Raw genomic sequence first — 72,089 nt, 5'->3', positions numbered from 1 at the left:
TGTAATTTATTCCTGGCAAAGCTGAATTTTCTGCAACCATTTCTACAGACTTCAGTGTCTCATGATCCTTCAGAAGTCATTCTAATTAAGCTGATTTGTGCTTAACAAACATTTCTTGTTGTTATCAATGTTGAAAATAGTTGTGCTTAATATTTTTGTAGAAACTGATTTCCATTATACATTTATAAATACATTTATTTTTTTCCAAAAAAAAAAAAAAAAACGTACTGACCTTAAACTACCTTTAAGAATTACTTGTCCAGTAATTATTTTCATGTGTCATGCTTGGCTAAAACTGTAAATGACTATAACTAAAACTGTATACAAGAAAGTATATTCACCCAAAATCTCAGAAACTAAAAAAAAAAGGCTAAATGGCTAGACGGGTGCTCACATGTCTGGGTGTGAAGCAGTGGCTAATGTGTGCAGTGTGTGAACATGATCTTCTCTGTGAGACAGCAGGGCTCTCTGCTCTGAGCTCTTATGAAAGCAGCACATTAGTGCTGACACAAAAAGAGGTAGCAGACAAGGGGAGAGCAGAAAGAATGACAGGAGAATCGCTCTCAGCATCTCCTGCTCTTTCTCCTTGTGCAATGCCAGTGTGCTGCAGCTGCCTTATGGAGCACAGGTGTGACAGCACTGACAGTTTTATTACCACACCATCAGTTCCGTGTCATCTCCTCACATTTTTAGGTCTTCGCATCTCACCCCCTCTTTCTCTCTCTTTTCAGTACTTATTCGAGTGTCGACGGGTCACATCTGTCATTATCAACTCACTACTTTAAACCCATTTTCGTTATTGTTTTTGATTTAACTCACCCGTAGTATGAGGACCACAATTTAGAGCCAAAACTGCCATTCTCTTGATTTAACAAGTGTGTAACTTTGAACCTATTTTGGGTCTTCCCTTTACAATCCATGATCTATCAGTCTCTCTCCCTCTCTCTCTGTAATAATTCTGTGCCCTGCGTGTAAGTTCAGTGGTTGGTGTATAATAAAAGCTATTGTCATGAACCTTCATGCTTTGTATACAATGAGTGTGTATACTGAGTGAAAACTGCAGGGAGGTCTGAACGCATATCATGTCCTCTCCAGTCATTTGTAATAGACTGTCAATATGAAGTCTCTCTCTTTCTTTCCCTCTCATTTTTGCTCACCCATTCGCCTAGTTCTCTCGGTTGAAGAGCAACATTGCCCCCTATAGACCAAGCACTATTATTTAGCATCAGTCTTTAGCTTGGAAGTAATGTGAGAGATGTGTCCATGTGGGAACCTATTTCCACCACAAGACTATGCTTTGGTAAATTATGATTATGACATAGAATCATAATTATGACAGAAGTTTAAAAACACAAGTTTAAAATCATATTTTTTTCATAATCAAGACTTTTTTTTTTTTTTTAATTATTATTTACCAAAGCATGATTTTTTTCTTATGTGGCAGAAATGGGCTTTATGATTTGACATTTCATTTGACTGTTGCTTTTATAGTGAGCTAATGATGTTTTTGACCCCCACCCATAAATCTAGTTATTTTGTATTTTTACATTTAAATATGGCATTATTTAATATATTTATTAAAGACAGTTTTTAAAATTTATCCTCACAATGTAGGTGATCTTTGTGGAGTCATTTGGTCCCCACAGTGTGCTAAACCTGATCCACACGTACAAACACACTCACAGAGAGATGATGGGTATGCAACAGGACTGTATGACCTGAGAATTAACCATTTCCTGCATTTGTGAAGGCCTGTAAATGCTGGTGTGTGTCATCAAAGAACTGGTTCTTAAGAGTGTTTCTCAAGGGTAACTGCAGCTGCTCTAAGTATGTTCAGCATGCAACAATTTGAACTTCAAATCACAAAGACCTTAAGATAGTGTACAATCTTACTACTTAATTGAACATTCATATTTTAAGGGGGATATTTCCCCCAAAATAAAACTTTATATCATTTATACACCCTCATGGCATTCCAAATCTGTCTGACATTCTCCTATTTGTGGAACACCAAAGAAGAAATGTTCAGTGATTTTTATGATTTTTTTTTTTTTTTCCCATGCAGCAAATATCTATGAAGCCATATATTCTTGAAGATGAGTAAATGATGACAGATGATTGCAGGCTGTGCTATTAACTGTAATGATGAATGGTGGAACCAGTGTTTGGAAATTAAACCGTCGCTTTCAGACCCAAATCTGTATGTTCATTCAAACGAAGGTTCTTTTGATCTTTTAAAGTGCACTGAGAACATAATATGAAACCCCAGAATAACCAGTGCGAGGTTAGTACGGACTTTGTTCTACAAATGCGCTGCAAAGGTGCATTACAGTGTTTAGATTGCACAAGTGAGCTGCTAGTCAGTCAGTACTTTTTGCCCCAGACTTCAAGCTACAGTACAAGACTGTATTTTTGCAGATTGATCCTTGTAGATGACTCAATGACTAGAGCCAGTGCATCTTACACATCTGACATGGCAGCTGAACATTCAGCTTTGCCATCATAGAAATACCAGTATTACTATTTTTACTGTATTTCTGAAAGAAAAAAAAATCAGCCATGGTGAGCATAAGAGACTTTAAAAATCTCACTGACCTGCTGAAGCTCACATACAAGATTTATGAGGAATACAGGGCATATCCAAGAATTGACATCTATTTGGCTCCCTTTATGCATTTTAGGCTTAAGAGCAGATGTTCATGTAATAGGCAATTGCATAAAAAGACAGCATGTATTTTGTCTCATTGACTACCATAAATACCTCTAAGACTGTGAAGTTTGGATTTTGCCAAGAGCAACAGCCAAGAATATCAAAGTGATGCTGTGCTCTAGATAGTGAGAGTTCGAGAAGCATGGCACACAGAACAGCGAACAGTCCATCACTTGTCCACCCTATTCTGTACTGCAGTTTTTTTGATGGAGATGCTCATATTCAGCATCCGTTTCACATTGTATACAGATGCATAAATGCTGCTCTGCAGAGGATAACATAAACACAGAGAAATGCTAGGCAGAGAAAATGGTTTTGTTCTTCTTCATCCAGACAGACGTTTTGTTCGCCCAGTCACTGACACAAAGAGGGCAGAGAGCACAGAGGATCAGCTATTACAGCCATTATCAGGAAGCCTCTAGTTCTTCCTTGTCTGAATAAATGAAAACGCACCCACACATTTGTTATGTATCACTTGCTGTTGATAATAATATATTTTGAAAAAAAGGAAAACGAAATATCTGCTTTTCTTGGCACACACATATGCATGCAAGCGCACGCTTTGTACTTCCCACAGCGTTCTGTTTCTCTCAAGTGTAAAGGAACGTAATACAATGGCACACGTCAATCACATAAATAGGGCAGAAATATGTCAATTTGATTATTCTTTTAACAAGCACCACAATCACTGCCTTATTTTCTTCTGTCAGTGTGACACTCCAAAATGAAAAATTACCAAAAATTCAACAATCAAAATTAATATTGTGAGGTCTGGGTTTATTATTTGTCTTTCAACTGAGCATAATAAGCAGCTTGCATTGTATGATTTCTTATCGTCTGCATGTTAGCAGTTGGTCTCAATGCTTTTTGTTTTGCTTTTGAACTGTGTCCTTATTATCAACAGAAATGCTCTGGTTATGGAACACTTCACTCAAATTTTTTAAATTGCTGAAAATGTACTCACTCTCAGGCCACCAATGGATCCTCTGCAGTGAATGGGTGCCGCCAGAATAAGACTCCAAACAACTGTTAAAAACATCACACTTGTGGATTACAAGCAATTCACATGACTCCAGACCATTAACACATATTTTGTAGCGAAAAGCTGCATGTTTGTAAAAAACAAATTTATCATTAGGGCATTATTAAGGTTTTTATCCAGTGGGAAAAGTCTTGTCTGAATTAGAAGAGAAATATGCACAGATGAAGTACTGTTTATGGATGAGACTTTTTCTCTGGAGGAAGCATTATTATAGATTATGGACTAGCATTTTTGCCCGAAGCAAGAGTTTAAAATTAAAAATCCTTCATTATGGATTTGTTTCTTACAAAATTGTATTTATTTATTTATTTATTATTTTTTATCTAATGCAATAACATTCCACCTCCATGAAAATGTAAGTTTTTTTATACTAGATTTAATTTTACTATTGATTTGAATAAATCTGGTGGCATTTTAGCAGGCTGTACTTATATACACTCAATGATTAAAAAGTTAATGGTTAATCGCAAAGGTCTTCTTATGCCTTCTGAAAACACAGCAATGTTTTCGCAGGTTCTGCTAAAACAGATTACATGCTACAAATCAGCTCCCACATTCAGCTTGTGAGTCACGTTGAAAACCTTGAGATTGTGGATAGTGAATGCATTTCACATAAAAACAAAGAACACAATAGAGTGCAAAAATATACAACCAAAACCACAAACTGAAATCAAATATTTGATAGAAATGTTAACCAAGGTAACTGGAGTTTGAGAAAAAATATATACATATAAAGCATTTGCTTTTGACACTGTCTTACATCTGACAGCTTGTGAATGAAACTTTTTGAAAATTTCACTTATGTTATTAACATAAAATTAAATATTTGCCTTGCTTTTAAATTTGACTTCTGTCATCATTTACTGACCCTCATGTCATTCCAAGCTGATGTGACTTTCTTTCATCTGTATAAAACAAAAGGAGAAATTCTGATAACTGTGATGGTCACTCTTTTTTTTATCACGCTTTTAACCTGTTTTTGTTTCTTTTTTTTTCTTTTCTTTTTTTTGGGGGGGGGGGGGGTATCCTTTTAAGAATTTCTCAGTTTGTGTTTCATGGAAGAGAAAAAGTCTGGGTTATATTTTTAAGCAGCATCAATAGTCTGTAGCCTATAACCATGGCAAGCACCATTGAAAGTGTTTGTAAACACTTGTCTGTCTGCGTCCATTGTGCGTTGTCTTCTATTACACTGTTATTTTTAAACCTTGGAGGCATCACATTATGTCTGTTTCTCTGTGTAATGTATTTAATGACACAGCACACTTTCTTTCCTTTTCAGCCATTACCAACCTCTAATCCACTGAAGAAGCTCCAAAGGTCACAGCACCATGGCAACAATGTCTTCCCCCAGCCCAAGGTCAGCATGCTCAGGGGAAAGACTGTTAATGATGTGCTTCCTGTGACTTTAATAATAAGCTTCCTATTTAGAGTTTTAACATGTAATTTAATGCTTTTCTCATCACTTTGTGGTGCATCGTTGCATATAAATGTGATAATATTTTGTGAGATTGCAAAAAAAAAAGCCTGATCAAATGACCAATGTAGTTCCTTCAATAGGTGCTTGTTCAGATATTGTCCTCTTAAAGCCTTTTACTGTACTGTGCTTTCCTCTGTACATCTATATATCTATTAAACTCATTTTGTCACTTCTTTGGACACCTTGGAGAAGTGGTTCTCTTTCTAAAATGGGAAATCTTGGAGAGGCCCAAAATTGCATGCCTCTGACAATAAGAGACTTTTCAGCTTGACACTTGAGAAAAGTTTTTATATGTACTGTATGTTTTGAAAGAATAGAAACTTGCTCTAAATTCATGGAGTTGTCCAGGTTCAAAGTCTTCACATTGAGCTCAGCAGGTTGGAAATCAGTGTGTTTCATTTAATTGTATTAACATAGACATTTAGTTTGGTTAAAATATAATTCAGAATATAATAGATCAAAATTCAGTTTAACTACAGTTTGCTTCAAATGAAACCTAAAAAAAAAAGGAACAATTAATGAGTGCACACGGTATTGAGGTTTGATTGCAAGTGTGATGCTGTGTTTGTGTTTCAAGAGGTAATGAAGTCCTAAAAGGCACCGGAAAACAAGTTGATGAAATCATGTGAGCTCTACTGAAGTGACTTTATCTTTTCCATATTACAGGGATTGAAGAAAACTTCATAAAGTGGTTGTTCTAATCAGTAGTGTGTTGATGAGTATTTTTTTACTTTGTGTAATTTTCTCCACATTGCTGAAATTCTCTACTCAGCTCCATTTCTTTTCGTTCTCTCTCTCTGATAGACCTGCCTTGAGGTATTCTGTAATAACTGAGAGGATGAAAAAAAGTGAACTGGAGCACCTGTCCCCGTTTCTTCTGCTCTCCTTTCTAGCATTCAGTTCATTTCAGAGGTAATGATCCCTCTTCTCCACTTTAAAGGGAGAGACAGGGAGAGGACAGGAGTGTGCTTGGAGCTCGCAGGGAGGCCAGGTTAGTAAAAAGACCTTATCCTTTTTTGTACTGAGGTGAAGAGGGGCTGCATCTGCTCACATGTGAGCACGTCCATCCTTATTTCCCTGCCAGCCCATGCAGCAAGACTCCATTAAAGAGCGGGGAAGAGAAGAAAAGAGAGATAAAAGAGGTGATGTGAACAGGATGTCCTTGCATCCTTGCAAGTGGTCTCTGGTGCTCTTCTTCCCCTTCTCCTACTCTGCCTTATAGGATAAGAGCATGGCTCTGATTTAATGCCTGAGAAAAGATGTAGAGGAAGAGAGAATGAAAGGACAGGGATGGTCAGTGGGGTACCTATGGCTCTGGAAAAAAATAATAATAGTAAAAATCCATGGTACCTTGTTCTATACAAAAAGAAACAAATGCAGAAAGGAAGTTTCAGACACACACAGTGTGTGTGTGTGTGTGTGTTGATTTTTATGACAGTTTAGCAAGGGATAGCAAAAGATTAAAAAGATAACTCATTTATAGAATTATGTATACATTTTTTGACAGTCAATTATATTTTAAACTGTGATGCTCAACATACTAATTCAATATTCTGCAGTACTCTAGACCACTTTTGTAGCAGATTTCTTTTTAGCACACATTTTTGCATTGATTTTTATGTTTTCATTCAGCAGCTTGTCTATTTACATTTACATTTAGTCCTTTAGCAGACGCTTTTATCCAAAGTGAATTACAAATGAGGACAATGGAAGCAATCAAAAACAACAAAAGAGAAATGATATATAAGTGCTATACTGTAATAAGTCTCAGTTCGCTTAAACGCAGTACACGTATAAAGGGCTTTTAAATAATATAATAAATAAAAAGAAAACAGATAGAATAGAGAAAGCTAGTGTTAGAGGTCTTTTTTATAATTGTTAGAGGGTCAAATAAAGATGGAAGAGATGGGTTTTAAGCCATCTTGTTGTCATTTTTTGTCCATACACTCACATACTGTTCCACTCTCTTTTTACTCATTTTTAATAGTTATGTTATAACTGACTTTATCTGTTTTAACTTTATTTGCAACATAACTACACATTTGTAGAATACAGAATAGAGACATTTTTACGGATTGTGCTTTAGGACTTCCACTAGACATGTACTGTAAGCACACGATCACGCACACATTTACACTTAAACCCCTTTTACTTGATTAGAGTTTGCATGGAACGGTGAGATTGCATTAGTAAATCACATTGTGCATGCTCTTGCGTGATCTAAGGCAGCTCTCAGAGCCCATGGAGAGCATTATTACACATACTTAAAGCATGCATCAACTACCGGCACTCACCGTGTTCTATTTCAAAACTAGTCCAACTGTGAGTGACTCCGGGAGGGTAATAACATTCAGCCTTCATAAAAGGGTTCAGTAATGTGTTGTACAAGTCTTCATGAAGTCTCGAAAATGAAACCAGTAATGTGCATCACATTTCCATGTGAGTGGTGTCCACAATTGCAAACTGTTTCAGTGGGCCATCTGACCTCGGTCTCGATCTTTAAGGTTTACTTTCTCTGCACACACACCCACACAGACACATGTGCACATAAAGACTCACATGTGCATATACGAATTCACAACAAATGTGATGCCATAACGCTAGACAAATAAAGGCAGAAAGCAGAATGAACAGTGGGTTTAAATCAGAGCTGTCTACGTCCCTTGAATACAGATTTTCTTTTCAATCCCTGTAAAGAAAGGATGAAAGATACAATCCAAACTCAGTTTTGCATCCAAAAAAATATACATATGAATGGATTTATATCATGATTAGATCTCACTGCCTCCAAAAGCTATGTGTGTTCGTTTGCGTGTGTGTGAGTGAATGCTGGATGGTTTGTGGGGTCTGAAATAGCAGTGCAGGCTGGGAAAGGCAAGCAGAGTTTATAGAGGGATATTATCAGTTTATGGCTGTACATCATCTCCCAAATCAAATCACCCCCCAGGGGGCTTTTCCCTGGCCTGCCCCCCCGCCTCGGGCCCCTCTCAGAGATGGAGCTTTTTCATTTCCGTAATCGCCTCGCTGCCATACGCCGTCTCAGCTGCCAAGAGCCCACAACTCCATTACTGTGGTGACAATGTGTGTATATGCGCAAGTGTGTATATGTATATGTGTGTGACTGTCAGAGAATCAGTCTCACAGGAGACAGACGCGATCAGTTTATGACTTTGGATACCTATAGAGTGAGATTTTCTGAGACTCATTTAGACAAAATGGGAATAGGAAGCAACATACCGAAAGACAATGGTTTAAAGTAATAGTTCACCTGAAAATTCTGTCATAATTTACCCACCATTGTGTCATTTCAAACCAGTATGACTTTATTTCTTGTGCAAAACACAAAGTAGGGGATTTTGCTGAGAGTTTTCCATGATATCGGATGCAACAGCACCATAAAGGGTCCATATGATTTATGCTCGATATTCAAAGTCTTCTGAAGTTGTACAATATCTTTGTTTGTGGAACATACTGACATTTAAGTTGACAGAAATTACGTTAGAAAAGTAGAAATGTCCTACCTACTGTATCTGTGAACAAATCTGTTTGAATCTTTGCAAAAATATAAATTGACCCAGTTCACAAAAGTGGTTTGATTTCGATTCTGGGCTGTTTCTCCTAGTGTTATTTTAATATTATTTATATACTAATATAGTTTTTTATTAATATTTCAAATTTTTACTTTTTAATTTAATTATTAGTAATTTTGTTGTTCTTTAGCAATTTTTATATTTTTAAATAGTCTTAGTTTCATATTTATTTAATTTGGTAATTTTAGTACTATTGCTTAAACTTATTTAAGTTAGTTGCCAAAGCAACAATGCAAAAAAAATAAAAATAAATAAAAATAAAAAACATTTTTTTTGTATGTTTGTGTAATAGTCCTATTTTATTTAATTTCAGCCTTTTTTATTTGTATTTATTTATTATACATATTATTATTATTATTATTATTATTTGCAACACCATCTCTCAAAAAAAGCACCCATATGGCTTGAGAAGACTTGGAATGGACTATAATGTTAGAGTCTTGTGAGCCACTTTTATGTGTCTTTTTTGCATTGAAAATGCAGCACAGTCTTAAAAAAATTATTTTGTTTTCCATGACAGAAAGATAGACATAAGGGGGTAAATAAATGATGACAGACTGTAATTTATCAGCTGAACTGTTCCTTTAAGGACAGTTGTCTGTGTTTCCATTGTATTTATATGCCTCAATTGTTGGTCACTAATCTTGCAGAAGAAAGAGTTTTGCTATTCCCAAGTGGAAGTTCCTCAGGTTGTAGAATCCCCCTGGGTATTCAGACAGCCTCCGAAGCCAAGAAAGACAGATTGTGTCTCACAAACAAATGCTCTGAAAGAATAATCCTTTAATTAAACAGCTTGATATCTAATGGCTGGAAGTGTGAAGGTGCAGTGTAATCAAACTTTGAATTTAACTAGTTCTTCAAACGCTGCACAGTGGCTTTTAATGGAATGAGCTGTCGTGTCCTTCAGGCACAAGTATTCTTCTCCAGCTTTGCAGAATTGTTTTGCAAAGGTGGTCCGAATGAAGATGGAGTGTTGTGTCAGGAGGAGCGCTGCCTCATTTTTAGGGTTAGTAATTCTTATGGAGATGAAAATGGCAGGCCTTTCCCATTCCTTTACACAGAAAAGAGCTCAGATAAACTCAAAGCCATTTCCTTTTATGCTCTAATGTGTAAAGCAACCTCCACTGCTCCACCAATCATAAACAAACTTTTTCTGATGGGTTTCTGGGTACTTTTCTTCCTGATTTTCTGTTTAGATGAAATATGTTTCTGTCAGTGAATGGGAAAGTATATGAAAACAAAAACATTTGCAAAGATTGTGTGGTTAAAATCAAAATCCATCTGTTATCATGCAGGATGTCATGTATCATGTTTATTTGCATGTGTGATTTGCCATTTTGATTCTTCAATTTAAATGTGCTCTTAAATTCAAAAAGTGTTTAGATAAATATTATTAGTTACTTATGTTATAAAAAATCTAACCTTAAATCATATAGCCTGTGACATTATGAATTCAGAATTAGTTGTAAATAAATATAAAAAGACAGCAGTGGATTTTCATATCTGATCTCTGTCTTATTGAAACTCTCTATTGAAAAGTACTTTGTTTTTTTGCTTTTTTTTTTAAAGATGCATTTGGCAGAAGCATTTTGGCAATAACAAATGTTGTCTCTGTATGAATGTGGAAATGAGCTTTAGAAGTGTCAAACAATGTAATAACAATGCTTCAGCAATGTTTTGAAAGTCTTTTTTTACCCAAAAATCAAGACCTCTCCTTTTAAGTACTAAAACTATATGTTTTTCATAATGAAAAATAAAACATTTTTGCAATATTGTGCTAGCTGTCAACATTGCTGTGTTGTTCTGTTGTGACTTGGAGATGAATTTCTATTCTGCTGTGCTTTTTGACAGTTCGTTTCACAGTTTAACAACGTAGTTATGTGAGCAAGGTTAATGCTGATCAACCCTGTCAGCTGCTAATGCAGAAAAATCGCTGTCTGTTTTGGAATATTGATTCTCCTCAGTGTCTCTCAGTGATTACCACTCATCACGCTTGGTGCCTGTCTTTACAAGGGCTCTCCTGCTGAGCCTGGCAGGTGACATTTGAATATTACTATACCATGCATGTGAGGAAACAAACAGCAGCACTATTGTATGATAAAAGATAAAGATACATTGTCGATTATTGCATGCAGGCTCTTTGCTAAACATCTCTCTTGAGTTTGTACTAGCACATCAGATAATTGCATGCTAGCTTGGTTTGGTGGGTAGTGCGCTTGAACCTTCGTAACATGGGTTGCAGTTTTAGATCTTCTTACACTGAAGTCTTTTACATAGATTTGACCTCAGTGCACGAATATGTAAATCTGTTACTAGCAGAAATCGTCTCTATGCTGACAGTGTTGCTAAAGTATGCATTCTTTGATGTTAACCAACTGTATCAGTATCCCAAGGTCATGTGAGGGATATCCTGTCCCATGAGCACATTTATGGTCTAATTAGGTGTTGTTGTTTTTGTTTTTCTTTCTGACAGTCATCAGCAAGAAAACATTTAAGAGGCGGCAGCCGTGAAAACCACGTTTGCTGGCTACCTAGAGACATGAAGGGGCTGGCGATGAGACGTTTTATCTTTTAACATTACTTACAAGGCTTTTTTAGAATATAAAGCATAATCATTTCACTTTGAGTGTAGACCAGGGTAGTCGTTACTGTTGCCCTCTGAGAATGAATGTAAGAATATAACCAGACTGTGGCTGGATCGAAACCATTCATGCATCAAAACATTGCCAGAGTCAAAAAATAAAAATAGATTAAATTACAAAGGTGAGCATTCATAAATAAGACACTAAATGCCATACTAAATGCACTACAAAGCAATGAGATTGCTACATTCATGCTGGTTGATCTTTGTGCAAACAACACAAAGTAAAGGTGCATTATGCTCTTTTCTATTAAATAAAAGGTTTTTTGTTGTTTTTGATGGGCTAAATTGGTTGAATCACAGGTAAACATATATTCCACAATAGGAAAAAAATAATAATAATAATAATTTGTCAGCAGTACTAACAAACAATGTCTTCTTAATTTATATTCACAGATATTTATAGATATTTCTTAAAACAATGGAGTAGGATTTGTTAATACCGCTGAAACAGTTTGCACTTAAAAATTGAAAAAGAATGAAAAAGAATCACAAGTAACGTTAAAATAAACATGAAAAGTGGAGAAAGACTGAAGTAGTATTTTCTTGTAAAACATATTTGAATAATCTTTTTATTTTTTTACAATTTCATAAAGGCATACCGTATCCATGTTTTGACAGCACCTAACATGTAAATTACTTTATTTATTAACAAATTTAGAAATGTTTGTGGATCTTAGTTTATTAAACCAAATGTTATATTTTTTTATAAATAAAATTTAATTAGGTTAATGCAATGACATTTATTTAACACATTTTGCTAATGTAACACTATGGATTAATGATTTTGACTACTGTGACAAACACACAGATCTGTTCATGTTAATATTATGGGAGCATCAACAATGTTTTATAGTTTGTGCTTTTTGATTAAGCAATATAACTTATTTTTTCCCATTTATAAATACATTTGCCACTGAAAAAGGTTTTTCTATCATTGTGACCCTAGACCACAAAACCGGGTTAAGTCACTAGGGTATATTTTTAGCAACAGCCAAAAAAAAAAGAAAAACACTGTATGTTTGTAGATTTCCTACCGTAAATATAACAAAACCCTTATTTTTGATTAGTAATATGCATTGCTAAGAACTTCATTTGGACAACTTTGAAGGCGATTAAATTTTTTTACACCCTCAGATTTCATATTTTAGTAGTCTCTTGGCCAATAATTAAGCTTTCAGATTATGTATAAAACTCAGTTTTGAAAAATTGACACCAGTTCTCTAAAAACAGGCTGTGGAGGTATTTAATTTGTTTGTGAAACAAGAACAGGTGGTATATACAGTACATACAAAGATACCAAATACACATACAGACTAACATAAAACTAAACTGACCACAACAATAACAAAACCTTAAAAATGATGTATTACATATGGTATTAAGTTCTTTAATGCATTTTCCTCTTTTTCTTCTTCTTCTTCTTCTTCTTCTTCTTCCTAATAATAATAATAATAGTAAAGATATTGATGTGATTTATCTATCAATAAGGCTATCCACAAACTTTCCTTTGTTGTACATATAAAATTTTAAATATCAAATATTTTTGACACTGTCAACATGATGATATTTTGGGTTTCGGTGTCTGTTTAGACTAAAGAAAAAAGGTTGCTACATTTTACATATGAATACCTACAAATAAGAACGAGAACATCCTGAAAATGATTAATTCATTTGTATAGAAATCACATCATTGCAAGGCACCAGCACATGTACACGTGTACTATGCACGTCAATACTCAAATGTATCCGCCACACATTTTCAAAATGTTTGAGTACTCATATGCACATCACAATAACGGAGTGTCTCTGAATTGATTAAGGGCTCACCAGCGTGAAATAAGAGATTAATTTGGTTTTGAGGTGAAAATCACGGTTACCATAATTATGGCAGGGTGAGTAATGGAGTGTGTTGTGATTGGGAATTGCTCCACAGCTGCAGAGTACCTGCCAGGCCTCTAAAAACTGTCAAATCAACCTAAACACACAACACACATTATTGCTGCAATCATGAAGTACAGTCACTGTTATACATCAAATTATTCATGAATCCCTAAATGGGAGGACATGTCCGTCATGTTCTTATTGGGTCTTTGCTTATAGACACTTGGTTGCTGAAGTAATCTGTCAGCATTAGTGTGAAAAACCAATGAAGTGTGAAGATTTATTCTGCACTTTACACTGAAGTATTCCAGTCCATTGTTTTCTTAATATTAAAATAAAAATGGAAGCGTTTACCTTAATTCTTATGTTAGAACTTGTGAGTTATTTAATAATTTTATTTAATAAACACTTTAGAATAGGGAACATTTTCATTATTCATTTAGTTTTCCCTGACAAACCCCTAAATTACTGCTTATTAATAATTAGTAGGTAGATGTTAAATTTGAATAGTTCATAAGGTTTTATATTAAAATAATTGGTTTTTTTTCTCATCATATTTTGGAGCTCCAAGAAGTAAAACTAACTTTGGCCCATACAGAATTCAGTGTTTGATTGCCAGCAGTACAAATGAGTTAATGTGGCCGTTTTGTAAGTCAAAAGCAATGCATGACCCTTGACAGAGCGACACTGAACCACCGTTGTGGAAAAAGCCTGAGGAAGGGGAATGTATGTGATTTATAATTTGATTAGAGTGACTTATTCATCAAAAACTTTTGTCTTGGCATATTCCCAGAAAATGGATCGTCATTAAGGTAACAGGAATAGAGAATAAAATATTTCAATCAAATATAGATTTAGGTCATTTGAGTTGAAATGGGGTGCACGATACAGTTCAAAAAGTTAGTTTGTGGTTTGTGTGTGTGCATGAGTGTGGACACATACAGGAGCATATGTGTGTTATGCATAAAAAGTTCAGGTGCTGAGAAAAGGAGAGGAGGTCACATTGTCCCAGTCTAACAGCCATCAGCCTAATGTGCTATGAGACATCATTAAAAACCCATCCTAGTGACTGTCAATCATACCACTAACATAAGCATGAGGGAGGAGAGAGAGAGTGAGAGGGCTTAGGGAAAGAGAGAAGCTTAGAGAATAGAAAAGAGAAAAGGAAAGCATTTTCTGAAGGTTATTCTCCTCCCCTTCACTTCCTGAGAAATGATAGTGTGATAGCTTATGGCTTGAGTGGGCTGATCATCAGTCCATGTGAAAGGCTTAAGATGCCATCAAAGAAACAGATTGTCTTAGTTCTGATCTCTCTATATTCACAGAACTGCATAGTAGATGCTTTTGATCATTCAGACCCTTAAGAAAAACTACTCTAGCGGTAGCTTGGATAATCAGTGATGTTTCAGATGACATACTGACATACATTTTGAGTTAATAACTTCTCATAGTCACACAGCCTGTTAGGAGCTATAAATACTAAGTGTGAGAATTAACTTGCGGTAGTCTACAGATACGCACGCGAATGCTGCACATACTAGGCGCTTCAGATCAAAGCCTCAGTGGTCTAACAGCGAGATGGCCAATCAAATCAAAGTAGGCAGAGTTTATTGTTCACAGAAGCAGAGCGCAAATTCTGAGGTGCCAGTTAATGTTAAAGAGAACGAGTTAAGATGAAGCTGCAAATAATTTAATATAAGGCAGCTATGGAAATGTTAAATGAGTGTGTGTGTGTGTGTGTGCATGTGCGCATCAATTAAAGCAGTGTATTAAAATAAATCGTGACTAAACTGAACTGAACGGGCAGTGGGCACAGTGGATAACCAGCAAAATTTAAAACGGCACGTCATGCCGAAAATGTTGCTGACCCCTAGTCTTTGCGTCATCCAAGGTGGTACTAAAAAAAAAGTACCAGGTACTGTACCCAGTGGAAAAAAACCCAAAAGGGAACTGTACCATGCAGTGAAAAAGCGCCATTAAAAAACCCAGAGAATATTGACAGTATTGACATTTATATATTGTATATGATATTGTATTATATAGCCTATAATATTGTACTTTTATTGTATAAATGTTCTCCACCATCTCCAATTGCCAACCATGTTTTAGCATAGTACAATATATCAACCCTATACCACATTGTGGACTTGTTGGTCAGTTTGTAGAGGATTTAACAGGATAAAGGGCTTCCAGCACAAAACTTAGTCATGTGTTGTGCATTGTAAATGTCAAAAGGTCATGTTTTGTTTATTTGTGGACTGTTTTTGTGGTTTTCCCTCCATCGCACTTTCGAAAGGTGGTCCTTAATACAAGTTTAGCTCCATGTCATTAAAGTTTATCTGCAGCGTAATAAGATTTATTGCGTGTGTTGTATGTGTGTATGTGTGTGAGTGTGTGTCTGTTGTAAGCTGATATTGGTCTCATTTCAGCATGGCTGTTTGGAGGTGTCCACACTGTCACCTGGGAATCCCATTAACTTCTTATCATTCAGTGATTAATGTTTGCTCTCAGGCAATACAGGGATTTTTATATCCACGTTATCCGCTAAATCGCACAATATGTTGACACCGTCTTTGACATTCTAATAAACAAAGCAATTACATCTCTGTCAGTCTATGTATTGCGTATGACGGGATCCAAAATGGTGATCGGGTCCACCCTCATACTCAAACTGGCATATCATAAAGAACTTCAGAAGTATTTTGTGCAGTGCAGATTCATGTGTGTTTGCGTGTGTTGGCCGAGAGAGGCAGAGAAGGATGGAGAGACAGGGACACTCAGCCACAGACTTTCTGGAATTTGAAAGGTCAACGATGACATCATTGATTACTATCGTCTGGGGAACGAGACGCTCCAAGGCAAAGACGAGAAAGTCTATTACGAATACTTGCACAATGAAAGCCAGAGAGTTTACATCATATACTGAGCTCTCACTTCTAAACCTATTACTGTCAATGTAGATGGATGTGCAAACACTAAACATGAGTAGGATTAGCTAATGTTCTGTTTAACTGGCAAGGCACAGAAGAGGGCTATAATTAGAATGACAATTCCATGAATCATATAGAATCGATTAGACATAGGTATTCATTATAAAGGAGAAGAAGCAAATTAGCAAGCCATAATTAAATGTTTGTTAAACTAATTGACAGACTTGGCGCTTAAGACACCTGATACTGTATCAAAGTCGCTACATATTAGATACTAAACATTACCACAACTGTATTTTAAAGGGCTTGAAATATTGAATAGAGTGGCACGAATAAAGCCTTGCAAATATTGCAATGATGTTATCAGATGTGTTGCTATATGGGACTTAAATACTGTATATACTGTACCAGCGTACAATGTGGTCTAGCGTAGGGTGAAAACATTACAGTTTATAACAATGTCAACTTTGTGGGAGTGTATAGATAGCTTTAAACATTCTGGAAGGAAGTTTCTTAACTGATTTGTGAACTGGACAGATTGTTCCTGTGGACAATAAGTTGTTTACTGCATATATATACCATGTAATTTGCATGGTTAATAGAAGCACAAGCTAATAGATGTTAGTCTACTACATACCAAAGAAGTAATTGCTTGAAAACAGCAAGATATCCAAAGGACCTTCAACTATGTAGTGGGTTAATAAAATGTCTTGCAATCTTGTTTTAGAAAAGTATAAAGCACATAGTTAAGCAGAAAATGTTTTACAAATAATGAAGTCCTGTCTGAATTTTATAACCACTTACAGTAAATATAACATTCAAGATCATTTGTTATTATTTAATTGCTGAGATGTAAATGTAAATATATATGGTGTTGCATAATACCTATTAAATGATTAAGTTAAATGTAGATAAATTAATACTTTTTTGTCATCAAGGTTGCATTAAATTCAACAGATCAACAGTTACACTAAAGACTTTTACACAAAATCTCTTTCAAGTATTTTTTTCAAACAATCCTGAAAAACTATTTATCAGTTATTTTGTTTTTGTTTTGTTTTTTTTTTAATAAATTTTTATGTACTTATGTTCTTAACTATCAAAGATACCAGGGTGGGTGAAGTTCTAGTTGTTCTGACTGTGTTCATGTTTCCTTCCAATAATATCTCTCTCAGAATTAAAATAAATAGATACAAATAAAAATTATATCTCTAATATGACATGCACCAACTACATGTAGAACCATTTGTCCAATAAAAACTCCTGGTGGACACTGGATATTGGATCAAAGTCACTGCATATTAGATATTGAATGGAGTGGGACGGATAAAACCTTGGTCCTACTGTTATTCTATTATTATTTAAGTGTCAGCATCTGATTTTTAAAAACTTTTAGCTTGTGCTGACCCACTGTTAGGCTGAAGAACACAATAAAAACAGAAGCAAGGCTTTTCACAGAGGACTAGTAAAAGATAACTTTTATTGGGTTTACTTTCAGAAAGAACCGGTACAACTGTATAACTTTCAAACAGCCTGGGGCTGAGTGTGTGTTCACTGTACTCTTAAACTTATTGAATTTCCTCTGTAGAAATAGAGCGACTGAGAAACACAAAGTTAACTGCTGAAGAAAAAAGAAAGAGCTTTTCCAGGCATGTCTCACTGCACCATACAGATATATACTGCACAGTTCAGTCATGTCTTTCTCTTTCTGTCTTTCTCTCTCTCTAACACACACACACACACTTTTTCTTTGTATCTCTCTCCGCAGGGTAAATTTAATTTTTGGAATGGATGGGTGTGAGAATAGGTCATGCGGGTGGATAGGGTGATGTCGGGTGAAATGATGCAGAGCGGAAAAGCAGAATGGGATGGGAATTACAGCCGGACTTGGTAATGGGAAGCCTGGAAACAGACCAAGTTAATAAAGCCACCGGCACTCTGGCCTGCACTCGAGAGTGATTCAGGCAAACTGCCCAATCCAGTCATTAAGCTGATGATACAAATGAGAAGCGAAAAAGGAGTGTGCTCGTGCATGCACGTGATTGTGTATCCCTGCATTTGTGTGTGTGTGTGTGTGTTTTAGAGAGACACCACACAGCAGACTGATTGGTGCCTCTTCAGCGTGAGGAAGAATAGTTCTTGATTCTGGCTCCTGTGCTTGTCTTTAGCTTGTGCATCTCATGATTAAATCCAATTACACTCTTGAATCCATCTTCATGCCCAACCATATACGCAATATCATAGTGTAAAGGGTATAAGATAAATCTCACTTGATGGGAATTCTTCTTCAGACATTAGTGCAATGTATTGATTTATTGATTGATGGATGGATGGATGGATCTATAAGCTGTGTAATTTTTGTTTTGACATTTTTTTTATTTTATAACAATGACTATATTTGTGTTCAAAACAATGGTCAATAACTTTCTGTTTATTCTAAGTTTTGTCACCTGCCGTTTTAAATGCTCTAAATTGAGAGGACTTGATTGGCTCTGAATGTTTTTATTGAGTGAATAAATTGAGTGAATCATTCAACGTCTCACTCATAAACACTTCATTCATTCATTCCTGAAAAAATCAGTGTTTTTGAACAAACCATTTGAGCAGTGAATGAATCACTGACCCACCATAGACAGTCACTTAATTTACTTAATGGCTTAACAGTGTTTGCTGAAAGGTGCAGACAGAAAATATCACACCACTAATGCCGAGTTAACACTGCACGATAATCAAACTCGGATCTCCATTGTTTTTTTTTTCAGTAATTCAACTCAAATTGTGAAACTCGTGGGTTAAATAAATTCAATGCACAGACTGAAGAAGTCTTTGGTTCTTTTAATTGTGATGATTTTGGCTCACATTTAACAAAAACCCACCAATTCACTCATCTCAACATCTCAATCATTTCAACAAATTAGGATATGGTGACATGCCAATCAACTAATCAACTCAAAAAACCTGCAAAGCTTTCCTGAGCCTTCAAAATGGTCTCTCAGTTTGGTTCACAAGGATACACAATCATGGGGACGACTGCTGATCTGACAGTTGTCCAGAAGACAATCATTGACACCCCTCACAAGGAGGGTAAGCCAAAAACATTCATTGCCAAAGAAGCTGGCTGTTCACAGAGTGCTGTATCCAATCATGTTAAGAGAAAGTTGAGTGGAAGGAAAAAGTGTGGAAGAAAAAGATGCAGATCCAACCGAGAGAAACCAACTGAGGATTGTCAAGCAAAATTGGTTCAAGAATTTGAGTGAACTTCACAAGGACTGAACTGAGGCTGGGGTCAAGGCATAAAGAGCACACAGACGTGTCAAGGAATTTGCTGAACCACAGACAATGACAGAAACGTCTTACCTGGTTAAGGAGAAGAAGAACTGAACTGTTGCCCAGTGGTCCAAAGTCCTCTTTTCAGATGAGAGCAAGTTTTGTATTTAATTTGGAAACCAAGGTCCCAGAGTCTGGAGGAAGGCTGGAGAAGTTCATAGCTCAAGTTGCTTGAAGTCCAGTGTTAAGTTTCCACAGTCTGTGATGATTTGGAGTGCAATGTCATCTCCTGGTGTTGGTTCATTGTGTTTTTTGAAAACCAAAGTCACTGCACCCATTTACCAATACGTTTTTGGAGCCCTTCCTGCAAAAAGTCCAAATTAAACATTTTAATACAATATTTTGTCTTGCCGTGCCATAAAGTGATCATTGTCATGGCTAGAGGCTGTTATTAGGCACTTGGTGTGATGTGTTTACAGATGAGATAGGACTGTTTTATCTGATAGATGTACACAAACTGGCATCCAGCTGATGATTTCATGCACTGGGGATTTGTGCTCAGCATGGCTATTTGACGTTTAGCAGACACTTTTCATACAAATTATTTTAAATGCAAAGACAGTCCCTCCAGAGCAGCCTGTGGTTAAGTGGGCTCAACGGTGAAAGGGGAGCTCAGTAACTCTTCATGTGACCTTTAGGTTACCAGCTCAGACCTTTAACCACTAAACTGCCTCATAACAGAAGCCCTTTTGTCCCCAAAACATTTTATTGATTCCCTTCTGTCTGGTTGTTTTGGTTGCTACATGCAATTGTATGCGGATGCATTCAGACACCAATAAACAAAGCATTCTCTTTTCATATTTAGCACACTGTGTGTTTATGTTTGTTTCTAGGAATGATTATATGGCTGTTGTGGGCCTGAGTCTGTCAGGCAGACTGATGGTAACCTAATTAACTTTCTTTTACATGTTTAATGTAGTTTACTTGCCTCAGCAGTTTTCAGCTGCCTGTCTTTTTATTTCATTACATTTTGATGGACTTTAACATATAACATCTACAGACTGCTTAGGGAACTTACTCTACACATGCAGTCAATAGAAATATGTATGTTAATTTAACAATACCAACACCCAGTTAATCTTAATTGTTATTGTTTTTTTGTTTTTTTACTTAGTTCAAACCAAAATCCTGGCTGTCTTGCTCTAAATGAAACAAAGATTATTGGATTATGCTTTATAAAAAAATACTATTTCAGTCTTTCCGCTTAAAATGTGTTCAATGTGTTACTTCCCATTTCTTTTTGTAATTAATTGTGAATTTCTAGCAATTCCTGAACAAAAGTGAATCCTACTCCAATTCTACACCAGCAGTTTTGTAAAAGTTTGAAAATGGATTACAGATATAATTATTAAAAACAGATGTGAGGTCAGCCAAGCCATGATTTCTGTGAGCTGTCATATGACAAGGTCAGTGTCCAGCCTTGAGATTCAGCCTTTTAAAAATCCCATCATATTCAGAGAAAAGACAGATGCCACAGTGTTAACCTATGAGTGATCGCCTGTGTCAATGCTCACGCAATGCTGTTAAAGCTAAACTTTGTATCCTGTTGCTGCTGCTTTTGTCTGCATAGTCTTTTTGAAAGCAATTTGTTCATCAAATATTTTCTGTCAATTGAAAATATGGACCTATTTTACTCTTTCTTTGAAGCTACAATCATGTTCAGAGAAGGTTTTTCCTCTATTTAAACCAGAAATAATGGGATAAACAGATGCAGCATTGAAGAAGAGTTAAATTACACTTTTGCTATGTGTATGCAAGTGCATTGCATGTAATTTTGTCTGTGAATTCCAGCAGCTTTAAACCTTGAATTAAAATCAGCAGATAACTAATGGTCTGGTGCAGTATATAGAAAACTTGGTGCAAAGGGGCAGCAACACAATGTGCTGCACAAGTAATTTTAGGCAGATATGCCTCATATTTCATCTTATTAAATCTAAGGTCGTTGGAAAAACATGCAAAAATACAGAAACCTAAATGTACCTATGCATGAAATACACGGCCATCTCCATCTTAAATGATTACTAGAGGCAGTCAGAAGCTAACAACTGTCAGGACTCCAGGCTGATCGACCTGGTTTTGTCCTTTTCTGTCTGTGTTTATAGTTGTCAAGTGCATCTAGCACATGGTTTCTGACTTGTTTGCCATGTGCTCCTTTGTTTGTCATGTCTTGGCCCTGCCCCCTCGTTTTTATTAGTCCATTTGCCTCACCTATTGCTCGTTGCCCTGCTCACTTGTCGCCCTACCTATTCCCCTTGTGTGTGTTTTTCTGTGCCAGATTGTTGTTTGCTCTTGAGCTCTCAGCATCAAGTTTTTCTCTGTCAGTTTGTCCAGTCTAGTTTTTTTCCTGTTGGCTCCAGGATTCTCAGCCTGTCCTGTCCTCCATCTCTGTCAACCACCTGCTGGGCTTTTTCGTCCTGATTTATTCTCCTAGTCTGCATGGAATCCGGAAGTTTCTTCTCCAGGCCTGGTTCTGTTGGATTTGTCTTCTGGATGTCCCTCCTATCTGACTCTGGCCCTCCAAGCCTGCACATCTGTTTGTTCCTGGAGACTTCAGTTTGCGTCCTTTGCCACTCTTGAGATTTCCCTGCTATGTTGTGACTGTTGATTGGCCAATGATTAGAGTTTGGTCTTTCAAATAAACCGTATTATTATTCACCTGAATTTGGGTTCTCTCTCTCTCTCTGAGACAGAAACTTAAATTCTTTTTCACACAGATTATGGCTTTTCTGACACGTTTAACTTGCTTAGTAGCTCACTTGGTACAAGCACTCAAGCACTTGGTTGTGTGTCCTGATAAACAAGGTGTGAGAAAAGAGTTGAATAAGACTTAGAAGCAAGCTAAAATGACATGGCTACTTCAGAAATTGTGCTTTTATCTCACGTTTACTGTTTCCAACAGTATAGGTTGGGATTAGGGTATCATTTTACATTATTTACATTATTTTTAAACTTTTAGCACCATTCATGGGACATTTCATTTCCAAAATGCTACGATATGTACAACAACCAATGTAATAAAATGTCATATTTGTATTTTGTTAATAAAACAGAAATGCTTTTAGTGACACTATTGCTAGAGTTTCACAAACTTGCTAGAAGCAAAATAATATAATTGTACACGTTTTAATATGTTTTTCCAATTAACCTGGGATAGATGAGAGATTGGCAGATGGGTCCAGACTCTTTCTTTTTTTTCAGTCCCACTTTACATTTTCAAGGTGGAAAGAACTAAAGGGTTTAGACCAAGAGATAGCTCCACACTCATTGTACATGACTAACTAGGGGTTTAGAGTCATTCTTTGTCTTTCTAAATTGAATGAGGTAAAAAAAAAAAAAAAGTTCTGTACTTGAGATTTACAAAACTGTTTATCTAGAGGATCTCTGGCGTTTTGTTCTGTCTCTGTGTATTGCCTTAGAACATATTTGTAATCTGGTATAAATGCCCAGTTATGCACATGGTGTCCACAGCCCTGAAAAGGGTTCACAAGACTTAACTAACTGACAAATCGCCACATGGACCAACAGTGCCATCTACTGGTGGGATGATAGATTATAAATTGTAAATAAATGTGCTGTCTGCTGTATGTCTTTTGCTTGTTATTTTGTGGTTTTGTCTTTGAATAAAAGAAATTTGCTTTGGGTGTGTGTTTATTGTAATTCACCTCAGTCTTGTCTCTATCTATGTAAGATCCAGTAGTAGAACACTGTCCAGACCTAAATAAATGAATGGTATGTAGTAAAAAGACACAGTCTTCATGCACATAGAGAAGGGGAAAAAAAGAGGACATTTGTTTATCTTTTTGAAACACTTTTTGAAACAAATTATTGCAAATACTGAATGTGATGACATTCAATGTTATTGAGGTGAGCGTTAAAGCAAAAAATGATTACAGAAAAGACAGTATCCTCATGCTGTCCACCAAATTTTAACATCTGAATCTTCACCTCTCACCACTATGCATGTTTCCTCATCACATTAATGCAATCAAAAGGAGCACTTGAAATCCGCCAAATGCTACATTTAGTCCCATTATTCAAACTAGTCATAATGAGTTTTCATAATGGAAGTGTCAACTGAGAAAAAAAAAAAGTAAAAATGGCCCTCTTGAGTTATGCCAGCCATTGGTTCAAGCGCATGGGAGCTCTCGAGGTCATAACTAAAACTCCTACTGCATGGATTCATGCATATTTGTGTATTTGTTGAGTGTTTTCTCTTTTTCTTTAATCCGGAGTGTGAGACATTTTTGGGAAACTGTGCTAAAAAAATAACTGTTTCAGAAGTTGAAAGACAACATGGAATGCTTATCATCCATCCACTCTCAACATGAGGTAGATCATTGTTACAATGGAAGGAAGGGTGTATATGGAGTTTGTTGGGGATGAGAGTAAAGCTCTGTAAATTCAGATTTATCACATAGGGCACATAGAGACACCTGTCACCTGTGAAACCAGAATGTGAAGCTAAGACTATGAGAGTTGCTCTTCTCTGCTCTGAGGGACACACATGCCACTGCCTTTTTCTTAATTCTGTCTTAGTTATTTCTTACTGTTTGAACCCAAGTAGATTATAAGATATAATTCCTTTTCTTAATCTCTATGCCTCTGTTTTTTATATTGTCAATTGACCTTAGAGAAGTTATAAATAAACTACCATTAAACCTTTTAGTGTTGGTACATATATTTGTTTGCTTGTTTAATTCTCTTAGGCTCACCAAGGCTGCATTTATATGATCAAAAAAGTGTAATCATTCCAATCACATGGAAGCAACTCAATGCATTAAGGCATCTAAATGTGGTGAAGATGACTTTCTGAAGTTGAAACTCAGCATCAGAATGGGGAAGAAAGGGGATTTAAGTGACTTTGAACGTGGAATGGTTGTTGGTGCCAGAAGGGCTGGTCTGAGTATTTCAAAAACTGCTGATCTACTGGGATTTCCACGCACAACCATCTCTAGGGTTTACAGAGAATGGTCCAAAAAATAAAAAATATTCAGTCAGATGTGAAATACAGCCAAGTATGTTGACCCATACTCAGAATTTGTGCTCTGCATTTAACCCATCCAAAGTGCACACACACAGCAGTGAACACACACACACTGTGAACACACACCTGGAGCAGTGGGCAGCCATCTGTGGTGGATGAACTACATGAATCAAGTACTTGAGTAAAAGTACAGATACATATAATTAAATATTACTCCAGTAAATGTAAAAGTACTGCTTTTTCAATTTTACTCAAATAAAAGTACAAAAATAATTGATTTTTTTAAGTACATAAGTAAAAAAGTACCGAAAGATAGATTTAGCAATTTTATATAGGCTACTTAATTTAATTTTATATCAGCACATATTTTTATAATCCTACTGCTCAAAATACCTGGGATTTTCCATGACCTCTTCAAGATATATTTTTGTTGTTAATATGGACTACGTTGACAAGAGAACTGTGAAGTTTACACTGCGATGTACCTGAGAGAGAGAAAATCTGTAAGAAAAAAAGGTGTTTTAAAGTTTGTTGTTTTGCAGAACATCACAGTTATACAGTATATGACATGAGAATAAGGTCTGAAGTTAGGAAGAACATTTTAAGGAAAATATCATTATATTTTCATAATGATTTTTTTTCTTCTCAAACCTTGTTTGTGGTGTAAAAACACCCCTGGCAAAATGCCCCCAGAGGGCATCACTTCCCACTTTTTTTATAATTATGTAGTTACCATGTTCTGAACATCACATCCTTTCTTTTCCCCCCAGATGTAATCTATTTAGGTGGTTGAAAAAAAATATTTGGACTTTATTTGTAAAAAATTACCTCAATTTAGCACCAGCAAGCTTGTTATAGCTAGACAGCATCAGCTAACAATATTTACTTATTTTCAGTATGGTTATGAATAAACATTCATATCTGTCTACTAGGCTAGTTAATCCAAACAATATAAAAATGTATACCGTTGATAAACAATATGAAAACAGACATCACACAGGGCATGGGTAGCTTTTTAATGAAACTGATATTGCAGCGGGGAATTTGAACGTGCTTGAGTTATTTTATTTAATCTGTGTTATTTTACATAGTCTGCATTCAAGCATTTCAGTGGGCTTAAATAGATCACGCTTTACAGCAGATTTAGTTCACAAACAACTGACAGTTTTGACCTAAATATGATTTTCAGTTACAATAATTAATCCTAAATTTCGACATTAATAACTTACTTTTAGCAGCATCAGACGCGCGCGCTCACAATATCTCTGGGTTCTTACTTGTGAATTCAGTTCACTAGAGACTCGCACTAAACGTTAAGTTGTCGATTCGAGAACGGCTGCAATCGGGTCATTCTAATTCATAATAGAAACCGATTTGCGATCCGATTTAAAAGGTTAATAGAAAAGACTCTGTTCATGAATCAGAAACTGCTTTTGTGTGTCGGAGCACGTGATATAAGGAGTAACGATATGTTAAATGTTAAACGATATGTTACATGATCAATGTAGTGAAATAAAAAGTACGATCTTATGCTTTGAAATGTAGTGAAGTAGTTGTTAAAAATATACTTAAGTACAGTAACGAAGTAAAGCTACTCTGTTACTGACCACCACTCGCAGCCATTTATGGCACCTGGGAAGCTGCATCCATCCTGCCTTGTCTCAATGGTTCAGGCTGGTGGTGGTGTAATAGTGTGGGGGATAATTTCTTGGCACACTTTGGGCCCCGGCCCTTAGTACCAATTGAGCATCGTTTAAATGCCACATCCTGAATATTGTTACTGACCAAGTCCATCTCTTTATGATTACAGTGTAATCTGATGGCTACTTCTGATGCTATCATGTCAATATGGACCAAGATCTCTGAGGAATATTTCCAACACCTTGTTGAATCTATGCCATGAACAATTAAGCCAGTTCTGAAGGCAAAAGGGTGTCCAATCCAGTAATAGCAAGGTGTACCTAATAAAGTGGCCACTGAGTGTGTGTGTGTGTGCGTGCGTGCGTTTGTGTGTGTATGTATTAGTGGTGGGCCGTTATCGCCGTTAACGTGCTGCGTTTGTGTGTGTATGTATTAGTGGTGGGCCGTTATCGCCGTTAACGTGCTGCGTTAACGCGAGACTCTTATCGGGCGATAAAAAAATATCTCCGTTAATCTATTCTCAAAGTTGGGTTGGGAGCTGGGTCTATACTAAGCAAGCTATGATGACTTTCACCTTGATATTTTATATAACTGACTCGCTGAGGACAGCCTAAAAAGATGCTCAGGACAGTTGACACTCGATACTGCTGCGCATCGTCACGAAAGCTTATCTTTCTCACGTGTTGTTAAGCCGTACCGCTTGTCGATTTAAACATTAAAGCATCCAAACACAAGACATGGAAAAGCTGAACAGAGTAGCGCGTGCCGTTATGTGCGCACGAGAGAGAGAGACGCGTATCATGGACAGCGACACTGAACCGAGCTCTCTTCTGCGAAGTTCACCTCGAAGTTCCTCCTGCACCCGAACAAACAAATGCAAATCGCAGTTTGAACAAACAAAAAGATGTGAAAGAGCCCAATTCAACACCACGGTGTTCTTGTGTTCAGGGCTCGCGCAGAGAAAGGCGTCTCAAAACACTAGAACATCGAATTTGCTTATTTTTGCTCTTGTACCGACAAATACATACAAAATATGTCAAAATATCCACCTAGGAAATTATGCTCGAAAAAACTCAGTTATTTCTTAAGTGAAAGTAAACAGTTGAGGAAAAAAATGGGATGTGTATTATATTGGATGCGTTCATGGTCTCTTAAAGTGACCGCGCCTAATTTAGCTACTGGCTGCTGTAATGTTAATCCAAGAAAATGAAAATGAAAATCACTCACTGCTCTTGACTGAATTACTTTGTAGTTTTAACAGTCAAACCAAAAATTATTCAGAAACCAGATATAATTTTTGATATATATATATATAGAAAAACTGTAATAATGTGAGAAATGTTGAAGGTGTCTGAATAAATGTAGGTTTGATTGTATATTTCTTTTTACATTGAAGACTATCCAGTGCTATTATTTGGTTTCTGTACCTTGACACCTACAAACTTGAAAAAAAAAACTTAAACATTGGTGTGAAACAGGAGTAATGGAATTAGTTTACAGCTTTTTCAAGCACTTTGTGATACATTTTGGAAACAGGAGACGAGCTTCTTTTCTAATGCACCACCTAGCTTGATAAACCCCTTCTCAAAGACTTACTGTTTGTCAATTTTATTTGGGTAACACATATTCTGAATGCCTTCGGCAGAATTCGAATGAGCCATTTTAATCTAGATTAATCTAGATTAATCTATAGATTAATTTCAAGATCACAGTGAGATTAATCTAGATTAAAAAAAATAATACATGCCCACCTCTAGTATGTATATATATATATATATATATATATATATATATATATATATATATATATATATATATATATATATTACAATTTAGCACATACGGAAACAGAAAACATTTTATATATTTCAGTTTGGTTTACATGATGAACAGTGTATTAGATTAGAACACTTTATGTCTGTCTGGACTTTGCTTTTAAACATGCACAGACACACTGCAGAGATTTCAATCTTCAAGTCTCTCTTATCTGCGTTTCAAATATCTTAACCTGATTTACCCTGCATTCCCTCTCTTTCTCAGTGGCTCAAGCCGAGATATCTGATGCTTTGATGTTTTGTCACACTTTAATTCTCTCATTTTATTTATTTATTTATTTTACAAGTAAACACTTCACGCATCATCGTGGGAGAGAAGATTTCAAACCATCTCATGCCATCAATCAGTTGTGCACTTTTAAATGGGGCAGCAGCTCCTGTCACACTCACTGCCAAGGCTGCTCATTCTCTACATTACCTAACATTAGCTCACCAAGCCCACTTAGAAAGTTGCCTTTGTCTGGTGATTTTCAGCTGCTGCGATCCAAACTTCTCTCAGGTGGTCTTGGTGAGAGCACTGTCGATATTTACCAAGCTTGTGATCATTTGGATCAGTCTGCAATCAATCCCAAGATTTTAAATGCCTTCAAACAGCTCAAATTATTGTGTTCGTCTGGTAGTTTTGACATTTTCCTTTCAATGTGTCTACGTGCTGTATTGCCATATTTCAATCAAACATGTCAGGAGAGCAGGCAGTTATTTTCAGTGAGTGTCTAGTCAGCCCAATGTGATTTGTGTTACCAAAACACCTCTGAAAAGCCATTTAAACACCATTGTAACACCACCAGACAATATAAGTGTGTCTGTGTGTGTGTGTGTGTGTGTGTGTGTGTGTGTGTGTGCATGCGTTGTTGTAAGGTGCTGAGCCATGCAAGCACTTGCTGGGAGTCATAAAACTCCAAACGGAACTTTTGAGCAATCCAAGAAGCACAAGGAGAAAACTGCATGATGCCAGAGAGGAAATGAGCCAGACTGTCCTATGGCTACAAAGCACAGTTAAATCACCTCCCACCATCAGACTACAGAGTGGGTGGATGCTGAGGACATCATCATCACAGATATCTGAGCAGGACTGCCAGGGGGCCACGGGGGTGGTGGGAGACCAATGTGAGGTTTCTCATCCAGCTCCAGATCACTTAGGGAATCCGCATCATGTGGAAAGGGAAGAAGGAGAGGAAACAGGCACCTCCCCCCACCCCCATGAGCTTCTGCACACCACAGAATCTCATTTTTGATTTATGAGGAGGTTGCAGTGATATTGAATTGCACAACTACTGAGATACAAATGGAGCAAACCAGTTAAACACAACAGTTCTTGAAAAGTCAGCCACAGTGAAAAAAGCCATTTGTGAAAATCAAAACTGCAGTCAAAACATGTTGTTTCCCAGAATCAGATCAAAGGGATGGTTCACCCACAATGAAAATCCTGCTGTCATTTACTCATCCTCACGTTGTTCCAAACCTATATGGACATTACAATGGAAGTCGGTGGTGTCCAAAACAGATTGCTTGTTATATTCTTCAAAATATCTTCTTTTGTGTTCCGAAAAGAGTTATACAGGGATTTGATAATAATGACAGAATTTTTTTATTTTGGGTGAACTATGGTGTTTGTTGTTTAAGTCAGAATTCAGGATGTTTACATTTATTTATTTTTATATACAACCCTCACAAAAAAAGCCAATGAAATATAGAAAATAAATGTTGGTCTTAGGCTAAAATATTAAAATACACTGAACTTATTAGTAATATCTAAGCTCTTCGGGGCGCTCCAACAATATGAAATGTGATGTCCTTCGACGGGAAATGAGTTCTGATGGAGATTAGAGACATCACACATAGTTTGAGCACCATCTAGTGGCGGAGAGATGTAATGACCTATAAACCAAGCCTACTCTGCCTCAGAACAATACTTGAGAGGTGATGGGCTTGGATAGGGTTAAGGTTGAACAAGAGGGACAAAGGCCATAAAGTTGATAAAACAAATTTACACGCACCTTGGTTTACCGTTAAATAAATAACAATTATCTCTTTAATTTGCTTTAAAGGTGCTGGTAATATAAAATCTAAATAAAATTATTTAATTGGATCAAACAATGAATCGTTTATGGTTATAGTATAATAGTGTAACTGGAGAAATGTACTACTTAATTTATACGGTGAAGCTTAGAAAAATAAAAAAGAAAAGAAAACGCTGCATAATTCACCCTATAGAAACTGTTAATTGATTTGTAGTTTTTCTCTAATGGTTATGGATTGCCATGGACCCCACACAGGTGTGGTGGAGTAGTGTTTGCATCTGTCCGCATACAGGGGGCGCTCGTGTGTAATTTCTGCCGCTCTCCAGCTGCTGGCGTGTGACTCACAGCTGTAGAGCTTCAGTTCTCTCCACGGTCAGGGATGCTGACGGGTCATGTCAAGCGAAGAGGCGAGTGGAACCTAAGTACTCCTGAACTTTTCTTCTCCTGGACAGTGTACTGAAAAATCTGAAGACATTTCAAAGAAGACTTTGCAGCTCAAGTGTGTTCATCTATATCGCGCTACAAGAAACGGATTAATTAGTAGCATTTAATCGCTTTCGTCGGACATGTAAGTAGATACTCAGTGCCTGTAACACCGCATTTACTTTGCAAACGAACGCCTAAACGCGAGTTTCGCGTCGCAGTTTATATGTAACGGTAATGTAAAACTCTGTCGTTGTTATTCTCATGGTTTCTTTTAGTGGCGGGTCATTATAAAATGTTTCCAGAAAGAGGAAGCTTGACTTTTCTCACTTGGGTTTTGATCGTGACGCTGACATGTGAAGCGAGAGGTGAGTCATGTTGTCTATTACGAGGCTATCATTCATTCATTAGGACATAATTAGAGGCCATTTCCTTTGACGATACCGGTCAAATTTAGCAGTCTAATGCTGATTTTATATTCTTGCCTCATAAATAAGGCATTTCAGTGTAACTTTTGGAAGATCATTATTTGTATGTTTCACTTTTTAACTCTTGAGCTAGCAAGTAAAAAGTAATTCAAAAAAATATATAATAATAATAATAATAAAAATAGAAGTGTTCAAATATTATTACAAATAAATAAATCAGTAATTTCAGTAATCATTATTTTAAACAGGAATGTTGGGGGGAAAAGGGAATGTGTTTTGCCCTGCAAAAACTATACTTGACTTTCATTATTATTATTATTATTATTATTATTATTATTATTTGTAATAAATTGTATCAACATTCTGTAGTTATAAGTTCAATGCACTTTTTCTTTTTTAACATATTTGAAGTTAAAACTGACAATAAAAATGTGTAGAAATTATGAGTCAAATATTAGGCCTATTATAATTTTTAAAACTGATCAAATCAAAAATGTTATAGTAGGATAACAATAAAACTTTTAATAAATAGTGCTACTGAACCAATTTTAGTTTCTTGTATGGTCAAGACATTAAAAAGTTACCTTTTGCATGCCCAGCTTGTTTATTGACTATTTATTAAGCACATGGGGGAACGGGCCGACCGTGTTCTGTGTTTACAGACACAGCAGACTAACCGCAGACACACATTAAGTTATTCTTTTGATGTCCAACATCTTTATCTGCTCTGAGGTGTCTCAGACCAAACAAGAGGTCCCTGTTCCTTGAACTGTAACAGAAATTTAGAGGGACATAATTCAGTGTTCCCTGCCAAGTTGAAAAGAAATTTACATAAATCAAAGCCTAACTAACTGTGCTGGAGATTGTGTATTGGAGAGTTGAGTCAGAACAGTGTTGACCTTCTCCACGTTCCATCATCCTGCTGCGAGCCCAAAGGACATTTTACTGTCTCTTAGAGGAAAATAAATAAATGCATTTAAAAGAAAAAGCTATTTGTGTGTGTTGTGCAATATCTTAGTTTATTTTATCTTTGATTAAAATTCCTTTAAAATTAATGCATTGACTCATACCGGGATGCCAGAGCTGTTTATCTTTTATTGTGGCTTAGTCATTTATGGTCTCATTTATGTCCCTATTATCTGAAACAATATTATTGGGTCTGGTATAATAAATCTGGAAGAGCTAACTGTGGTGTTTAATCTGTTGAAGGTGATTACTATTATTGTGCCCATAAGAATGCCAGGTTAACCCACAAGTCAGAGCCTGACCTCTATTAAGTAAACAATCCATTGTCTCCTCTGTTTGTTGGTCCATTTGTTGACTCTATCGCACATTGTGTGCTATGAGCTCTTCTTAAGGGGGGTTCCTAATCTGTGTTGTCCTTGGATTGCTCTTCCTTTTCCCCCTATCAGCCATTCTTGGAATTCTGGGCCCCAGATTTCTGTGTGTTAGAAGTAGGGAATAAGGGAAACAAGAGTGAGTTTTATGGCATGTGAGTAAACAGCCTGTCTGTGGCTGCTGAATGAGGTGTATATCAGTGGAATTGCTAAAAAGGGGGAACCCTTTGAGGAAACCCTTTGTGAAATTGCTTTAATAGATTGTGTCTATTATGTCTTTAATAGATCTTTTCATTGTTGGGTGAAGTGACTATTATGTTGTGGAGAAACACCATATGGAGCTTAAGGCAAGACTGGATGTTACTGGATGTGTTTCCAGTCACACTTTGGCACTTTGTGTCAAGATCAGTACTTTGCGACACAAACACTTGTTTCCCTAGAATTCTGGAAGAGCAGACAAATTACTTCATTGTAGAGAAAGAAAGAAAAAACTGATTGAGCAAAGCAGGTCTTTCCTGATATTTATATATTTATATATTTATATATCAGTGCTTCTTTATTTGCCTGTAGCTGTTTTACTTGTGAGAAATGAAGTTGGTGGTGTATCTGTATGCTTTTAAAAATCATGAAATTCAATAAAATCTGGATATAAAATTTAAATTAAAAGTAAAAAATTTAAAATAAACTTCAAAGCATAACAAGTTTTTGCGTAAGATAAAGTGCAAAAGTTAAAATGTAGTGGGCTTTTACCATTGATCCATCATAGATGTCACTGAAAATATTTATTGAATGGTCAATTAACTTATCCTTTGAACATCAATATTTCTGAAATGAATTTAATCTAAGTTAAATTATATTAAATTAATGTAATTAATGTAAATTAATGTAGTTTTTACAGAAACCATATTTATTTAATTATATTTATTTTATTTTATTCAGACTGTCGGTGTTCATTAATTGTGTGGCTTTTTAGTGATTCTTTCTGCAGGTTACAATTATTCTCCAGTAGTTGTCAACAACTTACTAAGTGAATCACTGACCCGCTAGATCAACCAGTTTATTAAAAAATGGTGATTAATTCAAGAACAAAACAAGAGACTTCCGTGATTGTAGTCATTGAATCATCTGTTCAGCCAATTCAATTCTGTTTATTTTGGTCCATACAGACACCTTTTCACCAAAAATAAATAAATGAAAATCATTTGCGAAAAAGGAATAGGAAGAATCGTTGCTTATTAACCCAACCCTTTATACATATTTAACCGATGTACATCACTTTTTCATTAGATTTGATAATACAAGATAAACAAGTTACATAATACATTTTCCAAAATGTACATACTTAATCACAAACATACATAATTTACAGAAATTTCACATTCCAAATATTACTTCAATATGTTAAATAATATGTACACTATTTATTGATAATGAGTCATATAACAATTAACCACCATCTTTTGATAATTTTTTTTTAAATTTGCAAATTAAATTACATAATTTGAATTCTTATCACAATTATTCCATAGATTAATCCCTTTGACAGATATTCACTTATTTTTCACATTTGTTTTTGCCCTTACTTTTAAATTTATACATTTATACATTCCTCTTAGTTTATACTGTCCTTCTCTAATTTTGAACAGCCTCTGAAAACAATTTGTAAGTAAATTATTATAAACTTTGCCTGTGCTGTATATAAATCAAGTAAACAAACTAATTTTAAAGTATGTAATTTAATTTTCATTCAAAGTATGTTTTGTTTTAATTAATATTTCAGTGGATTTGGTCATTTTTGTTTTTACATAATTTATATGCGGTTTTCAACATAATTTATGATCATTTATAACACCCCAAAATTTATTTTCATAGACTCTTTCTATTTCCTCATTGTTCATCCTTATTTTAACTTTATTGTTACTTTGTCGATTACTAAATATTATAAACTTTGTTTTACTTAAATTGACAATTACCTTCAAACCATTTTTTAAAACTGATCAATTCGATTTCCACTGTACTCAGAAGCTGTTCCAATTGTTTCCCCAAACAGTATAGATTTGTGTCATCAGCAAACAAAACAATTTTTAATACCTCAGAATTTGTTTAAAACAGTATTTCGGGAAAGAAAACAACACTACTGTGTGTTGCAACTTGCAACAGTTCTGTTGTGGCTTTGACCTCAATTTTGACCTACCTGTCCTCAGTTTTGTTGTTAGGAAATTAAGTTTTATATGATTAACGTTGACTACTGAATACTAAAATTTACCTTTACTTGTCTGTTCTGTTGTGCTCTGCTGCTGTTTGTTTGGAACTATTTTCATTAACCCAATTTCACTAAGCAAAAACAGTTAACATTGACAATAATTGGATTAATCATTTGTTTCACTCAAAGTTCGGTTGAAACAACCCGGTATTTTTTAGAGTGTAATCTCAGTACCTCATTGGTTTCTATTAGTATGGTCAGCTCAGACTGGCATGACATTCCTCCAAAAATCCTTACACACACAAACACAGCAGTCAGTCCAGACAAAGTGTGAACACAACGGTTTGAAAAATGCTCTAGTATCCCTGTTCTCTCATGTGGGCAGATATTTCCTGTTTCTCACTAACCTTCCTGCTGGTGGAAAGAAGCTGACTGCTTTCTCCCAAGAAAATAAGTTCTTGTGCCACCGCACCTGGCTGTTATGAGCAGCACAGCTTGATGTTTGTCTATTGTTGATGTTTTTGTTGTTGTTGTTGTTGTTGTTTTGACATTTGTTCTGATCTGGCAAATGATTGCTGCTGCAGAGCGTATGCTTGAAGTTGAAGTGAAACAAACTGTATCCAAGCTAATAAATAAAGCTATTCGATTTATGCACTCTACTGGTCGTAGAGTTTGATGAAAGACAGAAATGTGTATCCAACAGTCGTGACAGTTACCAGCTGTTTAGAGTGGCACATGTATCAAAGGCCTTGATTGTGCTCTTTAAAGGGGTCAGATACGGTAAAACTTGGTTTTTTTTTTTTTATTTGCAGCCACAGGAACATCAGAAAAGGTTTTATTTTTCTCTACTTTTAGATATTTAAATCAGTTCCAGACTCTTGGGTTGTAAGCAGGGGACGTTGGCCCTCATGCCCCATTTACCTCAATGATCTACCTTTTAAAGTAGAAATAGCTTTGATAAGAACAGGGAAACAGGCTGCAGTTGTGCATCTCTCCCTTCAGCTGGTCTCTCAGCAGGTGTCAGGATCTCTGGGTTTATTAGACAGATAATGCAGCTCTGCAGGCGGGCCGTGCTTATCAAACAAATGATAATGGAGCAGCTCTGTAGGAGCCATGCTGTGTATGTGATCTGCCTCTGCAGGACAACAGTAATGCAGGCGTCAGTGTCTGGCTGCTTTGGCCAAGTTACAAAGAAACTGAACACAATGGAAAAGCATAGGCTGCTTCATATATTATGTTTTGAATAATTGGTAGGCCTGGGCTTTATTTTAATGATTGAATGATATGAATATGAATGACGAGCTCTGAATAAATGACATAAAAATGCACCTAGCAATAGGGGTGTAAGAAACGCACGAGTATCGCGATATTTAATTAGGTAATACTGTATCGATTCTCAAAAACGGAATATTGATATTTTACAAAATAAAATAATAAAATCATACAAGATTCATTTCATTTGTTTCATTTTGAATTAACATCCTGACTGCTAGATGGCAGTCTTCATCTCTAAATAACAGTGAGAGTGACAGGAAATACTAGCGTTAGGGCACGCCACAAATGTTAGCATTAATATTGTTGCTGGTAATGGAGGATGAAAATAATTGTCCCTGTTCCTGGTTCGGTGTACAAAGCTGAAGTGTACCGTCATTTGGCCTTTTGTGGTAACGTCCACCGTGGGACCATGGCAAGGGCGCCGCCTCGGTCCCGCCACATCCCGTGTGAAAAGGGGCTTGCGGTAAGGTCGCCTTTTCCACCACTGGATCTCTCGCTATTTCGGAATGGAATTACACGTCGCTGTCCATGGTTTCATCAGCATCCTCCCATTCCGCATAGTCTATTTTATTATATTTTAGTCTATTATAAATAAAGATTTATCTGTTTTTAGTCATTTTATTTTGCTAGATATTTCCACTTTGCGGGAGTCCCGCAAATAACTTTATTTTCCCCTAACCTGCGCACTATAATATCTTGCCGCCCGCGTCCGCATTCACTAATGAAATATTGTCCCGCGACGCACTCGGTTGCGCTGGGTACCGCAGTACTCCCGCAGGAATGCAGGTCTTACTTGAGGGTCGAATACACATGCACCAACACCTAGAAAAAATAGGCCCTTTTGCGCTGCGTCATCAGGCCCAATTTGGTCTTAATCCGGCCCTGAAGGCGGTGCATTGCCATTGAGACTTGACTGAGTTCACAGCTGAGCGGACATTTCACTCTGGCTTCACTGGCTTCAGAGTCACATTTGCGTATGCTGTACTGCTGGAATTCGTGATTGGTTGACAGCAAATTTCAAATATTAAACGGAACGATAAAATAACATTATTAACCGGTTTATGTCCATTTCAAATTTACGATTCTGTTCGGAACTAAAAAAAATCATTTCGTTTCTGTTTCTGGTTCTGTTCCTGTCAAAATATTGTTTGTTTCCGGTTTTCGTTTTCGTTCCTTGAACCGGTTCAGAGCTCTGCGTTACTTTGATGGCACACGTGACAGTCATCTGGCTTCAGCACCATTTCAAGTCGGACAAAATTTCTAACCAGTGTAACAACAATGAGTTTTACATAGTAATTAACTCAAATGATATATAGGGAATTTGAATAATTAATCAAGAATTTGATTAATATATATCTCAGATGACAGTTACATTTAATTTTATTGATTATGAAAAATAGCTCAATTGCCAATACCAATACTAATCACAGGGCACTGTAATTTACTCATTAATATGTCAATATTACATTCTTCATATCAATTATTGTGATCTCTTACTGTAAATTACTGCAGATCAAACCGTGGTATGTCCAGCACACCACTGTAGACCTATCAATTTTCAATAAAGTTATCACGCCTTATAATTCAAGGAAAAGTATTCTCTGGCCATGAAAATATTATCCTATCCTTATGATAAATTTAGTTTCTAAATTTAGAGCTTGTAGCTATAGATCAGACACATCTCAGTGACTCGTAATGTGAGTGGGGTGGAGTCCAAAGCCAATCATTTTATATATGGGTTTTTAATAATTCAACTAGTAATACATCAAACTACAAATCACACAGAGTAAATATGCGTACGAAAATACAGACAATAAACATTTACAAGACATAACGGAATCCAAATAAAAGAGAGAGAGAGAGAGAGCGAGAGAGAGAGAGAGAGAGAGGGAAGTGTAGAAAGCGAGAGAGATCACAGAATGAGCTCAGGTATGAAAATCAGTCAGTAAACCTTAGTGGAACCAACAACGAATCAAATAATAGCAACACTTTAAAGCAGCATTTAAATCTCCATAGAAAACGATACTTGCATGGCCCAGTGGGTGAGCGTGGTACCGGCGACGCACGTGTGATGTCACGTGGTCCTTTGAAAACTGCGCGCGTGGGCCGGAGGCCGTGTGACGCGCGTGCAAGCTGCGCTGGATCTTGGCGTGAGCGTGGAGTCACGTGTTCCTTTGTTGCAAAGAGGTGTTCGTTCATCTTCGCGCGGTATTTGAAAGGTTCAACAAACAATGTTCCAGAATTCGTCTTCATTGTGTGGAGAGGCGAATAGTTGAATAAACTTAGTAAAGAAAAGAAAACAAAACAACGAAAATGAAAGTTTCCAAATGAGCCATGAAAATGGCTTTCCTCTCCTCAGTCCGTGTGCTGAGGGGGTGGTGAACTGAGCGCGGCCCGAGGCCGCGCGGAGCGACGTGTCCGAGAACGGGAAGAAGAGCAGAAGAGAGAGGCGGACCTTGTTCGGTCGACTCTTATAGGTTGAAATGTTCACGCCTCTTTTCACGTGAACCACCCAATGAACATCCGCGATCTGAAGCGGCGGGAAAGTTCCTTTGTCTCTGGAACCAACCCCCTGGATGATTTAGGACTTGTCAGATTTCGTAAAAGGGATTATTCTAGCAAGTTTGTAATTCAGATTACATACATTTTTCATTACTTTGCTCTAGATAAATGGGTTTGTCAGAACATGACGATCACAACGATACTAAACATATAAATTAAATGATCAAAACATGAAGTTACATTCAAATGTAGAATAACACATATTTCAAGATTTGCTTAACACATGATAACACTGCAGATAGTCCCAATTTATATGGGAAACCTCTAATGCACCGCAAAAACAATAATATACACATTAAGACTACATTTGAGTACATTTTACCATTCTTTTGTAAGGATTAGGTTTCCTGTCCTGTGAAGTCCTGTGTGGTTGTAAATTTTACGAGCTACAAGGGACTGGGGGTTGCAGCCCATGGCTCTCTCTGAGAAAGAGTTAGGCTGAGGAGAACATTTCCACTTATAAGTCAGCACTTTAACCATTTACCCAGGATTAACCATTTTTATGCAATACACAAACATTAAAAATACATATTAATAAGGACTTACAAAAGTAAGGAACTTTACGAAAGGTTTCCTCTTGTGTATGTTGGAATGTGGTTGGTTTAGTGTCTCCTTTGAGGCTCGCCCACGTGACTTTGGAATTTCTTGTCGTAAATAACTGTCACTCAAGGCAGGATGTATTAGAGTCAGGATTCATTAATATGGGACAGATGGCTGAAATACCATCAGCTCATTAGTGTTACATCTCCCCCTTTTCCGTCGGATGAAGTCCCTGTGTGGACATCATCGGACGGCAATCATCACTATGGGCAGATGAAAGGTGAATCATGACGGCAGGTGGTTCAAGATGGCAGGTGGTTCCTGGAGCTGAGGATTCAGCTTGATGAGGTTCGGTGTTGTCTTTGACTTGGCACCCCCTCTTCCGGGGATTCCATCGGAGACCTCCAGCCACAGTTGTCGTGAGTTTGGCTGTAGAGGTTTGCATCTCGTTGAATATCCTGTATAGGATGAAGGTCACGCCAAGAGTCAGGGCGGGACCAATGACAGTGGAGATGCCCCGTGCAGTGTCGGCAGCAGTCCAGGCTAGGACCGCAGATGACTGGTTCAGAATGGGCTGTCAAGACAGTGCTTGGAGGGCTGTGTCGACAGGAGTAATGTCAATGTGTTGGGTGGTATCCTTCAGTACTTGGTCAAGCAGGTTGGCGCGGGTGGCGGTGTCATGCTGGTTGTAGGTCAGCGTAGCTGAGCGCACAGGAGTGTTGACGAGCCATTTGTTACCCACAATCTCTGCTTGCGCTTCTGTGACTTGTGTAAGAAGCTTGGCTTCGGCAGGGCAGCGCGTATCGCTGACCCAGGGTTGCAGCTCGCAGATTCCTTCAGAGTTGTGTCTGAGGAAGGGTTTGCTAAGGCCGAGATAATGAATGTCTTTGGACAAAGTACACATGTGCATGTTTGAGGCCAGGTACAGCTGTGTGTCGCTGTCGTGGTAGGCCACCACATTTGGATTGTGTCTTGGTGTGGGGGTTGCTTTCCCAAAACCTGACACTGACAATGTCTTTAGGTCTGTAGACTTGGCTTGACTCGCTGATGGGTTGGTTCAGGAGCGCATTCACTTCTCTCTGTTTGGGGTTGACGTGCCGTAGGAAGGCGCAATCCAGAGAGTTGGCCAGGTGTATGTGTAGCAGGTCAGCTGGCATGGCGCTGGCGTAAGACAGCACAGTTGACACAAGGCTTAAAGGTGTCATGTATGGTGGGGTTTTACTCGTGGTTAGGCTGTCATTGGAGGAGCTAACCTCCCACAGCATGTCTGTTGTTAACGCTGTAAACAGCTGAGTCTGGGTAAAGTTCTTCTGGAGGACAGTAAACAGTGGTTTCAAGGAGTTTACGGTCTGGTTCGCTGCATTGACACTGGACATAACAATGTTAAACATTCTGGCGGCAGCAGCGGCTCTAAGCAAAACTCCCGGGAACTGTTTGGAGCGGTGGTGGTGTCCATTTGTGTAACAGTCACTTTCTCATGTTGGCTGAACATGTGTTTGACATTGGCCTCAGTGTGAGTGAGGGAGTCCTCTCTCCATCGGAACCTTGTACAGCTGTACCGCTGTTCCGTTACAGTGCTGGGGTAGTGTGCCCTGTCATCGGTGATCAGGAGTCTCAGCGGTTTTCTCGGTGGCAGCTGTCCTCTCTTTGGCTGACAGCACGGCCCGGCAAACCACAGCAGCCTCCTGGTACAGATAATAGGGAGAGAGAGAGAGAAAGGGGAGAAAGAAACAAACGAGGGCTGTCTTTGGTTGGACAGGGCAGCCTCTTTGCTTAGTGGGCGGCGACTGGGTTTAGCTCGCCCTCGCCCATGTTTTGCCACATCTTGCTGCTGGCATGACGCTTGCTTCAGTGTTTTGTCAGTGGCTCTGGTGCTGCGTGGTGCAGCACATGCTGCGTCATGGAAATATATTGGCATTATCCCCCTTTGCTCCGTGGCATTACAAGCCCTGGCATTGTGATGTCAGACGGTGCACAACCCACAATATTGTTCTGTGCACGCAGAATGATTTGTGTATCATGCAGTGGTCTGGGGCTTTGGTTGTCAGGGACTGTAGACTTGTTGCCAGGGTGGATGGAGGGGTCTAAGAGGTGGTAAAGCAAAGTCATTATCGAGGTTTCAGAAGCCCGCATGTCCGCTTTGTTGGTCTGTATAGACAACGGAGCCAGCGTAAGCGATTCTGATGTAGGCAGTTTGGCTAGCAAAGTTCTTATGCTGGGTGTAATCACTTCAACCTTGAATGTGGGTGGGTGGGTTGGGAGTGACCCCAGAATGTTGTTTAGTGTGCCAGTTTTGGCAAGGGTGTCAGTGTGATCTTTAAAGTCCTCGTCTAGACTTGGTAACTTTGAGTGTCCTTTTACCTTCTTCCAGTACACGATCACATTGTGTGTTTTTGTGATGTTATCACATTGCTGGAACAGGTGTTGGTGTTTGACATGCTTGTTTGCAAGTGTGAGTCCGAGTTCCACACATTCAGGTGAGGATTGGAAGAAACCCAGCGTGTGGTGTAAGGTTTGACCACCTTGCAGGTTGAGCCGAACAGCGACCCCTTTGGTGTAAGCTGGTACCACCGTACCCTGTTTGTTGACTAAGGTACAGAGGCTTGAACTTGGGCCTGTTGTTAGGGCGTTGTACTCATGGCTGGCTGCTGGGGTTCCCGTGACCTCTGTGACCTCACCGTCTGGCTCTGTGGGAGTTCCCGTGACCTCTGCGACCTGACAGTCTGGCTCTAGCAACCTGTGTGGCTGGAGAGAAAGAGGTTCTCGCACTTGAGCAAAGTCTTTTAGCTGTTTGAAGTTCAGAAAAGGGTCAAAGTGTTATAGCAGGTCTTTGTCGATGAGCAATGTATGAGTGTTCATTGGTGGGACATACATGGGATGTATTAGACTCATCGGAACGAATGTCAGGTGAATGGAAACAACCTGTTCAAACTGGATGTCATCCTGTCTGTACACCTGTATATTCAGTTCATAAGTTTGAGGTGTAAGAGTTCGATCTTGTCTCTTAGCTTCAAATTGGAGTCTTTTAAAAAGGTGAGATGAGATCCCCGTCGGGTTTAATCCTGTGTCGATCAGGTCTTCCCTGTTGACTCCTTTTCGGCCCACCCCCTTTTTGACAAGGCTGCCCAGGAATGTTGGCATCAGGGCAGGTGTGACGATCGGTGGTTGGTGAGGACCGGTCTTGTGTAGCTCGCTGCGAAGGCAGGTAGTCAAAACAGCATTTTCTGGTACCTTGTGTTTGTGGTACCTGGTGTGAGGACCTGTGCTGTTTCGTTCAGGGTGTGCAGCTGTCAGCTGTGGAGCTTGGGTGATGCTGTCACCTTGTGCTGTGACGGTTAGCTCTGTGGTCCGTAGATGACGGGCAGTGTTCTGGGTGCCATCTAGAGTTAACTCCAAGCAGTGCTCAGAGACGGAGACTTTGGGGTTTTTCACAGTCTTTTCACAAATAGTCTTTTGCTTGGTGCAAGCTTTGTGGGCTAAGTTCCGTAACTCTTGTGTAGTCCTGTTACGTGGACACGCTGGGACTCTGAGATGAAAACTCCAACTGGCATGTAGGTTTAGGAGGAACAGAGTTTTTAAGTTGACATCCTGTTCCATACCTGGTTCGTTGCATGCTCCGACGTAGGCTTTTCGTAGCTGACTACAGAAAGTCTGTGGGTTTTCAAATCGGCCCTGTTTGAGGTCCATAGCAATAAGGAGCCCATGGTCTGAGTTTGGATCAGAGAATTCAAGAATCAAAGTCTGTAGCGGTTGCTGGTAGCACGCTTTGACAGTCTCTGGTTGACGATCCAGAAAACACTGCACATCACGGCTGGACGTGATTTTTAACAGGTACAATGTGTTCACATCTGTCACGTTGGCGACAGTTTGCAAATGAAAGTCAATGGCTTGTAAAGAAGCATGAACGTCATGTCCTCCTGCAGGATCTAGATTGAATGTAGAGATGCTTCTGGCTAGCTTGTGAAGTTCTCTGTGAGCAGTGCAGGGTTTAGTGACATGCGTTCTCTGGAAGGGTTCTCTCCCCTCCGTTGTTGACAGATGTTCTTGTAAGCTGGCTGGTGATTTCCTTAGAAGTGAGCTTACACCCCCTTTTCCAGCTCTGGGTTCTTGGCTGAAAGGGTTGGAGTGGCGGCCCGGGAGAAATTTTGTGGTGTGCGTTTCTCCGATGCAGCCACTCTGTAATCTGTGAGATTGTCTCAGTTCTGTGTGAACAGTGTCAAGTTCATCTTGGAGCTTGTCTCTCTGCAGAGTAAGCTTGTTGAAATTAGCTCGGGCCGCTTGCACGTGTGTTTTGCAGGCCCAGGTTTTATAGTCTCTTTCTTTCAGTTCAGTCTCTGCTCTTTTTAGGAGAGCGTCACCTTGCTGGAGATTTTTGTTGAGGTCTTTTCTGGCTTCTCTCTCCAGCTGTTCTTTTTGGTCTGTGTCGAGGCGAAGATCTTGCAGGGCATTGTGAAGTCTTTCAACTCCTTTCTGTAGCTCTGGATCTGTGTCGTCCTCTTTCTCGCGCTGGTTCTGGGTCTCGAGGAGGAGCTGATCAAGATGACTCTGGGTTGGGGCCTGGTCCTTCCAGGCCTCCTCCGCGATGTTGCTCCGTTCACTGAGCCATGCCTGGGCGACGAGAATGTGAACTAGGCTTCTGAAGATCCTGGCGAGTTCTCTGTAGTAGTCGCTTTGGTTTGGATCGCGTGCCATCAGTTCATCTAGCTCGGTGTCTAGTTGCTCTGGGTGCTGCAGGTTACTGGCGTCCTTGGGCAGGAAGGGGGTCATCACTGCTTTCAACCATGTCGAGAGGTGGCCCCCCATGGACTGCTGGACTGGATGCCTGGAACATCCTGACTCTCTGTAGGTGAGAGAAGCACAGCACACACACAAAAAGACCAATGCAAGTTCGTTCTACGTTTAACGAGCTATACTCATACGGGCTGTGCCGTTTATGAGAATTTTGGGGCTAACTGATGCAAACAGTCAGACAGTTAAGTAGCCAATTAACTTGGGTCAACGAAGGACCTGAAATGGAGATTTGACAGGCAGTAGCCTAGCGGGTCGTGTGATGACACCGGCTGCTGGTGGTCGCTCTACTATTTCACTTCGTTGGTGGCTCACAGGTTACTGTCTCTATGTGAAATGAAAGAAACAAATCACAACAGAACAGATGGTAGAAAAAGATCAAAGTGAAGCAGAACACTTGAAATGAGATGAAAACAATAGAAACACAATGTGTTAGTGGGAATAAGGAGGCCTAAGCCTACTGCTAGGTTTTAAGATAGGGCCAACAGGTGAGTGGGCTATCTGGGTAGGAAACCTAGAAATATGGTGTGGCTTAAAGCAGTAAAAGGGTCAGAACACTTAAAATATATCCGGGGGAATATCTAATATTCTGTGGTTTATAATAAGTGGATGGGTTTTATCACATTGGGTTCACCTGGGTGAATTGAAGTCATTCAGGTGGGAACCAGTGGCTTGGTCAACCTCCCCGGTGCTCCCCAAACACTCAACCGCAGTGTCCCCGGTCCTCCGTTACTCTGGCGTGGCGCCGTCTCGAACGGCTTATGACTTTTAGCACAACCTTTGGAGAGCCAAAATTGCTGATGTCTCTTGAGACAAGAGGAACCGAGTTTCACTCGCAGCCAGTATCGGTAACACCGGTCGGGCAGCCTTGCTCACTGGAAACCTGAGATGACTGTCCAATCACCAAGGGAGTTCTACAATCAAATACACAAAGGATGAACAAAGGAAACTTAAAGTTAATTAAGGTTTGGTTTGTTTAACATCAATTGAGTAACTATATGTAGAGAGGAAAGGTAACAGCTTTACCTAATCATGATAAAACAAAACAAAGGAACTATGATAATAATGGTAATTATCAAAATAACCTAAGTCAAAAGAGAGAAGCAAAATAATAAACATCAAATAAAATAAAAAAAACAGGAATGAAACAAGAGAGAAGGAGTAGCTGGTTTTCACCACAAGGGGGGGAAAGTACTGCTTCTCTGTCTTTAACCTGCTGAGCAGAAAACTTAATTCAAATTAAAAATTCAAAACTGGTTTAAATCAAAATTTAAAATAAGCATGTAAGAATTAAAAGGAAAATCTGAATAATATCCTATAATAACCATTGATAGCTTGTAAGTTATCATTAATGATCATGAAATTAATCAAACAGGGTGAGATTAATCAAAAAGGGTAAAAGTGGACATGCACTTCAAAACAGAATGGAAAAGACAGAGGTCTGTTAGTCGATTTAACAGGGGACTGCCACTAGATGGCTTACCTTCTAAGTGGGTCAATCAGTAGTTGACCTGAAACATCTAGATTTCCACTGTTAAACAATTACATTTTAATTCAAATCGTGTTTGAACCAAACTCAAAGTAAATGTAAACAGTCAAAGGCAGGGAAAATTTTGTTTCCCTGTAATAATATTCGCACTAGCAAAGCTGTAAATGCAAATAATTATCGAGAATTTAAACATCTAATTCAAATACATCACAGGGGATTTGAAATTAGCAATCAGAGCGCATTATCTGAAACGGCCACGGGATGGCGACTTTGCACTCATGCAAGCTGGAATCAGAAAGCAGGGCGTTACCTGAAATTTCTGAACCACGCTTTCCCTCTGGTGTTTAGCTAGCGGAATTACAATTTCAATATGACTTAGAAATTATCTGATCGTTTGTCAGGCTGATTTTCTGCATCAAAAATCACAAGTAACAAACAGAAAGTTTTGATTCTGTGGTGCTATATACTTCACAAGAGTGTAAGGACAGGATTCGTTTCACTGCCCAGACACAAATGTGAAAAACAGGAATTTTTACACCTGTTGACATCCCATAAACATTTATCAAAATAGCACTTATGATTTAAATGTTTTAGGTTTAAAAATCGGGTAGCTAAGCCAATTTTAGACCAGGAGTTTTTATCGTTTTAATCTTGAATATCACTGTGGTTCACCACAGATTCAATAACGATACTTAATAAGTAAGGCCTTTTTAACTGAATCAGAGGAACATCGCTCATGTTCAGATTTACATGTTGCAACTAATAAAAGATTTCTTTATCTTTTAATCATTGATATTAAAATGTTCTCACTGTAAAAAGATTTTGGTCTTTCTTAACAGGATACTTTTAACATTATACTGCAGATTACTTTCATTAAAATTAACAGTGACTATACTGTTAAGTTTCTATAAATACCTAGGTGCTGCTGACTGACCAGCTTTTTGCCTCAGTCAGTTAGGAGTGAGTTCGCGTCTTGCGACTTATCTCACAAGTAACGTTACATAATTTCATAGCGCACATGCAGAAATTATTAAAAACCATATACACAGATTGATTGCTCACAAAACGAAGTTTGAAATGGCCGCGTTCCTCCACCAAAATGTAACAACAATGAGTTTTACATAGTAATTAACTCAAATGATATATAGGGAATTTGAATAATTAATCAAGAATTTGATTAATATATATCTCAGATGACAGTTACATTTAATTTTATTGATTATGAAAAATAGCTCAATTGCCAATACCAATACTAATCACAGGGCACTGTAATTTACTCATTAATATGTCAATATTACATTCTTCATATCAATTATTGTGATCTCTTACTGTAAATTACTGCAGATCAAACCGTGGTATGTCCAGCACACCACTGTAGACCTATCAATTTTCAATAAAGTTATCACGCCTTATAATTCAAGGAAAAGTATTCTCTGGCCATGAAAATATTATCCTATCCTTATGATAAATTTAGTTTCTAAATTTAGAGCTTGTAGCTATAGATCAGACACATCTCAGTGACTCGTAATGTGAGTGGGGTGGAGTCCAAAGCCAATCATTTTATATATGGGTTTTTAATAATTCAACTAGTAATACATCAAACTACAAATCACACAGAGTAAATATGCGTACGAAAATACAGACAATAAACATTTACAAGACATAACGGAATCCAAATAAAAGAGAGAGAGAGAGAGAGCGAGAGAGAGAGAGAGAGAGAGGGAAGTGTAGAAAGCGAGAGAGATCACAGAATGAGCTCAGGTATGAAAATCAGTCAGTAAACCTTAGTGGAACCAACAACGAATCAAATAATAGCAACACTTTAAAGCAGCATTTAAATCTCCATAGAAAACGATACTTGCATGGCCCAGTGGGTGAGCGTGGTACCGGCGACGCACGTGTGATGTCACGTGGTCCTTTGAAAACTGCGCGCGTGGGCCGGAGGCCGTGTGACGCGCGTGCAAGCTGCGCTGGATCTTGGCGTGAGCGTGGAGTCACGTGTTCCTTTGTTGCAAAGAGGTGTTCGTTCATCTTCGCGCGGTATTTGAAAGGTTCAACAAACAATGTTCCAGAATTCGTCTTCATTGTGTGGAGAGGCGAATAGTTGAATAAACTTAGTAAAGAAAAGAAAACAAAACAACGAAAATGAAAGTTTCCAAATGAGCCATGAAAATGGCTTTCCTCTCCTCAGTCCGTGTGCTGAGGGGGTGGTGAACTGAGCGCGGCCCGAGGCCGCGCGGAGCGACGTGTCCGAGAACGGGAAGAAGAGCAGAAGAGAGAGGCGGACCTTGTTCGGTCGACTCTTATAGGTTGAAATGTTCACGCCTCTTTTCACGTGAACCACCCAATGAACATCCGCGATCTGAAGCGGCGGGAAAGTTCCTTTGTCTCTGGAACCAACCCCCTGGATGATTTAGGACTTGTCAGATTTCGTAAAAGGGATTATTCTAGCAAGTTTGTAATTCAGATTACATACATTTTTCATTACTTTGCTCTAGATAAATGGGTTTGTCAGAACATGACGATCACAACGATACTAAACATATAAATTAAATGATCAAAACATGAAGTTACATTCAAATGTAGAATAACACATATTTCAAGATTTGCTTAACACATGATAACACTGCAGATAGTCCCAATTTATATGGGAAACCTCTAATGCACCGCAAAAACAATAATATACACATTAAGACTACATTTGAGTACATTTTACCATTCTTTTGTAAGGATTAGGTTTCCTGTCCTGTGAAGTCCTGTGTGGTTGTAAATTTTACGAGCTACAAGGGACTGGGGGTTGCAGCCCATGGCTCTCTCTGAGAAAGAGTTAGGCTGAGGAGAACATTTCCACTTATAAGTCAGCACTTTAACCATTTACCCAGGATTAACCATTTTTATGCAATACACAAACATTAAAAATACATATTAATAAGGACTTACAAAAGTAAGGAACTTTACGAAAGGTTTCCTCTTGTGTATGTTGGAATGTGGTTGGTTTAGTGTCTCCTTTGAGGCTCGCCCACGTGACTTTGGAATTTCTTGTCGTAAATAACTGTCACTCAAGGCAGGATGTATTAGAGTCAGGATTCATCAATATGGGACAGATGGCTGAAATACCATCAGCTCATTAGTGTTACACCAGCATGCACTGCTTCGAGTCAGACTGCGATCGGTTTGCGCAATGCTGCGTTAAGTCGAACACACCTAATATCGCAGGATGTCGTATTGGAACCCCTGTATCGTGAAACATATCGTATCGCCAGATTCTTGGCAATACACAGCCCTACCTAGCAGGCATAAAACTAGTCAGTGTTTGTGTGTTATATTCCAAGCCTTCTAAAGCCATAGGATATTTGTGTGAGAAAGAGTCCAAAATGTAAATCTTGTAAACCACACATCATTCTAATATTGCTCACATTTTATTGAAATATGATTTTTATTGGTTTTGCAACCAGATGTAGACCATCAAATTGACATGTGTGCATATGCAAATTGCATAAATAAGTTTTGATAGTTACAACATTATACTGGCCATCCAGTCTAGAATGTTACTGTATGTCCACTGTGATGCATCTCTGTAATGTAGAAAATCTTTGGTGTAGTTATTTCTATTCATTCCTCTTATAAATTCTCAATAACTTTACTTGCATATTACCACAAGCACATTTATGTAATTTCAATTAACTGCACCTAGCACTGAGTTGTACATGTATTCTGTGTTAGATAAATTATGTACTTGGCAGAGAGTTAAAAATGCCTACGGATACAAACAGCTGTAACCAGAGCTGTTCTTATCTGCCTGTCTGTCTGTGTGCACTGGAGTCAACACAGAGTCTGAAAGAGCTGTAAACTCTGAAAGAGCTGTATCAGTTAAATACACTCTTGTAAAAGAAAACCTAAAAAAAAAAAAATTTTAATTCTGGATATGTCAGTATGAAGTTCTTTAGAGAGAAACATTATGTTACATGTGTGTTTCCATGCATGTGTACATGTGTTTGTAATCTGGCCTGGTTTTAGAGCTAATTATGATGGAGGTGATTTCAATATTAACACATTTTCTGATGAAGTTAGTCTTGCCACAGGAAGTGAGCATTGTTTAATTATACTTATCTGGCAATTGATATTTCAAAAAAGGATTATTTGGCAAACACCTCTGTCTGCTTGTGTATACGTGCACACACATGCACATGTGCGTGTGTTCCTTGGCATTGTAAATGCTGAGCGAGTTAACCAGCACATTTCAATCGGGAAATAGTGCAGTTGTTAAATCTGAACATGATGTTCATAATATCAGACTCTGCAGTGAGTCCAAACACATGCACACACTAGAACATTAATGTCAGGATAGCATGAACCCAGCCTGGCAAATAAAAACTGACGCTGTATTTTACCCCATATATTTTTTTATCTCAGATGCAAACCAGAACCATTAGCCCATTATTCTCCTCTGAAGTCTGAGGGCTTTTCTTTGTAGTTCGTGATCTATGTTAAACGTGCACTCCCTGTCGCTTTTGTGAGTGAAAAGTCAGTTTACGTAAACAAAGCGGCTAATGAATTGCATTTGTCGGTGCTGTATTGCATCGACGCGGCTCTTTGAGTGTCGGTATTTATGGAGGAGGCATTAAAACACAAAGAAAGCACCCTAAACCTTAGTTATAAGCTTAGTTAAAAAGTTTCAGTGAATAGTTGAATAGTTCTGGGAGTTCATCCATGTTTCATCCCCTTCTTGTATTTGTACCTGTGACATACCGAGCTGGAATGTTTGCACAGGTGGGAGAGGGCAACTCACTCTGAATGAGAGATTGAGGGCTGCCATCCTACCTTTGTTCTCCCCATTCCAGTGGACTGAGCTTGTTGGAGCAGTGTCCTCGTGCAAGACCAGGTCAATGCGTTCATCATGTGCAATTTGCTCTGTATGGGAGGTTCACTGTTTGGATACAACAGTGGAGATTCTCTATCCCCTGTTTTAAAGAACGATTGGCTTGTGTTTCACAGGATTACAGGTGTCCAACACAACCAGGATCAACCTCATCTGTGAGAGATGCACTGTCCAAGAACCCATTTTGTGAGCTCTAGCATTCCAGGAATTTAAAACTTGGATGGAAGGGCCTCTTTTCCTAGCTGTTTTTAAAGTTCTTTTACACTTATTGGTAACTCGGGTGCACTTTTCCTAGGGTCATTGCAATAGGTCAAAGATCGAGGACAGGAAAAGCACCGAGAGCAGGAATATAAACAGATCAGTGGCCTTGAGTATGTTTCAGCATCTGGGAAATAAAAGGAAACGGGTGAACTTTCCGTGTTCTTAGTGTAACACAAGGTCAGATGTGATTAATAACATGAGCTCAGCAAATGTGTTGTGTGCAGTCTTGTCTTTCGCAAACAGCTGTGTCTGCTCTGACACGCGATTCTGTTAGTGTCATTGCAACAGCAGTAGCTCACGCTGCAAGGCATAACTCAATATGTAAACACTCATGAGAAAGAAAGGCGAGAGAGAAACAGAGAAAAAAAAGCAGCAGCAAAAAGAGAGCCAAAGTAGAATTAGAGGCCTTGCGTGTGATTGCTTTTGGCCGGGATTTTTGACACAAAGGCCAAGCTTAATAAGCAGGTGCTCATTACGGTGCTCTAGACCAGGTTACTCAACATTCCCGCCGAAACCCTGCAAAGCTGCGGATTATTTATTAGGGTGGGTTTGGCGTGCTTCAGTGCCCTTCCCTGTGGTCCAAATTGCTGATGGTCCATGTGAGGAGGAAACAAACAGGGAATGCTGTCCTACTCTGGAGAAATTGGACATGCTGTCCTGCATTGGGTCTCTGAGGTTGTTCGCAGCCTCACATTGGGGGGTATGAAATAGTGAATAACAAAGCCGATAACATCATCATCATTTCAGCCAGCGTGAACAAGATAAATCTCAGATCAGCTTTGTATCTTTAATGAATTGTACTGTATAATGTTCCCTGTAATTACAGCCCACTATGAAACTCCGGTCATGCTTGAATAGGGCCTTTTCTACTGTATATACCATGGTAATCTGTGGTTTGAAACCATTAGCAATAATCTAAAATATCCTCCATTGTAGATCTTGTTGAACTGCAGACTGGAGCAGCAAGGCAGCTTGATGACATACAGCGACAATTTTGGTATATAGTACAGCTATGAATGCTACTTGTATCTCATCTCCAGCTCTCAAAATATCTCTGTCAGGGTGAGGGTTTGGCGAGCTCGATGAGGCTGGAGAATCTTGAACCAAATTCCCCAACCAGCAGTTTAAATGTCAGGGGTTCATCTGTGATCCTTGGCATCAGCCGCTTTCTAGCAAATGGGTTTAACAAGGTTATTGTCGTAAGCTATCATACAGTTAATTAAATTAAAACAGTCTTATATATTATATAATAAATAAATAAAATATCAAATTAAAAAAATTCCAGAATCTTAAACAGCACAGCCGATTTCAACATTATTAATAATAAGCAATATTTGTTTTTTGTTTTTTTTACAGCAAATCAGCATATTATAACGATTTCTGAAGTATCATGTGTCACTGAAGACTGAAGTAATGGCTGATAAAAATTCAGCTTTTCATCAAAGGTGTAAATTACATTTTAAAATACATTAAAATTCAAAAAGCTATTTTAAATACTTTTAAAAACTTTTAACGTAGCAATAAATTAAAAACAGAATTTGCAAATGCAGAACTAACAACCTCTTGGTGCTTCATTTGATAAGATGAACGTCAGAATTAAGACAAAGTGAGACCAGGTGGCCTGGGCCTCGCTGTGTTTAATTTAATTAATGAATCAGTCATGACGGGCAGCTGCTCTGTGTCCTCTTCAGGGCACAAAGAATGTCCAAAATCTACAAGGAAGTTTGTGTGGAATCGCACACACGATGTCAGACTTCTGCAGTGCCTTATTGAGTTAGCTTGGCTCCAGAGGCAGCAGTTGGTCGAGGTACAAAGCCTGGCTCAAGATCTGATTACACACAGTAGAGAGACAGCTGTGAGCAGTGGCGATGACAGAACCACAGCTCTGCGTTCACATTAGCAGAACTAAAAGGGTGTAACCTGTTTACCTAGCAATCCTGTGTTTGTGTCAGCGTAGGAGGTAGGAGTGCAAACAGCATCAGGCCTCAATCTCTGCACACTATCTCTGTTCCTGATAAAAGAGTCACATTCCATTGCCAAGACCAGTACTGCATTGTTTGGTCTATCTGTCTCTATCACTGATCACATGCTGAGTCCTTTAGCAGCTCTCCTCCACTTTTTCAGGAGATTCATCATAAGAAGATAAAGCTGCTGTGTAGATCAAACTCTAGATGACCTAGCAGAAGCTGCCTTCTGATTGGCTGCCAGTGCTATATGTATTTTTCATAGAGGAAAAAAATGTTTTATCAGATCATCTAGATCTAGATTTCTTAAAACGATGTACACCACATACTAAGAATTGCATTTAGTTTCTTTTTAGATTATTCAGTAACACTCGATTCAGGCTCATGTTGTTGTTTAAAATATTTTCTTTTGCATTGCACAGAAGAAAGAAATTCATACAGGTTTGGAATGACATGGGGATGAGTAGGCTAAATGATGACAGAATTTCCATTTTGGGGTGTGCTATTCCTTCCACATTAGTCAATGCATTATATAAATCATATTTGAGTTTTTTTTTTAAATGGTAACTTATTATTTGTTCATAAAATATTAACTTATTTATACAACTTGAAATGTTAAAAATAAATTCGTATGTGTACACTACTGTTTAATTTCTTTTAAAGGAATGAATACATCTAGGGCACAATAATTTGATCAAGTGACTTTGACATTGTAACAAAACATTTCCATTTCAAAAATGCTCTTCCTTTGAACATTCTGTATATATAAAAAAAACATTTTTCACAAAACTATTGAGCAGCACGACTGTTTTCAACACTAAAAACAATAAGAAATGTTTCTTGAGCAGGAAATCAGCATATTTGAATGATTTCTGTAGAATCATGTGAAACTGGAGTAATGGCTGCTAAAAAAGTTCAGCTTTGCCATCACAGGAATAAATTACATTTCAAACCTATTAAAATAGAAAACGAAAAGAATTATTATGAATTGTTATAAATTTCACAATATGACTGTTTTTATTGTATATTTGATCAAATAAATGCATCCTTTGCACTCGTAAGAGAGATATCATGTCTCATTAACCTACATTAATAAATGATGTAATGGCTGTTGATTGTTAGTTTGTCTAATGCATTAACTAATGCAAAAAAAAAAAAAAAAACATTTACATTTGTTGCAGTAGTCTATCAGAATATGTGTTCACTAGGAATCAACCCCTTGAGCTTGATGTTAGTAGCACCAAGTTAAGTTACAGGAACTAAAATGCTGTTACGTGTTTTATTCAGTTCCTACTAAATATTTTTTAAATGTTGTCATAGGCTATGTTGAGCAGATTTGTAACAGTGGCAGGTGATTTACAGCTGAAATAATCCCTTGGAACGCTGACAGAAATGTGCAGAAGCAGTTAGTTAACTGGCTGCCATACCTGGACTGTTCATCCAAGTCTTCAGTGTTATTCTTGCACCTTCTTCTCTTACACACTCGCCTCTATTTCTCTCTATCTCTCTTTCTCTATTCCTCTCGGCCTTTGATGGTCATGTCACTTCCTCCATTCTATTCATGCAGCATGCTGTCAAGTTCCGTTTGAAGCTCTCCCTGTGACACCAGTGATGTTCATCTAAAGCTGTGGAGGCTGCCCGGGCTTCAAAGTACTTCCACTGCGCTCTTTAAGGCCTGTTCAGAAATCCTTTGAGAAATCAAAAAACCATATCAAGATGTCTGAGACAAAACAGGACAGTGAAGGAGTGCATGCTTGATAGCTAGTAATTCACATAGTTTGGACTTCTTTTTGACATAGTAGGGATTTAACCGGTCATGTGTCTAGTCCAGTCTATAGATGCAGACAATAATGAGGGACTCATGTCATTGTAGTCATTTATTATTATCATATTATTTAGGGTGGCAATAAATGTGTATGAACTTTATGGAGCTTCAGTCTATTGATCTTGTCTGCAAGGTTGTCTTGAATGTGGTGAGGGTGTTGCCTGGGAAGCCGGCATGCGATGCCTGCACATGGGCGCAAGATGATGTCTCTCTTTCTTTTTGTTTCTGTCTTTGTCTTGCTCTCATTTTCTTTTTCTAGAGACACAGAATTCGTAATTGTTACCAATAGAGTGACTTGCACATTAGTGTCGCTAAGCTAAATCTGTTGGAAAGCAAATTATTTATTTTAGAATGCACAGATATTGTGTGAAAGAGCCTGGTTTTAATTAGATAAGACTGAAAAGAATTGAATTGACATTCGTAAAATCTCAGATTAATGTTTAAATGATGAAAGAAACATTTGATTCTAACTGATGTTAAAAGACTGCATTATTTTATTAAAATACAGTAAATATGGTAATATTGTGAACTTTCATTCAAATTTACAAAAGCTGTTTTCTATGTATTGTAAAATGTACTTTTATTCCTGTGATGGCAAAGCTAAAGTTTCTGCACTTTTTAATTTGGTCTTCAGTGTCACTTGATAATTCAGAAATCATTCTAGTATGCATAAGATATGCTTCTTTAAAAAATTCAGTGCATCCTTGCTGCATAAAAGTATTCATTATTTTTTTTTTAATAAATAAATAATCTTACTTCCTCCAAACTTTTGAATGGTAGAAATGAGTGGGCAAGATTGTTGACTACTTGATCCAACAAAATCAATTACTGACATAAACTAGTTTATAAAAAAAGAATTTTTAGCTTCAATATTATGTTTAAATGTGGTGCAAAGAGCATGAATTCAGAGATGCAACTTCTCAGAAAGTAGCCTGCTGTGATTAAGCATATGGTACTGTCTGCGTGCAAAACAATGAACCATTACCTTACTTAATATTTTGCCTAAAAAGGCACAGTGTGCTTATTTTCCCCTCAAGAAGTTGATTTATTTTGCCACACTGTCTGCCATCAGCTTCAACCAGACATGTTTTTGCTGTATGGGGCGTGTGTGTGGCCTCAGTCATCTTTTGTCTTTTCCAGTGTTGTGGGCAATATTTGTCTGTCAGCACGTATGACGCCTCTCTCCGCCTCACATCAAAGCTTTTCGGTCATCTTAAACATGGCTCTATGACAAATAGTTACTGTGCATGATGGAAGGAAGCAATTTTAAATGACAGTCTCAAGCTTTCTTTCCCAGAGTCCCTCTGAGTCACATCTTTCTTCTAACACATTCTTTATCTGTGCATGATGTACGGTGTGTGTAAAGCGTGGCCTGTTGATGGAAAGGGAATGAGCTATTTCAGCTTCTGCTCTATGGTATCCACCAGTTTGTTTTAATATCCTTAAGCAAACTTAAGTTACCCACTTCTTTTCTATTCATTCAGCCACCAGGTTCATCAGATCTATCTCACATGGTCCATGCAATCTTTATCTCCTCTCTGCTAGTGAAAAGATCCATTGTTTGTTCCCAGGAGCCCACCGATTACATTAAATCTTCATTATAAACACACAGCTGTTTTCCTTTCCAAAGCCTCACAAGTGTTTATTAAGCCACCAATTGTTTTATACAATTACATTTGTGAATTAAGTGAATGATTCATCTATCAAATACTTCTCTCCAGCTGTGATGTTCATTTCCACCTTTTTCTGCTCTATTTCCAGAGAGGAATCTTTCTGCCATTCTCGGCCCTTCTCAGTCTAACATTCTGGAATTTACTGTAATTTAATTCCTGCACCAAAACAACCTTTTCTTTTCCCTCCCGCGTGTTCTCGTGGCACTTTCTGGATGGCAACCAGCAACTTCAGGTGAAATCACTTCACTCCAGGAGAGAGACTTGAAGGGAAGAAGGAAAAAAAAAGAATGAAAAAGTACATTTAGGGTCAGTGTCATTTTTCAGTTTATAATCTTGGTGGTTCTCAAAGCAGCTGCTAGAGCAGCAACAGGATGTGACAGTACCAGGCATGAATGAGAGGTGCCTTCCAACGTACACACACGCCAGTGCAAAGGAAATGGAAAGCAAGTACTCATGGGAGTCTTCGCAAGCTGCAACGAGGGAATGAAAAGGACCTTGTGCACGCAAGGAAAGAAATTCCCCATAAAATGCTTGTGCCTAGCTTTCCCCCTCATACCATTTCTTTGTAAGACAAGCTGTATTAGGAGCCGGTAAAAAAATAAATAATGTCTTCATATCACAGATTTTGTGCCCATGACATTTTTGGCTGTGTTGTTGTTGTGCCATAACACTTGCAAAGGAACATTTCAGTCTTTAGGGTGCATAAATCTTCACATACTCTGCTAGTCTTTTCCCATAGCATGAGTATGCCGAGAATAAACAGAGGAAAACTTTTAACTCCTGGTACTGGAGTGTTACATACTGTATACAGTTTATTAAATAAAGCAGAAGATATTAATAAAAAATATATATATGTCAAAATTATTTTATTAAACCGTATTTCTAATTTTAATGTGCACTTTTGCATTAAGCTCATATGGTGTGTGGTTATTGTTGGTTATGTAAAATGGAGAATTGCTGTGATTTTACCTAAGATCCTGTTTTTTGCACCAGGTCCTCCATGGGTGAGTCGCCAGGTAGAGGACAGACAGACAGCAAAACTGGGCCGCACGATTCGGCTACCATGCCCGGTGGAGGGTGACCCCCCTCCACTGGTCCTGTGGGTGAAGGATGGGCGGAACGTGAATCCGGGCTGGAGCCGCTACAAGGTTCTAAAGAAGAGTCTGAAGATCAAAGAAGTGGAACTGGAGGATGCCGGCATGTACATCTGCCGCGTCACCAATGGATTTGGCAGCCTCGCCCTCAACTTCACACTCATTGTAATTGGTAAAGACTGCCTCCCACACCACGCACCACAACCCTTTATATCTCAGTTCTTTATACTTTTGCTCACCCAGAGCATTTGTAAGCCACATCAGTCATCCAGGCTTAATCAAAACCTGCACTGTTGCACACACACAACTGTTTGAGGTAGTGTTTTAGTGACCCAGCTAGACATATGGCATCTCAAAACAGCAGATCTGAAGTATTGAGCTTTTAAGTGCCATCCAAAAAGAGCAGGGCAGCTTTCAGATGCCCTCACAAAAGGCTAATTGTGGCACAGGAAGGCAGTCAGGCTCATGTAAAGCTGCTCCCAAATCATATTTGACAAAACTGACGTGACTGGCAAGGTACCTTAAATCAACCATGGTTTCATGAATGTAACATTAACTGAAAAAAGCACAAGAGAGCATTGTGCTGATGGAAATTTATGACTTGTTAGCATTTGTTGGAGCATATGGCAGTGATGACGTCTTGCATTATCAAATCTAGAAAACAAAGGGTGGCTTCATATCGTCCGTCACACGATACCTGCAGTTGTTTATGTGGGCTGTAATTTAATACCATGTTCGTACTTTTACCCGGGTAGTGGAAGCTTTTTTTCCCCGCTAGAAACTGACAGGAAAGGAAATTAATACACACCTTCCCAGTGTTGGGTAAAGTTACTTTTAAAAGTAATGCATTACAATATTGTGTTATTCCCTAAAAAAGTTACTAATTATGTTACTAAGTTAACTTTTTATGAAAAGTAATGCATTACATTACTTTTGCGTTACTTTTGCGCTACTTTTTTAAATATGAGCAGGGCTTGATTGTTTTTAATATAAGAAGTTCTATTCCTTGCAAATGTAAAAGCCTTTTCAAACCAAAAAGTGTAATGAATAAACCTCAGGCTGAAAGAAAAGTAAATTCACATATGTACAGTAGAACACAGGAGTAGAAGGTTCACACTCTTCAGCAATAAAAACAAAATGAATTATCAATGAACAATTGTTAGTTTATCTAAAGTCTTTTTTGCTTATTAGTATGGTTGAACTGGATCATCAAAGGTCAGCAGCAAAGACATTAGCTAGTAAAATGGGATTAGATACATTTGTGCTGTTTAACATATTTAGTTATTGGAGGTTTAAGTCATATTCTGAGTTTGCATTTCACTGTTTTAATACATTTTGATGAATACTGAATTTGTTTTTTGCGTGTAGGATGAATTAATGCACATTCACATTTCGTCTAGAATTACATCATGTTCACACAGCGCACACAACACCTCTGTACTTCCAACCTGACCTCACGGCAATTCGTACATTTTTCACAAGGTGGCTTGTTCGTACGAATTTGTACGACCACACTCGTACAAATTCATACGATTGTTGCCAAATCGTACGTATTTTACACAACCCCACACAACCCCGCCCCAAACCTAACCGTCACTGGGGTCATTTAAAATCATACGAGTGAGGTCGTACAAATTCGTACTAATAAGCCACCTCGTAAAATACGTACGAATTGGTCGTGAGATAGCGTTGGTACTTCCGATATGGGGACAGGAGATTTCTCAGTCAATAAATGGTAAAACAAAGTAACTGACGTTTGTAACTCGGATATTTTCTTGTAAATTAAAAAGTAATGCGTTACTTTACTAGTTACTTGAAAAAGTAATCTGATTACGTAACTTGTGTTACTTGTAATGCATTGCCCCCAACACTGCACCTACCTGAATGGATGGAAGGAGAATGAAAATAAGGTCCAGAAGCATGTAGCTGTTGTGAGTCTGATTGGAGCAATGGGGGATTTGTGTTAGATCCTTGCAGCTTTGAGCTTGTGGTTCTCCTGATGACTGCTGAGGGATTGTGGGGCAGGCATTTCCAGCTAAAATGTTCTGTACAGGGAGATGAGACAGAGATGACCTGCCGGCTTCTCTGACATAGTTCTGAACTGGTCCAGTGAAGTTGAGAGGCCTGGAGGACCTATACAGGCTCTTCCTGTATAGCTTGCCACATTTGGGGAGGCAGTTGAGGCAACTCGTGTGCAGATGCAAAGCATGATTATTCTGCAGAGCAAGGCAGCTGCCTAATTGGCTGACCCAGTGTTTTCAGGCTCCCTCCCCTTGATGTCTTTGCTCTGGGCCTCCTGTATGGGGAGTGATGGCGGCCTGCTGTTTTCCTGTTTCATCCCCGAGAGCTCTGTGGAGCTCAGAGTTATGGTGCATTGGACTGGTTCACTCCCTTTAGAATATAGCTGTAGAGTTTACTGAAGTCATTAACTGCAATGACCAACAGTCCCTGAACAAAAGGCCCATTAGACCCTCCTGTTGCAGTGTTTGAGTGTTTAAAGCTGTGAATTTTGCTGAGGGGAATGCCACTGTTTGTTAACCAGAAAGTTGTTAAGAAGCGACATTGTTTTCAGTAAAGATTAGTAGACCCTGCTGCTGAGTTAAAGGGATAATTCACTCAAAAATATATGTTGTTCCAAACCTGTGTAACTTTCTTTCTTCTGAACACAAAAGAAGATATTTTGAAGAATGTTTCCACTGTTTTTGCCAATTCAGTGAAAGTCAGTGCGTTCTAAAACAACGCTTGACCACATACCTCATTGTACTGACAAAATGGTCATTTTTAAGTTCAAAGTTTCATGTTTTCCATTGCAAAGCAGAAACTAAGTCATAAAGTTTTGAAACAAAAAATATTTCATTTTTATGAAATGTTCATCTCTTCAACAAGGCCTCTTTCAAGCTAAATTGATAAGTTTTTACTATTTCTAATTTGAAATTTTCATCTTTGAGTAGTGAAACATTCAAAGAGAAAATTGTTCTAGTTCTTTCATACCAAAAAATAAATAAATAATCATTGCCATCGGTTTCTTTTCTATCTACAGTATATAATTCTATTGAGCTCTTATGTGCTATTTTCAGGGACATGAATCAGAATTAAAGAATTGGTGTGCATCATTGTGCATATTTTCAGAAAGTCAGAAAAATGATGTGCATGTCAGAGTGCATGAAACACTGATGAGTAAAAGTAATAATAATAAAACTGTTTGAGAAAGGTTTTGGCATTACTTAAACTTGAATGCATATCAAAATTACAAAACTACACCTAAAGGTTTTTTTTTTTTTTTCAGAAATCCTCCTTTTAAGCAGCTACTTAATGTAAATGAATGTACAACAAAAACACAACAGTGGAACTCCAGCCAGGTCTGAGTGTCAGGAGAGAGGAATCTGATGATATTCAATAGCACCTGTTGTCAGCAGAGCAAGTCTAATCTGTAGCAGGATTTGCGCTCATGGCAAGCATGGGCAGAAGCATGCACCAATATTTTAATGTGCGTGCAATCTATACCCCACTTATTTCCTCATGAAAGTGTAATTTTAGCTTTTAGTTGATATTCTGCCCCTATCAAACCAGACGGCTGATGTAAGCCTTGAGTTTTTCCTGACCACAGTCGCCGAAAAGGCTTTGTGCTCTTTACATCCGTAAATAGAAACACATTTTTTATTCAATATCATGTCTGCAGTTGTACATGAGAACAACAACTCAAGTTTAAATATAGACAGAGATTAGCACAGCTTTAAGGCGTTTTAATAGAATTGTTAACTTGCTCTCCACTGTTGATCACATTTTCAGTGCTTTTTTGCAATCTGGCACAGGGGACTCTGGGAATTTGGCAATGTAAGAATGGCATATTGGGCTTTAAAGGTCACAGTGAAGGTATTGTCTACCAGAAAGTGTTGTAAGCTGTTGAAGAAATGCTTCACCACCATCTCACGCTGACCATTCTCACATTCACTGATGTGTCACAGAGTCAAAGCTGCCTCCGTGTCATAAAACGCTGTACTTTAAAATGTCCCACTGCACCTGGGCCCTCTCCCTCTTTCCCCCACGGTGGTCCCAGACCCTGCAGCCTTTCTATTTCTACTGTTCTCTCACAGCCCTGCTCCACAGGTGTCAAGGGCAAGGGATCTTATGCTTTTCTCCTCAACATAATTGTCTATATTGTGAGAAAGTTGGATGTGTTGGATGTACTGTATGAATCTGTGAGTGTAGTAGAAGATCTCAAGTTTGCCTCAAAAATTAATAGATTCTGCAATCAATTACATTGTTGTAGAGTCCTGGCTCTCGGGCATTGGCTCCCTCTTGTCTGCGTTTTTCACCTATCATATAGGAGGCTGTACTGTGTACGGATGGAGCGGAGGGAGACTGTGGCTTCTTCTCAGACGGTGGTTTGGGCTGCCTGTTTTATGAGGGGACTGGTGGAGAGCTTCCAGCAGTGGCCTTTTGTTCTTTGTTTGCAGGCCATGGGTTACATGTGTTGCAGTTTAGCCAGCATCCACCTCAACTAAATGGATAATTGTATCAAAATTACACTCGTAAGCCAACCCAAGACTGCGGAGGGACACGGTAGGTGGGATAAGGGAGGGGCGGCAAGTTTGAGACAGTGTGGATATGCCTTCCAGTCTTTGGGTCATGCCACCTTGGCCAGGATTGGCTTGAGTGGGAATCTCAGCACTGACGTTCATTCATTCGAGATGATTTGCTCGTAACCTTTTCCCGCTACTAACTCTTACACAAGCTCTTTTCCATTCCAGTAGACGTGCGTTTACTCATTTGCCATGGCTGGTCTGAGTGCAGAACAGCTTCACTGCTGCAGTATTTATGTTTGATTTACACTTATTTTTCATGACAGTTACTCTTTTGTGAAATGCCTCTCTCCTATTTAAACAATCCAAAAGGGAAGAAACATGAATTGGGCCATTTTATAAAATGGGCATTTTTTCCAGTTTTATAAGTTGATTTGTAAAATATTTGATTGATTTTACACACACACATATATATATATATATATATATAATCAGTTTAATAATCCATTAATTTAGTTTAGCAATTAATCAGTTTATATGTATTTCTATGTGTATGATTGTCCTTACATAAAATTATGGCACTCCTAGGAAATATGGAATTTAATGCTGATAATTCTACAAATATCCACTTAATTTGTAATATGTATTTTATAATTTGTAATGTATTGTAATTTTAAGATTGTTTGTACCCTGCTGGCAATCATAACAAAATATAAAGTGATTTAATAATAAATTATCTTTTTTTCTTATTTTATTTTACTACTTATTTTTTATTTATTTATTTTTTTGTATAGATAATTAAATGAAGTGAAAATATGATGTAACAGGTTTGGCATGGAACCTGGGCACTGGAAGTTATTATTACTTTTACTATAAAATCTTATAATATAATAGATTTTAGCTTAATGCTTATTTTCATGTATTTTGCTTTCATTGTGAATACTTTTAAATATGCAGAGTAAAGGTTTTTTTTTTTTTTTTACACAAATGGCAGCCGTTTTGTAGAATGAATAATGGTATCTTATAAGAAAAGACTAGAACACAGTAGAATTTATTTGTCTGATGTCAAACATATCACAAGAACCGTCATAAGCATAAGCTTTTAAAGTCCTAATTTGATCATGCGTCTCTGTAACACCGATGAAATTCATAATTCTAATGACTTGTAATCTGACACAGAGCTGCACAACTTGGGCTCTCAAGAGTGTGTTTGTTTTATTTCTTTCAATGTAGGGAAATACACTTGGGCAAGTTCAAAGCACAAACACATGGACACAAATGAATTCATGCTAGTGAGTAGCTGAAGCAAAGACAAGGTTGAAAAAAGGGAAAGATGAAAGGATGCTTGATGGAATTGAAACCAGTCTGGACTCACATGAAATTAAGCTGAATGGAGAGACAAACAGAGTTAGAAATTTCTCCTAAGAATGTTTTCAGGTGGAAAACTGAGAAGCATAACTGACAAACAACAATCTATAACTTCAGCAGCACAAGGGCATAAAATAACAGATGAAGAGGGAATTAAGATTAAAATGTAAACTGAGGAAACTGTTTCTGCTGATTTAATGATAAAAATATTATATTTTGATATAATAATATTGATCATATTTCATCATTAAAGTCAAGTCAAGTCAATTAACCTTTATTTGTATATTGCTTTAGACAATTCCTTTATTTATGATTTTTTTATATATATTTTTTTTTATTACTAGTTCACACCTATAATGTAGTCCAAAGTATAAAATCTTTGATTAATAATGTTGAAAACTGTTAATATTTTGAAGAAAAAATATTTCATATCCTATTGTAAAAAAAAAGGCACTGTGTCACTATGACTAACTTTAATTAAATAAAAAGTGACATTATGAAAAATGTAATTCCGAAACTCAAATTGTATACACTGCCATTCCAAAAATGAGGATTCAGTAAGATTTTATGTTTTTGAAAAAAAAGAAAAGTAATACTGAAAATTATTAATACAGTTTAAAATAACTGTTTTCTGTTTTAATATATTTTGAAATATAATCCATTCCTATGATAATAAAGCTGAATTTTAAGAAACCATTACTCTGGTCTTCTGTATTTCATGATCCTTATTAAATCATGTTAATATGCTGATTTTGTGCTCAACTAATTTATTTTAATCACTGGTTGTGCTGCTTAATATTTTTTTAAAGATTCTTCGAAGAATAGAAAGTAAAAAAAAAAAACAGCATTTAGCATTATAATGTATTTACTATCATTTTTTATCAATTTAATGCATCCCTACTGAAAAAGTAACTTACAGGCACCAAACTTTTGAACGGTAATGTATAATTTGCATAAAAAAAGAAATAATAATAATAATTAAATTATATATATATATATATAAAATGGGGTATAATATATATATATATATATATATATATATTATACCCCATTTTATGTCAAATTATAGCATCTAATAAATGCACTAAACATTTTGACTCTAGTATTTTTCTGATGGATCTCATGCCCACCCTGCCTTTCCTTTGTGCAATTCAAACCAGAACCTAATCACTTCATGGCTTTGGTTTCATGGCATACAACTGAGCCTTCTTTGAGCTGCAAAGGTTTTAATTAAACTATAAGGATGCAAATTACCCACCTTCATCACAAAGCCGCATTAAAGAGCCTTTCATCCACCTCATTAGAGGAGCCAGAAGTTAGATGCAGGATGCTCTGGGCGCACTCCACTCACAACAGAGAAGGTTTGGCCAGTTTCCTCCCGGGTCGCAATATGACTATTGCTGCAAACCACTCTCTATAAAAGATACAAGGAGACTTCTAATTACCCTTTCTCATCTGCGTCTATCTGTCTTTCCCTGCTGTGAATCCACCAACAGTCTCTAATTTGCCTCTTCAGTCACCACATAGAGATATGCCAAATATGCTGAAATGAGGTGTTAAGTGTAAAGCTATCAAAAAAAGAAAAAACAGAAGTGCCGGATCATATTTTTAAAGGCATGAACTACATTACTCATCTGATTTGATTTTGTGTTTTATTTTTATTGGCAGGAAAAAACACTTGCTTTTTTTAACAGCCCAGTCTATTCTTTTGTATTTCCGTCTCATCTCCCTCCAGGGTTTTTGAATACATTTGAATACATGAAAATGTGAAGAAAACGAAACGAAAAAGGTTAGAACGCTGTAATGTTTTCACGAAGAAAAAAATTATTGGAATAGCTCAGCAGGACTAGAAAGCACTCATAAGTGCAAAATGTACCAGTTCATAATTTTTCCATCCTTGATGAATTTAGTGAGTGTATAATCTCACTATACGAAACAGCATTGGCAGTGTTTTCCTTTGATTTACTGGAACGGACATGGTTTTAGTTAGTGATAGGCTATTACCTTAAAAACAGCATCACTCTTAGCCAAACGCCTCAGTAAGTTTTTTCCAGGATCTTCAATCTTCATTACGTCTGTGATAGAATAAAGGTAACAAAACCTTTTTTCCTTTGATGTTTGTTTTATTTAGATGTCACTGAAAATCAGTAGAAACGTTTCAGCCCGCTTTCTATTCCATGTTTGTTTTGCTTTGATTTTTTTTTTTTCCAAGCTTGTGGAGCTCTTCATGACAGATCTACAGGAATGTATGTTTGCTCACACAGGTATGAATGGAGAATGAACCTTTTTAAAGGTGCTGCTTTCAACTTCGTCCCGGTTGGAAAAAATAATATGTGAGCCTTATTAACACTGAGTCCACATGAAGATCATTTGTAAGCTGAGCTGCATGGTTGCATGTGGACCTCTCTGAACCAAACCCTACTTTTTTAGGCAGCCCCCTCTTAAAATGTATCTCTATGGGCTACAGTGGAAAAGGAGCCCCCTGTCCTTCAAAGATTCAAAGCCCCTTTTTTGCTATTTTCCTGTTCTAACGGCACAAATGCATTACTGAGAGTTATGTGTAAACGTTGAAATGACTCCATGAGAAGCATGCATAGTAATAGCCATTCAGCCATAAAATGCTTTGTCGGAAAGAACCTGTCTTTTTAGACACCTGTTTAAATAACTCGCCGTTCACAGACCAGAGAGCGGGGAGTTTGGGGTCGGGCTCTCAGTAAGACTACTTTAGGCCATATAAAGCTCCACTGATTCCACTCTGCTGCTGCTGAATAGAGTAGCAATGGCTTACTTTTGCTCTTACACCCAAAGGCCAAAGGTAACAATGGACTGAAGGCCGGTGAAAAACCTCTGCTTGCTTTGGCCTGGTTGTCTGTGTGAACATGCAAGGCTTGTGCTCAACATATGAGGGTTAGCAGGGACAAAGGTGCAGTGCTTAGTCCACACCAGTATACATCACAATAAAACAAAAGAAAAAAATATGAAAGGAAAAAAACAATTGTAAATATTCATTATTAATTTTCATTTTAAATTTTATTTTAAATGTGTATTATTATTATTTATTATATTTATTTATTATTATTATTGTTTAATCAAATATGGTATATACTGTATATATATATACACTCTCTGCCCACTTTATTAGGTACACCTGTTAAATTGCTTGGTAACACAAATTTACAAATCAGCCAATCACATGGCAGGAACTCAGTGCATTTAGGCATCTAGATGTGGTGAAGACGACTTGCTGAAGTTCAAAGTGAGCATCAGAATGGGGAAGAAAGGGGATTTAAGTGACTTTGAAAGTGGAATGGTTGTTGGTGCCAGATGGGCTGGTCTGAGTATTTCAGAAATGTTGGTGATAGTGTTAGCATAACATTTTAAAAACATCTATAACCAGTGGTACCACCAAGAAGCTCTTTTTTTTGCTATGTATTGCTTATTTTACTTGAACATTTTACAATACCATCAAGCAGTGTACTGTATATGGTATCCAAATGTTCATATTGGTAACAAAATCATATTGACACTGCTATAGGCTTTAAACTCTGCGTCATGGAAGAGGGAACAGCAGCCTTGTAAAATGTTTGGTTTCACTTTTTCTTCCTAAGTAAGGTACTAGCTGTACCAACCACTGGGGACGCTAGTTGAGCTGGAATATGGAAAGTATTCATAAGGCATTTTATTAAGTAGTTTCATCACCTGAATGTGAGAACCATTTGTTGCCAGTATTGATTCATGACTTGTTGATTTGGGATTGCTCTGAATAAGTAATGTTATGTACATAAAGATGTTGTGCTGGGTTCATGTACACACCTGTGTGTGTGCCGATGATCGGTCTGCTGTGCATTCGGTGAAGTGAGAGGGTTCTCTGTGCATTCCTGTGAGCCAAGCCGGAGAAATTCATCCCAAACAAAGCAGGGCTCTCAGCTCTGTCTGCACAGTTTAGGTTAAAGTCAGTTAACTGGTTTCCTGTCCAGGGTTAAGTCAACAAGGTGTTGCGTCTTAAACAGTGTGGAAACCGGAGAGAAGAAACAATATAGCAGTGTTTCTTCACCCCCAGTGCACAAACCCCTCTAAAATAATACGTCAGTTCAACCTGGTTATCATTCCCATGGAGTCAAGTCAAGTCACCTTCATTTAAATAGTGCTTTTAACAATATAGATTGTAACAAAGCAACTGAACAGCATTAAATAGGAAAATATTGTGTCAATAAAGCAAAAAGGCAGTTCATCATTGAATTCAATTATGTCATCATCCAGCTCAGTTCAGTTTAAATAGTATCTGTTCTGTTGTAATCAAGTCAACGAAAATGCTGGTTATTAAGTGTCCCAAACTAATCAAGCCAAAGGGGACAGCAGCAAGGAACCAAAACTCCATCTGTGACAGAATGGAGAAAAAACCAGACCAGACGAAACCAGCAGTTCAATTCCAGGCTGCAGCAAAGTCAGATTGTGGAAGAATGGAGATCTGAAACATCACCAGTTCTGAAACAAAACACGAAATCCTTCACACACCACTGATCTCAAAGTAAAATCTGGTGGGCTTTTTCAACACAGAGGGGTTCTGTTGGCTCTCAAAGCACTACAAAATAAATCTCACCAAGTGGTGGCCTTTGCATTGACCCGCTTATTCAGCATGCTTTACATGACACCATTCGCAGACATTAATAGTCAGCATGAAGATGAATGAGCTCATATTGCTAAAGAAACATCTTTTAAAGTATGCCTGAGATCATGAGGATTTTTAAATCGACAAGCTAGGCTGGGGTGCTTAAACACGTTTTAGTGGTTTCACTTAAAAATGTAACATTTTCATATTGAATTGAATCCATTAACACTGAAACAAGCTGACATTTAAATTGCTCACTGAGTAGCAGAGATTTGCCTGAAATCATTTGCAGTAAGTCTTTATAGATAAAACATAAAATATTTGTACATTTTTGTATTAAAGGTTCGCACAACTCAATTCTTTGATATTTTGTTGTCCAAAGTGAAGATATTCCTGCATTTTTTATATATATTAGGCTTAAGGGCCACTGTATTTTTTAAGGTTACAGTTAGGTAGAAATGCAGAATGATTCATTTCTAAAAATCTCTTTCCTCCACAATTCCTATTGATTATTTGCATCAGCATATGTTGAATATTTTTCACGAATCATGTGTCTTTCAGATGATGCAGCTGTGACTCAGAACCAGCCTCCACCAGACGCAGCAGAACCTAACACAGATCTCACCCTGCCGGACCCCACCAGAGAGCCATGGGGTCTGATACACACCCTCCTCATCTTTCACTCCACATTACTCAATGCATGAGCTCATCAGAATGGGCCTGCATCCTGAAAGAGCTCAAGACAGTTCATTTCATCACTGTTGTGTTACTACCTAACAGAATATGTTTTGTCATCAAGCTGTAACCTCATGCTGTAAATGTTTTATTTCCTCCGCAGTGAAGCCACACTTCACACAGCTCACAAAGATGCGCAGGCGTGTGCTAGAGCAGCCTGTTGGCAGCTCGGTGCGTCTCAAATGTCTGGCCAGTGGCAATCCAACACCAGTCATTTCATGGTGGAAAGACCAGAGCCAGCTGCCCAGCTCTCACAAGAGTAAACGCCCAGAGTGGACACTGACTCTGAAGAACCTGCAGCCTCAGGACAGTGCCAAATACACCTGTCTAGTCTCCAATGCAGCTGGCCTTATCAATGCCACATACAAAGTGGATGTAATTGGTGAGTTTGGAACCCAAAGTGGATGTTTAGCAATGGAATAGATTTGTTATGATGTATAATTAATAATGTATGCTTATATATATATATATATATATATATATATATATATATATATATATATATATATATATATATATATATATACATTATTAATTGCCATTATTTGGCTATTGCTAAAAATATACCCTAGCGACTTAAGTATGGTTTTGTGGTACCAGTCTTAAGTCGCTGGGTTATATTTTTAGCAATAGCCAAAAAAAACATTGTATGGGTCAAAATTATTGAATTATCTTTTATGATCATTTTAAGATCATGTTCCATGAAGATATTTAGTAAATTTCCTACCGTAAATATATCAAATCTTCATTTTTGATAAGTAATATGCATTGCTAAGAATTCATTTAGACAACTATAAAGGTGATTTTTCTCAGTATTTTTATTTTTTGGACCCTCAGATTGCAGATTTTCAAATAGTTGTATCTTGGACAAATATTGTCCAATCCTAATAAACCATACATCAATGGAAAGTTTATTTATTCAGCTTTCAGATAATGGGTCTATTGATAATTTTGAAAAATTTACACTTAAGACTGTTTTTTTGGTCCAGGGTCACATATATTTAGAGTTTAAATAATATAATATAGATTAGAATAATATTAACGCAATTGAAGACATTATATATATATATATATATATATATATATATATATATATATATATATACTATAACTTTTATAATATAAACTATAACTTTTAATCTAATAAACAAATGTTTGTGGTTAGCTCTATTTTTAATAATTAAATAACAACTGAAATAATAATAATAATAATAATAATAATAATAATTTATATTCAAATTATATATAATTCAAAATATTACAAAAAATTATAAATACTATTTTAAATCTTATACAAATATATAGTTCACATTCTAAAATGTTTTGCTACTTTTATTGGTATGGATAGTTGGTGGAATATGAATAAATTTATTAGGAATTGTTGTGGGCCAGACTAATGTTATATTTAGCACCTCGGCTTAATAATTATCCAGTATGCCATGGTTGCTCTCACTGTTTCTGTTTACCACTCAACCATAATCAGTTACAAATGTGATGTGCATAGGTAATCTCATGTTAGTTTAGACAAAATATTCACACTGCTTTAAGTTTCGGTCTGTTTTCTCCACAGAGCGTACCAACTCCAAACCCATTCTGACAGGTACCCATCCTGTCAACACAACTGTGGAGTTCGGTGGAACAGCTTCCTTTCAGTGTAAGGTCCACAGTGATGTGAAGCCAGTAATACAGTGGCTGAAGCAAGTTGACCAAGGCACAGAGGGGCGCTATAACTCCACACTGGAGATAGGAGGCCAGCACTTTGTGGTTCTGCCCACTGGGGATGCATGGTCCAGACCTGACGGTTCGTACCTCAACAAGCTGGCCATCATCAAGGCACGTGACGAGGATGCTGGAATGTACATCTGTCTGGGGGCTAATACCATGGGCTACAACTATCGCATTGCCTACCTCACTGTTCTCTCAGGTCAGCTCTCCCCTCAAATCTAGTTGGCTTTACAGCACTAAAATTCACTGTAAAAATGATCATAATATTAATGATGAAAGACAGTAGTTCCCTTACTATATTCTGTGGAAAAACCATCACTTATTGTAAATTTACAGTACATTATTGTAAATAATTTACAGTCTTTAGAAATGAGAAAGAACAAGTCATCTTCTAATTCACAGTAAAAAGAAAATTACAAAATGTAGATTTCTTGAATCTAATAGAATTAAGTAATAATAATAATAATAATCATGTATATGTGTGTGTGTGTGTATATGTATATATATATTTTTATCTCAGCTTGTGGAAAAAAACTTGTGATGAACTTGCGTTGGTATAAAACAGAATTTTTTCTTCAGTAGGTTGATATCACAATATATCATAAATTATATAATAAATGTACATCTATTTTTTTTACTTAGTTTTACTAGTTCAATAAAAAAAAAAAACTAAAATGTTGCTACCATATTCTTATGATATAGTAACTTCAACTTAATCTGCCATTTTTACCAGTGAATAAATGTCTCTTTGCAGATCCCAAGTTGGATAAGGACATCATTCTCCGCCACATCAGCCCTGGTCTTCCCTGGCCGCTGATCATTGGGATCCCTGCTGCTGCTCTGCTCATGGTAGGAGCCATCGTGCTCTGGTTGTGCCACAGCCGCAGACGCCAGAGTCGTTTGCCTCCCCGACCGACAACCTATCGAGAGCACCACATATCAGACAAGGAGCCCAGCTCCACCAACAGCACCAACCCTGACCTGTCCAACCAGAGACTAATGGGAATGGGGCGCCCAGCTCTCAGCGGTCCACCAAAGATTTATACCAAGGTCTACACAGACATGCACACTCACACCCACACACACTCCCATGCACACATGGAGGGAAAAGTACACCAACATTTCCATTACCAGTGTTAACAGGTGACCATCAGGTTACCGATGCTGCTGCCTCATTTCTCATGAGTTAAGGGCCACTGCTCGGGGACCACAAGCGTACTGTTCTGATGGAGCCTATTTACCTTGAAATGTCTCAGGTCAAGGACTGTCTCACACTCCGTAGAGCTCCAGTGGACCTCAGTTTCCCTTTAGGTTCTTCTGAGTTCAAACTTAAGTAACACTGAATAAAGGCAACCCAAGCAAGTGCTTACAGTCCAAGAACAATACTTGGACCTTTTTTTCTATTCAAAAGCCAAGCATTACACAGGAAGTAGAGCAGAGATATTTTATGTTTGGAGAAACTGTGATGATATGTGTTGATGTGTTCTGAACAGTAATGTCAGGAAATTAGCAAAGATGTGGTGTTTTCTTTTTCTTGTTTTTGTTTTGCAACATTATATTGTAAAGAAATGATGCAAGGAAATGTCAGGGAAAATAGATGGATGACTAAATGGAAAGGGGGTAAGGGCTTCTGTTGTGTTACCATTAAAAGGTGCTTTGTGTGTATGTATGTATGTATGTATTCAGCTCAGCTTTCTGATGATTGCAGTATTTTGTAACATTATCAATGTCAATGCAGTCTCACTGTTTGCTAATTACAGTCGAAGAAAGTATCTTATTTCAAACACATTGTGTATCATTTCAAATTACAGATGAGCTGTAAACATGGCATTTTTGTTGGATGATAATATATTTTAAGACTCAACAAAAGCTAGTCAGCAGGTCTTTAGAAACCTCCTGTGAGCCGATATATAAATCTCATTAAAATCTATAAATGTGACGACATGTTTATCTGAGATACTGCATGCTGCGATTTGTACTTTGGTGCTCATGTAAGTGTATATTAATAACATTTTTGTAAGAAATAAATATATTTTGTTATTTTCCCCTATGAGTTTAGAGTTTGACCAAATAAGCTTGCGTATGTTCGGTGGGAATTGAAAGTTGGATGCCACTGCAGTGGCTGTTGGCTCTCCTCGCCCTCCCTAACACGGCCTCAGACCACTGTTAGTTCAACAGGCTGAGGAATGCTATAAGAAAATCAAGTTATTCTTTTCAACACCAGGAAAGGAGGGAAATATTCCCAGCAGGATTTTATGGGTATTAATATTCGGATAGGGTTACAAAGAGGGGGCTAGAGTTCTAAA

The 72,089-nt window shown here is 37.7% G+C and overlaps 1 protein-coding gene across 1 annotated transcript; it reads left to right on the top strand.

The window, feature by feature from the left end:
- The first annotated feature begins 30,713 nt into the window (after window positions 1–30,713).
- On the top strand, window positions 30,714–71,807 carry LOC113075455 (fibroblast growth factor receptor-like 1). Its single transcript, XM_026248180.1, has 6 exons — window positions 30,714–30,873; window positions 56,723–56,995; window positions 67,885–67,977; window positions 68,162–68,440; window positions 69,629–69,982; window positions 70,538–71,807. Exons 1-6 carry the CDS (start codon window positions 30,801–30,803, stop codon window positions 70,921–70,923), a joined length of 1,458 nt encoding a protein of 485 aa, XP_026103965.1. The 5' UTR covers window positions 30,714–30,800; the 3' UTR covers window positions 70,924–71,807.
- The last annotated feature ends 282 nt before the right edge of the window (window positions 71,808–72,089 follow it).

The sequence above is a fragment of the Carassius auratus genome, unplaced genomic scaffold, assembly GCF_003368295.1.
Source record: "Carassius auratus strain Wakin unplaced genomic scaffold, ASM336829v1 scaf_tig00017060, whole genome shotgun sequence".
Taxonomy (NCBI): Eukaryota; Metazoa; Chordata; class Actinopteri; order Cypriniformes; family Cyprinidae; genus Carassius; species Carassius auratus.
This window is presented reverse-complemented; position numbering and strand designations above follow the sequence as displayed.

Coding starts and splice junctions, on each gene's coding strand:
- LOC113075455 (XM_026248180.1), top strand. CDS start 30,801: ATGTTTCCAGAAAGAGGAAGCTTGACTTTTCTCACTTGGGTTTTGATC. Junction 56,996..67,884: donor CTTCACACTCATTGTAATTG/GTAAAGACTGCC, acceptor TGTGTCTTTCAG/ATGATGCAGCTGTGACTCAG. Junction 69,983..70,537: donor CTACCTCACTGTTCTCTCAG/GTCAGCTCTCCC, acceptor GTCTCTTTGCAG/ATCCCAAGTTGGATAAGGAC.